Source organism: Zingiber officinale, chromosome 5A, assembly GCF_018446385.1.
Source record: "Zingiber officinale cultivar Zhangliang chromosome 5A, Zo_v1.1, whole genome shotgun sequence".
Lineage (NCBI taxonomy): Eukaryota > Viridiplantae > Streptophyta > Magnoliopsida > Zingiberales > Zingiberaceae > Zingiber > Zingiber officinale.
In genome coordinates, this window is record NC_055994.1 from 145,300,584 (window position 1) to 145,361,531 (window position 60,948).

The following is a 60,948-nucleotide window of genomic DNA, read 5'->3' on the forward strand; positions in this document are numbered from 1 at the left end:
AGTATAGGCCATTTTTTATTCTCTCATAAAACAGAATAGCATTTGTTCCTATATCCTTTATAAGATAATGATTATGATAAAACTCAAAAATGACATTGTTATTAAGATAAAACTGACGTGTAGAAAGTAAATTTTTAGTGATAGATGGAACATGAAAGACATTGCGCATGTGAAAAGTTTGATTAGATAAATGAACATATGTGTTTCCAAGATTAGCAATTTGCAAACCTGAACCATCGCCTACTTGAACCGTATCTGAGTCATAATATGGCATTACGTCTGTAAGGATATTATAATCTGATGTGACATGATGAGTTGCTCCAGTGTCAATATACCAATCAGTAGATGAAAACTCTAGGGTTTTACCATAAGTAGGCACAAACAAGAGGACTTTAGGATATACTTATGAAATAGATGGTTGTCGTGAGGTTATAGGACCACCAATGAAATTTGAGTCAAATGGACTAGGACATTAAATACCAAAATATCCAATTCCGAGACAAATTTGACATTTTACCCGAGATCAATCAAGTCTTTTAGGACATATATTTCCAGTATGACCAACGATGTGACAAATCTGACATCGATCTAAACTTTGCTTTTGGCCTCTTTGATGTCGTCGGGTATATGACATCTAAAGCAAAAATATAACTTGTCCGGTGGCAGTGGAGAAAAACCACGGAGATGGAAAAAACAGAGATTAAGGAAGAGGAAAGAGAAACAAAGGGGTTGACGGCGATAGAAAATAAGTATTTTTCGTTTATTCTGGAAAACAGAGAAGACCAAGAAAATTAAAACATGTAGGAGAGAAGGAAACCAAAACAGGAACACTGAAGATTCCTGCTGGTAGGAGCTGCCGATGGTAGGCGTCAGCAGTCGACGCCGTCGAGGGCTAGAGACTGCGATGAAAGATGGACTGCGAAGAAAATGCGGATCAGTAACGTAAAGGAGCAGTAGGTTCCTTTGTCTGTAGTAGCATGATGACAGCCAAAGGCTGGAAGATCACCTGTCGGTAATGGATCGGTGCCTGAAAGGATGGCGGCAGCTGAAAAATAAAAGGAAACCTTTCTGTTCGAAAATGAAGGAGAAAAAGGATTCTAGGTTTTCGTGCCTTTATTGGTTAAAAGAGGGATTTAGAAAAGATTTATGAGGAGCTGGCCATTGTTGTTGGAAGCTATTTGATACGGTGCATAATAGTGAGGTCCAATAAAATCGGGCAGTTAGAAGTCAAGAGGACGTGGTAGTCAGAAGTCAAAGGGACGTGGCGGTCAGAAGTCAAGGAGACGTGGCAGTCAAAAGTCAAAGGGATGTGGCAATTAGAAGTCAAGAGGACGTGACAGTCAGAGGTCAAGGCGACGTGGCAGTCAACAGTCAAGGAAAGAAGAGTTGGACCGTCTAACGACATTAGTAACATGGTTCCTGGTCGGGTTCTCACAGGCTAGGACCCCAGATCTGAGACACCCTGGTCTGAAACATGGTGGGCCATTGGGGGTGAGGCCTAACCTGCTCCGACTGGTCGGGTTTCCACAGCTCGATTATATCCAGGCCTAGTTCTCTCAAGTAGGCCAACTCCCGGTCGGCCAACCCCTGGTCGGCTCTTGGACGATCTCACCACAGCTCCTTGTCCCTCAAGACTTAGGCTAGGTGTTATACCCAACAGATCATCCCGAGCTGCCTTATTCATACCCGGTCAGGCCAGAAGGTCAGGATGGAAGGTGCTACATGACAACAAGGTCAGGGAATCGTAACCGTCTGTCAGAGAATAACCGTTGAGTGTCAGGGAATATTCCAACGGTCTGCGATCATCTGCGAATGGAACCTTCCTTCAGTCTGCAAGAGGATGCCACGTGTCCTCCATCACCCGACTGGTCCTGACACTCGACATTCTCTGACATCGGTCAGCCTCCAGAGGTATGCACTATCATATGAAAAGGGAGGTCCTCTCCCTTACGCATGTATGCTCTCTCGCGCAATCGCACTTGTCTTCTACTTTCCTTTCTCCTTCGTACATTGTTTTTCTAGGGAAAAAGTACCTAACTTAAGCGTCAAAGGGCCTGCTCCGGGGACTTTTCTATAGTTTCTGGCCTCTAACGTCCCGTGTGCTTGTCCAAGTGTGCGCAGAGATTAGGTACCGCCGGCTCAGTCATCATCGTTCGTCAGCACCACGTGGGGGTCCTTTCTAGTGGACTCATGCTAGAAGGGTGTCTCAGTCGCCTCTCCGTCAACACTAACAACAACTCATCCAGCCTCCTTCTGACTCAGATTTCGGACAGGATCAATTTGGCGTCGTCTGTGGGAAATTTCTTTGCCTATTCTGGAGTGTGAAGATGGAGGACACCGGATGAATCGACGTGATCATGATGGCAGGGGAGTACGAACTGTTCAAGGAGGCCAAGAGGTGAGCGACTTCCGAAAAATAGACCACTACTTCGCGACCATACAAAATGTCTGTTGTTTCTAAGGAGTCAACTCATGTTTCGGATAGAGGGTCTAAGAGGAAACAACCTGAGGAGTTCCCCCCGACCTTCTATCGGGAATCGGTCCTGAACTACTACCATAAGGGCTCAGACTGCTATAATAAGAAAGAACAACCGCAGACCTCTATGGCGGAAAGATCCCCACCTAGGGACTCAAAGAAGGGGAAAGTTATAGTCCTCAGGGAGGAGCCCTGAGGAGAATTTGATGAGCAAGTGCCCTTCTCTTTAAGGGTACTAGATGAGAAGCTACCAAAGGGGTATAAGCCCCCAACCATTGGAGAGTACGATGGTAGTAAGGATCCGGAGGATTATCTCCGCAAGTTCTGGAACACGACACTGTTGCATCAATACAGTGACGCTATTAAGTGTCGAGTATTCTTGAATACTCTGTTCGGCTCAACATAGAAATGGTTTGATGGGTTGTTGAACAGGTCCATCACCTGTTTCCATGACTTCAAGATTGTCTTCCTGCGCCACTTCGCCAGCAGGAAGTACCAGAAGACAGACCACTGTCTCTTTGCCCTCAAGTAAGGGTCGACCGAGCTCTTGAGGAGCTATATCAAATGCTTCAATCAGGTGGCTCAGGACGTTCTGTCCGCTACCTCGGAAATACTGATGAGCGTCTTCTCTCATGGACTAATAGAAGGGGAATTTTTCCGAGATCTCATCCGAGATCCCGTGAAGAACTTTGATGAGATGTTAGGGAGGGCCGCTAGTTACATCAATGTAGAAGAAGCTCAGGCAACTCGACGGAAAGCAGACAAGGTGTCTACTCCCGACAACAAACCAGAGAGGAGGCCACCGCAACCACCAGCTCAGCCTCTTCTACGAGCCCGGGATGCCCGACCACCGTTCCCTCCCGGTCAGGATTGTAGGCCGACCCAACGTGTGGCAGCTATCCAAGCCCCAAGGCATGGTCAGTGGGAGCCCCGCTATTGCACTTACCACCGGTCCCACACTCATTCCACTGGAAATTATGTCCAGTTCGCTCGTGACTCTCGGCGCACAACCGAACTTGACCTACCTCCACCCGAGATCGCGCCTAAGCTTCAAAGGCTACTGGCCAACCAGCCTGCTCGGACAACAGGCCAGGCAGGTAGGCCTCTACTCGAAAATATAGGTAAAGGAGCCAATAGCTAGGTCGGGGTAGAGAGCAAACAGAAGCCGCTAAGGAGGAGAACATGGGAAACGCAACCATTCGCGAGATTAGTATGATCTCTAGAGGGCCCACAAATGGAGACTCTGTTAGGGCTCGAAAGTCTCACGAGCGGCGCCTGGAGATACACGCTGTAGGATGTAGCTGGGAGCAAGTTGCAGGGCCCATCATCAGTTTTGGACCGCAAGACCTGGAGGGGCTGGAACTTCCTCACAATGATGCCCTAATAATCAAAGTCATCATCGCCAATAGCCGCGTGGCCAGAGTTTTCGTGGATACCGGAAGCTCTGTCAACGTGTTGTTCAAAAGCACATTCGAGGGCATGCAAATTGATGCCAGTGAACTCCAGCCCGTGGCTACTTCATTATATGATTTCACCGGTAATGAAGTACGACTCATGGGCCAGATCAAGTTAGTTATATCCTTGGGTAGCGAGCCCTTGGTGAGGACGCGGAGGAGCACCTTCATAGTGGTAAATTCGCCATCCTCATATAACGTCATCTTAGGGAGACTGGCACTGCACGAGTTCCGGGCGGCAGTCTCCACTTTTCATCAGAAGATCAAATTCCCTGTGGAAGACCAGGTCGGGGAAGTTAAAGGTGAGCAACTAGTCTCTCGCAGGTGTTACATCGACATGGTGAAGGTGGAGGCCCGCAAGGCTCAAATAACCCAGGATGGCAGGATCCACGTCATCCAAGGGGAGCCTTTGTCTCTAGTAGAGGAGTCCATCCCTTGGGAGGAGGTCCAGCTCTACCCCGAACACCCGGAGAGCCTCACCCACATATCAAGTGACCTGCCGATCGAGCTCAAAACGGACTTGGTCCAATGCTTGACTCACAATAGGAATGTCTTCGCTTGGTCCCCTGAAGAGCTACCTGGGGTCAAGCCCGAGGTAGCTGAGCATAAATTGCACCTTCTGTCTGATTCTTGACCAGTCAAGCAGAAGAAGCGGAATTTCTTGGCCGAGCAAAATAAGATCATCCGAGTTGAGTTTGATCAGCTCAGGAAAGCAGGTCACATTAGAGAGGTACAATTCCCGTCCTATCTCTCTAATGTGGTCCTAGTAGCTAAACCCAACAATAAGTGGAGAGTCTGCATCAACTTTCGAGATCTCAACCGCACCAGCCCTAAAGACTGCTACCCGCTACCCAGAATTGATCAAATGGTGGACTCGACCTCGAGTTGCGAGAGGATTTGTATGCTCGACGCTTACCAGGGATATCACCAGATCCCTGTGGCGTAGGAAGATCAGGAGAAGGTTAACTTCATCACGACAGATGGTACCTTCTGTTATACCATCATGCCTTTTGGATTGCGAAATGCAGGAGTTACCTACCAAAGGATGATGGATAAGATCTTCCAAGATCAGTTAGGGCAGAATATGGAGGTCTATGTGGATGACATCATCATCAAATCAACTCTGACCATAAATTTAATTGTTGACATAAACCTGCGGTACACTACGGCAGTATGAACTGAAGTTGAATCCATTAAAATGCCTGTTTAGAGCTCAAGGGGGGTGGGGGGGATTCTTGGGACACCTCGTCACTGAGCGAGGAATTGAAGCTAATTCGGAGAAGGTCCGAGCACTTCGAGATATGAAGGCACCTCAAAATCTGAAGGAAGCTCAGAAGTTGGTGGATAGAATAACTCCAGGTTTATATCCCGGTCTACGGATAGAGCCCTACCCTTCTTCAAAGTGCTCAGGAGAGCGACCAGTTTCAGTAGGATGACGAATACAACCAGGCCTTCGAGGAATTAAAAAAAGTACCTGGAGACCTTACCCTCACTGTTCAAACATATTACTGGAGAGCACTCTGGGTTTATTTGTCAGCCACCCCTGAGGCCGTGGGGGTAGTATTGGTAAAAAAGCAGGATGATGTATAGCAACCAGTGTACTTCTTCAGCTATTTATTAAAAGTGTTAGGGTCGAAAGGTGTCAGAGGGGGGTGAATAGCTCGTCGCGCACTCGTTGCTTGTTTCTTTGATGATGATATGCAGTGAAAAATACTCAAAAAATGCTACACTTAGGATTTACTTGGTATCCACCTCAAGAAGAGGTGACTAATCCAATGATCCACACACGACACGCTCTCCACTAATAAAAATACTCCTTCTCGGTCGCAGCCGGAGGCGGAGAAGCCTCGTACAAACTCATACAACAAAATACAACACACGCAAGAAGAAAAACATAAGAATACAAATGAAAACCATTTCTTCTTGCTTACTTGTTTCTTGTTGTTGCCTCTTGAACCTTGGAAGTGCACCAGCACTTGTCCCCAAGAGCCTTCAAGAACTATTGGTGAAAGTGTGGAGAAGCTCACTGAGATTGCACACAAGTCGTTGTGCTCGCTGGAGAGGAATGTGCGAAGAAGACACTCGCCAACGGCTATAACCTGTGCAACGGTCGGATCCCAGTCGATTGAATGGCTCTCAATCAATTGGGGAGGCTTTGAATCAATCGGTTGATCGATTCAGAGTGCCTCTGTGCTCTTTGGAAAATGCCTGAATCAATTGCCCGATCGATTCAGTCTCTATCGCACGATTTCCAGCTTCCCAATTGATCGGCTGATCGATTGAAAGTTTCAATCAATCAACTGATCGATTCAAAAATTCATTGTTCGCTCAGAAACTCTCCCAATCGATTAACCAATCGATTAGGGAAGTTTTGATCGATTACCCAATTGATCAAGAAGGTTTCTGCACAAAATCGCGTCAACCAATCGATTGGCTGATCGATTGACCCCCCCCCCCCCCCCCAATCATTGGCAAGCAAAACAATGTGTAGATCTTAAAACGAGCTTCGTTTCGCATTCGAGATCTTAAAACCATGTATTTGAGTTTCTGCCCTGATCTCCATAAATATGTTGTGATGCTAACTTTATTTGCATCTTTCAACATGAACTTGATCCTTTTTTTCTCCATCTCATAGCTCATTATACAATATGCTTTAGCTGTTGCACGCGAAATACTTTGATAATTTGGAGTAGTCGTTCTCATTAAGGCATTGAACAAATCATACTCAACAAAATTAAATGGTAACTCATGCACCATAATCATATGAGACATAGCTTCTCTAATTCTCCCTTGATCATATTTGAAGTTTGTTAATTCACTCGTACTCATAGAAGTTGCAGTTTGAGCAAGATGAAATTGTTTTTAACCCTTGTTCAATAAAATTTGGCGTCTTGTATAACTTTTTAGATGTCTAAATAATTGTGTTGTGGCACCATCCTTATTCTTTGAAAATAATTGGCAACAGTGGTTGCATTTGGCTTTTCTTATGCCATTATCAAGATTAACTTCACTAAAGTCTTCCCAAACCTTTGAAGTCTTTTTTCGTTTCTTTTTATCAAATGGACTATCCTTACTTTCTTCAACTTCTTGATCAGTATATGCCTCAATAATAGAAACATTTGTCTCCTCCATAGATGACCAAAGAAGATAAAAACCCTAAGTAAACCCAAATAAATGATATTGAAAATTTGTCACTAATTATAATAAAAGTGAACTGATGATATCATATAGAGTTAATAAGACATATCAAACTTAATAAAACAAAACAATGGAGTAACCATTGAAAAATAGAAGAAAAAAAATAAAAATTACCAATCTTTTATGGAGCAAGACAAAGCGCTATTGGAAGGAGCAAGGTAGATCGCTACTGGAAGGTTAGGGCAGAGAGCATCCGGCGCTGAGTGTGGCTAGGAAAACGAGTTTGGAAGTGCACGATTGTCGAAGAAGACTAAAGAGAAGTATGAAAGCGAGTTGTGACTTGTGAGTAGAAAAAATTGAAAGAAGTAGAAACAAGAAGAAAAATAAAGGAAACAGTGGAAACTAGAAAGAAACTTGGAAACCAATTTAGGTTTTTGGCTGGATTAGAAGCCGAAGAGGAAAGAGTCGGGATTTGGGAAGACATTGGAACACTGCAAACCTGTAATGTCAGCACCTCGGTCCCAACAATGTTGGTCACGAGGAATTACAATTTACAACCTCAAAAATTGATTAAAAAAATAGTCGATAATAATTTTAAAAAAATAATCATTTAAAAATAGAAAACTAACAATTTAAAATTCTTATATCCCTCTTAGAATTTATAATATATTTAATATTCGAGAAAAATAACTAATAATCTTATTGAAAATTAATATTATATATTTTAAAATTTAAATTGAGTTTTTTCATATTTGAGTTCAAAATAAATAAATTAATAATTATAAGAATAATAATTAATATAATTTATTTGATTAATCCAAATACATATATAATTTATTTAAATAAATATATATTTAATTAATTATTTTTAATTAATCAAATTAATATGAACCTTAACCTATATATTCTTTTATAAATAAAATCAAATACTCAAAGCCACTTTTATCAACGTGATATATGTAAATATGTTACTACTTAATATTTTTTATTTTTGTTAATAAATAAATAAAAATCAATCGAGATGAAAGTGAATTATTATATATATATATATATATATATATATATATATATATATATATATATATATATATATATATATAATCTAGATATCTAAGTCTTCGGTTCGATTAATTCTAAAGGTGGACGGTCTTCTATTAGCTCACCTATCGAATATATTTGAAAGCACAAACAACCGTCCACGAAATAAATAAATTAATAATTATAAGAATAATAATTAATATAATTTATTTGATTAATCCAACTACATATATGATTTATTTAAATAAATCTATATTTAATTAATTATTTTTAATTAATCAAATTAATATGAAACTTAACCTATATATTCTTTTATAAATAAAATCAAATACTCAAAGCCACTTTTATCAACGTGATATATGTAAATATGTTACTACTTAATATTTTTTATTTTTGCTAAAAAATAAATAAAAATCAATCGAGATGAAGGTGAATTATATATATATATATATATATATATATATATATATATATATATATATATATATATATATATATATATATTGATAATCTAGATGTCTAAGCCTTCGGTTTGATTAATCCTAAAGGTGGACGGTCTTCTATTAGCTTGCCTATCGAATAAATCTGAAAGCACAAGCAACGGTCCACACAGTAACTTGATTGTCATAGTAGTTTGAATGTGGAATCCATTGGGTGCTTTAGAGATTGTAATCCCTAAGATTTGAACCTTGGGTGCTCAAGATGGCCCATCGTGTGCTTTAGGGATTTCAAGAAACCCAATGGAGGATAATGATCCGAATGGATGATGGTATATGGAGGGATTTTTTTCTCGAATACCTGATTATATATGGGGGACTTCGACGAGCGACAGGTATGTGGATGAGGATGTTGATGAGGATGAAAGTTTAATACTCGATGAAGATAAAGATAAATATAATAAATTAAGGTGAAGAATATAGAATCCGACTCATTTATTATTATCATTCTTACTATAGTCACGTACCATCGTGCCCCGGGAATTGTAAAATTTGAAAATTGAGATATAATATTTTATGATACTCTTGTTTTTTTATTGTCTAAGTATCACTAAAATAATGACTATTATATTGATTAAGCTATAGATTGATTAATAAATCAATTTATACATTAAAATTAGAATAAAATCATTGAAATTTGTTGTCAGTACTTTTATACCTTAAGCAGAATTAATCAATTAATTCAAGGCTTTTTTAAATTCTAGAAAAATCATTTGAATGACAAATTAAATTTTAAGATAATATTCTAAATAGAAAATTTATCTTGTGTTAAAAGAGATAATTTTAATTGAAAATTTGGTCAAAAATTAATTAATTTACTAGTATGTAAGTGTCAATTTTTAAAATATAAACTGATTTAAATTTACATATTATCTAATGCATTCAAAATTATAATTATCTTAGTTAATTCTAATTCCTAAAATTATAATTTTAGTAAATTCTTGTATAAAATTTATTTGTTAATTGTCATATAATTTAATTAATTATTCATATTCCAGTGCTCCAATAAAAACATAATATTAATAAACTTATAATTCGTCTATTATTTTTATTACTATTTATTTAAGTTGACATCTATATATATATATATATATATCAAGCAATAGCTTCTTGTGGTGGGAAATCTAAAAAAAGAAAAAGATTCTTTGGTTTCATTTTCTTTTCTCTTTTTTTATTTATTTTTAAATTTCTAATAGATTAGTATATGCCCATATTATTCTTGTTCCATTGATTATTTTGATGGATCTCAGGATCTATCCTATATAAATAAATTCTAAAATAGGTTAAGAATTAGAACAGTTGGCCTTCAATTATTTTGGATCGATCGAAACACACAGGTAAATGTAGCAAAAAAAAAAAAAAAAAAGAATTGGGCTGCTATTTTGATATATATATATAATCATATCTTAAGTCCTAACAAACACAACTAATAACTATAAACAAACTCATAAACGAGCCCGTAAACATGCTCATAAACAAGCTAGAACATAAATAAGCTTATAAATGATTCACGAACATTGTTCATGAATATTAATAAGCCGAACACATTGTTGGTGCAGCGGAGGCCGGCAAGAGGGGGGTGAATTGCCTGCAATAAAAATTATACCCTCCTCGGATTTTCAACTCAAAGAAATGCAATAGCTATAAAGTAATAAAGCAGTAAGACTTAACAAAAATGAAAAGGAACTCAGCAGTTAACCTGGTTACAACCAAAAAGTTTGTTAATCCACGGCAATGAAAGAGCACACTAGAAAGAACTCCTTTGCTGAAGGCGGAGAAGTCTTTTACACTTAGAGAGCACAAAACTATTGCTTTGGAGAATGAGAGTACAGAGTTGATAAAAATCGTTGCATTGTAAAGCTGCTCGAGACCCTCTTTATATAGGAGTTCTAGAGCTTATCGGATACCTGATCTTCGGGATCAGGTTTTGACTCGAGAGGGATCGGTCTACCGATCCCCAGGTTCGGTCGATCGAACCTGCTGTACCTGCCCAGCTTTTCCGTCCAGGTGCAGTCTCTGTGGATCGAGCTCAGGTTCGGTCGACCGATCCTTTTGTTCGGTCGACCGATCGGCCAACGGTCTTCAGCTGAGTTGGCCCGATCAATCTGCTCGACTCAGTCTCTGGATAGACTTCGGTTCGGTCGATCGATCAGAAGGTTCGGTCGACCGATCAGCTCCCCAACAGTTGGCTGCTTGACGTGGCTTTTGACGTATCACCAACAGCTGGCTTCGGATAAAGAAGGGTTCGATCGACCGAACCATTGACAAGTCAACTTCCAGTTGACTTGTTCTGGTTCGGCTCCTTGGGTGATTTCGGCCTACCGGAATAGGGCTCACCCGAACCCAATTCCCGGCCTTCTCCTCGAGCAGGCTTCCGTCCAGCTTCTCGTCCCTCGAACGCCGCGCACGTTCTTCTCGCTCAACCGGAGTACTCTTCCGCAGCTCTCTCGTCCTTCGGACGCACCGAGCCCGTTGGCTCCCTTCCCGTGCCGTCCTTCTCGCTAGCTGCGTCTTCCGCTCGACTTCCTGTGCTCCTAAGTTCCTGCACACTCAGACACAGGGTTCAGACAAAACGCAGGACCTAACTAACTTGGTTGATCACATCAATACTACCACGGGGTCCAACAATCTCCCCCTTTTTGATGTGTATCAACCCAAGTTCAAGTTAGGGTAATACAGACACAAAAGGTAATTTTAAAGAAAAAATTACTAAACTAGCATTATTAAGCATAAGTTTTACAATAAGTAAAATTGCAACATTATAAAAGAAATAAAAATTTAAACTTTTAAATTTTTTCTAACTCCCCCTAAACTTGTACTTCTCTCTCCCCCTTTGATCACAGCAAAAACGGGGAAGCAATTTCTTAAAAAAAATTCTAATATGATTTCTTAGAATTTTCAAAAAGAATTTCTAAGTTAAAAATCTATTTTCTTAGTAAAAAAAAATCCGAAATTTAGAAAAGAAAAAAATGTTTATGCACTTTCAAAGCATTTTAATTTTAATGTTTTTTTTTTCAGAAAGTTAATTAAACATTTTTATTTCGATATTTCGGCTTCCAGGTCGTGGCGATGCACTAGTCCTTCTTGGTTATTGGAGCAACAACCACTTTCTTAGACAAAGCTTCCATAAAGAAACTCAAAGTTTAATTATCTCACTGTAAGCTTTTAATTTTTGAAAAAATTAATCAAGTACAGATTTTTGAACCCAGTAAAGGTTCCTTCCTACAGGATTCTTTAAAAACATAGGGGGTATATAACTTTTAGGAATTTTCCTAAGTTGACCCTGATGTTGTTTAATGTACCAATTCAATTTTCCATAAATTCTAACTTTTGATTTTGGAAATTTCTTTAAACATGCATCACTTTTCAATTTTTCAATTTCATTTTTTAATTTTGTATTTTCTAACTGCAAAATCTCATTTTCCAAATTTAAATTTTCCAACCTTATTTTTAAATTGGCAATTTATTTTTCTGATTTGAATAGATCTTTAGATAAAGCTTTAATAAACTCAAAAGACTATTTAGGGTTTAGGGCACGTACCTTACTTACCTGTTTGTCGGTAGCTCCCCCTTCGTCGCAGCTTTCCTCTTCTGTCTCTCCCCCTTGATCAATGCTCATTTCTGAGTCTGAGTTATCTTCAAAGAGGTGGTTGGCCACCAATGCTAGTCCCGAGAATTCTTCGACTTCTGACTCGGAGGATGAAGAGTCGTCCCATGTCGCCTTCAGATTTTTGTGCTTAGAGGAATTTGGTTTCTTGTAATTGGTCTTTGTCTTCTCCTTTTGCTTGCACTTCAATTTTGGGCAGTCCTCCTTGATGTGCCCTTCTTCGTTGCAATTGTAGCAACGGACTGTCCTTCTCTTTTGACGATGTTTACTTGACTGCGATCTAAATTGGTTAGATTTAAAAAACTTGTTAAATCGTTTTACCATTAACGCAGCTTCGTTTTCGTCAATCGTCGCTTCGGAGTCGGGATCGTCCTTTTCAGCTCGTAGGGCAATGTTGAGGTTCGACTTTTCTACTTGATTTTCTATAATTCGAGATTCGTGAAGTTCGAAAGTTGAAAACAAATTTTCTAAACTACTTACCTCAAGATCCTTAGAGATGTAGTACGCATCTACTAAGGATGCCCATTCTGGAGTCCTCGGGAAGGCGTTAAGCGCGTATCGGATGGAATCCCAGTTCGTTACTTCTTCTCCAAGGTTGGTTAGTTGCGTGATCAGTTCTTTGATCCTTGCTTGGAGCTGCGCTACCTTCTCGCCTTGGTTCATCCGGAGGTTCGTCAACTGGTTCCGGAGGATGTCGCGCCTCGCTAGCTTCGCTTCGGAGGTACCTTCATGGAGCTCCAGGAATTTCTCCCAGAGATCTTTCGCGGAGCTGTAACTTCCGATCCAATTTACCTCCTGAGGTGGCAGTACACTGAGTAGATGGAACTCAACCTTTCCGTTAGCGACGAAGTCGGCTTGCTCCTTCTTGCTCCATGTGTTTTCTTCTTTATCTTTCGGCGCTGCAAAATCATATTTCATAGTAATTAAAATATCAAAGTCTGTTTTAAAGAATACCTCCATTTTTCGCTTCCATGTAGTGAAATCTCCGTCGAACTTCGGGGGATGGATGTTCGCGCCGGCCATTGTTCAGATCTTTGTGCTTCAGATGGCGGTTAGTCCCTCTGAGGTTGTTGGGCTCTGATACCACTTGTTGGTGCAGCGGAGGCCGGCAAGAGGGGGGTGAATTGCCTGCAATAAAAATTATACCCTCCTCGGATTTTCAACTCAAAGAAATGCAATAGCTATAAAGTAATAAAGCAGTAAGACTTAACAAAAATGAAAAGGAACTCAGCAGTTAACCTGGTTACAACCAAGAAGGTTGTTAATCCACGGCAATGAAAGAGCACACTAGAAAGAACTCCTTTGCTGAAGGCGGATAAGTCTTTTACACTTAGAGAGCACAAAACTATTGCTTTGGAGAATGAGAGTACAGAGTTGATAAAAATCGTTGCATTGTAAAGCTGCTTGAGACCCTCTTTATATAGGGGTTCTAGAGCCTATCGGATGACCTGATCTTCGGGATCAGGTTTTGACTCAAGAGGGATCGGTCGACCGATCCCCAGGTTCGGTCGACCGATCCCCAGGTTCGGTTGACCGAACCTGCTGTACCTGCCCAGCTTTTCCGTCCAGGTGCAGTCTCTGTGGATCGAGCTCAGGTTCGGTCGACCGATCCTTTTGTTCGGTCGACCGATCGGCCAACGGTCTTCAGCTGAGTTGGCCTGATCAATCTGCTCGACTCGGTCTCTGGATAGACTTCAGTTCGGTCGACCGATCAGAAGGTTCGGTCGACCGATCAGCTCCCCAACGGTTGGCTGCTTGACGTGGCTTCTGACGTGTCACCAACAGCTGGCTTCGGATAAAGAAGGGTTCGGTCGACCGATCAAGGGGTTCGGTCGACCGAACCATTGACAAGTCAACTTCCAGTTGACTTGTTCTGGTTCGGCTCCTTGGGTGATTTCGGCCTACCGGAATAGGGCTCACCCGAACCCAATTCCCGGCCTTCTCCTCGAGCAGGCTTCCGTCCGGCTTCTCGTCCCTCGAACGCCGCACACGTTCTTCTCGCTCCACCGGAGTACTCTTCCGCAGCTCTCTCGTCCTTCGGACGCATCGAGCCCGTTGGCTCCCTTCCCGTGCCGTCCTTCTCGCTAGCTGCGTCTTCCGCTCGACTTCCTGTGCTCCTAAGTTCCTGCACACTCAGACACAGGGTTCAGACAAAACGCAGGACCTAACTAACTTGGTTGATCATATCAATACTACCACGGGGTCCAACATACATATGTGTTCAAGTTTGTTCATTTAGCTTATCAAGTTGTTCAATCTTGTTTATTTAATTAACTTGATGCATATTGAACAAATATAAACGAGCTCTTATCAAGTCGAACACCAAGCCTGTTCACGAATGTTTGGTTCATGTACAGCCCTAAGTAGAGTACCGATGGGCACCATCTGGTAACAAATGGATCTATGTAGGAAACAATGCAAGAGTTGAAGTCAAAGGAGTTGGCACTTGCAAGCTCAACCTACGTGGTGGGCGTATCTTATTTTTACATAATGTCCTGTATGCTCCTGAGATTCAACGGAATCTGGTTTCCGTCACTTGTCTTCTTGATTAAGGTTATTGTGTAAATTTTTATAGCCGTTGTGTGGAACTTCGAATTAACTTTGTGTTAATTGGGCATGATTATGTATGGTTCTTGATGTAGAATCAAATAATAATGATGATTGTTTTTCAAACATTGCTCTTACTAGTAATGCTGATGTTAATGATGAAATTTGGCATGCTAGACTAGGACATATAGGACAAGAATGAATGAATAGATTAGCTAAGGAGGGTCTTTTAGGCATTTATGCTAAGATAACTTGTCTATATGTGAGTATTCTTGCTGGAAATGCAACTAGCTAGGAAACCATTTGGTAAGGCTATTAATTAGAGCTGAATCATCATTACAATTAATTCATTCGGATATTTGTCGTCCAATGAATGTGAAGGGTAGAAATGAGAGTTCTTATTTCATTACATTTATTGATGACTTCACTCGTTTTGGTCATGCGTATTTAATTTCTCATAAAAATGAAACATTAGATTGCTTCATTCGTTACTTGAACGAAGTTGAGAATCAAACGGAATGTAAAGTTAAGATTTTACGCACTGACCGTGGGGGAAAATATTTGTCTGATATGTTCAAGATAATATGTAATGATAAAGGGATTATTAGACAACTAACAATCCCAGGAACCCCTAGGGCTGTAAATGAACCAAACATTCGTGAACAGGCATGGTGTTCGACTTGATAAGAGCCCGTTTATGTTTGTTCAATATGCATCAAGTCAATTAAATAAACAAACTTGAACAGTTTGATAAGCTAAATGAACAAGCTTAAACACATTTGTGTTTGACTTGTTAATGTTCATGAACAATGTTCGTGAACATGTTCATGAACAATGTTCGTGAACATGTTCGTGAACAATGTTCATGAACCATTTATAAGCTTGTTTATGTTCTAGCTTATTTATGAGCATGTTTGCGGGCTCGTTTGAGTTTGTTTATAGTTATTAGTTGAGTTTGTTAGGACTTAAGGATATGATAATATATATATCTTAACTTAAATAAATAGAAATAAAAATAATGGACGAATTATAAGTTTATTAATATTATGTTTTTATTGGAGTACTAGAATATGAATAATTAATTAAATTATATGACAATTAATAAATAAATTTTATACAAGAATTTACTAAAATTATAATTAACTAAGATAATTATAATTTTGAATGCATTAGATAATAGGTAAATCAGTTTATATTTTAAAAATTGACACTTACACTAATTTATTAATTAATTTTTGACCAATTTTTCAATTAAAATTATCTCTTTTAACACAAGATAAATTTTCTATTTAGAATATTATCTTAAAATTTAATTTGTCATTCAAATGATTTTTCTAGAATTTAAAAAATCCTTTAATTGATTGATTAATTCTGCTTAAGGTATATAAGTACTGACAACAAATTTCAATTATTTTATTCTAATTTTAATATATAAATTGATTTATTAATCAATCTATAGCTTAATCAATATAATAGTTACAGATGTAATGATATTTGAAACAATAAAAAAACAAGAGTATCATAAAATACTATATCTCAATTTTCAAATTTTACAATTCCCCGGGCACGATGGCACGTGAGTACACTAAGAATGATAATGGTAAATGAGTCGGATTCTATATTCTTCACCTTAATTTATTATATTCAAATTTTACAATTCCCCGAGCACGATGGTACGTGAGTACACTAAGAATGATAATGGTAAATGAGTCGGATTCTATATTCTTCACCTTAATTTATTATATTTATCTTTATCTTCATCGAGTATTAAACTTTCATCCTCATCCACATACCTATCACTCGTCGAAGCGCCCACCCCCCCCTATAGCTTAATCAATATAATAGTTACAGATGTAATGATATTTGAAACAATAAAAAAACAAGAGTATCATAAAATACTATATCTCAATTTTCAAATTTTACAATTCCCCGGGCACGATGGCACGTGAGTACACTAAGAATGATAATGGTAAATGAGTCGGATTCTATATTCTTCACCTTAATTTATTATATTCAAATTTTACAATTCCCCGAGCACGATGGTACGTGAGCACACTAAGAATGATAATGGTAAATGAGTCGGATTCTATATTCTTCACCTTAATTTATTATATTTATCTTTATCTTCATCGAGTATTAAACTTTCATCCTCATCCACATACCTATCACTCGTCGAAGCGCCCACCCCATATAATCAAGTATTCGAGAAAAAATTCCCTCCATATACCATCATCCATTCGGATCATTATCCTCCATTGGGTTCCTTGAAATCCCTAAAGCACACGATGGGTCATCTTGAGCACCTAAGGTTCAAATCTTAGGGATTACAATCTCTAAAGCACCCAATGGATTCCACATTCAAACTACTATGACAATCAAGTTACTGTGTGGACCGTTGCTTGTGCTTTCAGATTTATTCGATAGGCGAGCTAATAGAAGACCGCCCACCTTTAGGATTAATCGAATCGAAGGCTTAGATACCTAGATTATCAAAATATATATATATATATATATATATATATATATATATATATATATATATATATATATTTAATAATTCACCTTCATCTTGATTGATTTTTATTTATTTTTTAGCAAAAATAAAAAATATTAAGTAGTAACATATTTACATATATCACGTTGATAAAAGTGGCTTTGAGTATTTGATTTTATTTATAAAAGAATATATAGGTTAAGTTTCATATTAATTTGATTAATTAAAAATAATTAATTAAATATAGATTTATTTAAATAAATCATATATGTAGTTGGATTAATCAAATAAATTATATTAATTATTATTCTTATAATTATTAATTTATTTATTTTGCACTCAAATATGAAAAAACTCAATTTAAATTTTAAAATATATAATATTTATTTTCAATAAGATTATTAGTTATTTTTCTCAAATATTAAATATATTTTAAAGTCTAAGAGGGATATAAGAATTTTAAATTGTTAGTTTTCTATTTTTAAATGATTATTTTTTAAAATTACTATCGACTATTTTTTTAATCAAATTTCGAGGTTGTAAACTGTAATTCCTCTTTACCAACATCGTCGGGACCGAGGCGTCGACATTACAGGTTTGCAGCGTTCCAATGTCTTCCCGAATCCCAACTCTTTCCTCTTCGGCTTCTAATCCAACCAAAAACCTAAATTGGTTTCCAAGTTTCTTTCTAGTTTCCATTGCTTCCTTTATTTTTCTTCTTGTTTCTACTTCTTTCAGTTTTTTCTCCTCACAAGTCACAACTCGCTTTCAAACTTCTCTTTAGCCTTCTTCGACAATCGTGCACTTCCAAACTCGTTTTCCTAGCCACACTCAGCGTTGGATGCTCTCTGCCTTAACCTTCCAGTAGCGATCTACCTTGCTCCTTCCAATAGCACTTTGTCTTGCTCCATAAAAGATTGGTAATTTTTATTTTTTCTTCTATTTTTCAATGGTTACTCCATTGTTTTGTTTAATTAAATTTGATATATCTTATTAACTCTATATGATATCATCAGTTCACTTTTGTTATAATTAGTGACAAATTTTCAATATCGTTTGTTTGGGTTTACTTAGGGTTTTTATCTTCTTTGGTCATCTATGGAGGAGACAAATGTTTCTATTATTGAGGCAAATATTGATCAAGAAGTTGAAGAAAGTAAGGATAGTCCATTTGATAAAAAGAAACGAAAAAAGACTTCAAAGGTTTGGGAAGACTTTAGTGAAGTTAATCTTGCTAATGGCATAAGAAAAGCCAAATGCAACCACTGTTGCCAATTATTTTCAAAGAATAAGGATGGTGCCACAACACAATTATTTAGACATCTAAAAAGTTGTACAAGACGCCAAATTTTATTGAACAAGGGTCAAAAACAACTTCATCTTGCTCAAACTGCAACTTCTATGAGTACGAGTGAATTAACAAACTTCAAATATGATCAGGGAGAATTAGAGAAGCCATGTCTCATATGATTATGGTGCATGAGTTACCATTTAATTTTGTTGAGTATGATTTGTTCAATGCCTTAATTAGAATGACTACTCGAAATTATCAAAGTATTTCGCATGCAACAGCTAAAGCAGATTGTATAATGAGCAATGAGATGGAGAAAAAAAGGATCAAGTCCATGTTGAAACATACAAATAGAGTTAGCATCACAACAGATTTATGGAGATCAGGGCAGAAACTCAAATACATGGTTTTAACATGCCATTTCATAGATTCTGATGGAGATTGCAAAAGAGGATCTTAAATTTTTGTAATGTTCCACCTTCCTCATACTGGAATTGTCTTACATGATGCTTTATATAAATGTTTGCAAGAATGGAGTATAGAAAGTAAAATGTGGACAATCACTATTGATAATGCCTCTAAAAATGATTCTGCAGTAAGAATTTTAAGAGAAAATCTTTTGTTCCAAAAGAAACTTCCTTTAAATGGACAACTATTTCATGTTAGATGTTGTGCTCATATTTTAAATATTTTAGTTCAAGATGGATCATCTGAAATTCAGAGTATAATTGAAAATGTTCGAGAAAGTGTAAAGCACATTTCAACTTCTGAGGCACGCCTTCACATTTTTTCTGACATAACCAAACAATTGAGGTTATCATCAAAAAAGTTGATTTGGATTGTTGCACTCGATGGAATGCTACTTACACCATGCTTGCCTCGGCTTTGGAGTTCAAAGATGTATTTCCTCGTTATCAACAAAGAGATTCTGATTATCAATATTTACCAAGTGAAGAGGATTGGATTCGTGTTCAAGAAGTTTGTTCATTTTTGGAGCTTTTTAATGAACTCACAAAAATCATCTCAGGTATCAATTTCAATTAGTTAAATATTTATTTTAATAGACTCATGTGAATGTTTTTACCTAGTTATTCTTTCGGATTATTTACAGCCCTAACCTCCACTTATTTATTTGATACTAAACCTTTCAATTTCATATGTATTACAGGTAGTGAATATCTTGCTTCAAATCTATTTCTTCCTGAACTTTGGCAAGTGAAAGAGATACTAGATCAACAAATTTTAATTGGGAGTTCATTCATGAAAGCAATGACTATAAAGATGAAGACTAAATATGATAAGTAATGGGGTCAATGCAATTTGGTAATCTCTATAGCTGTTATTTTAGATCCTAGGAAAAAAATGAAGCTTATTGAGTTTGCTTTTCCTATAATTTATGAGCATGTAGTTAGTGCCAATCAAATTGTCTTAGTGAAGAATAGTTTGTATGAGTTATACAATGAATATGTCACTGCACATGAAGAAAAAAAATCTAACAAAAATCTCAATGGTAATTCAAATGGTGATGGTTTTGACCCTAGTTCAAATGCAAATAATGAGAAAGGAAAAGCTATTGTGATGGGACGGTCAAAGTTTGATAATTTTATTAGAAATATTGATATTGTTCAACATGCCAAATCTGAATTAGACATCTATTTAGATGATGGTGTTTATATATGTCAAAATGATGAAACTCACTTTGATGCATTAGAGTGGTGGAAAACAAATAATCTCAAATATCGAATTTTGTCAAAGATGGCTTGTCACTACAACAAAAACATTAAAAGAAAACGGTTAAAAACCGTTGTCGTAAGCCTTTAAAACCGTTGTAATTGGCAGTGTTGTTAAAAGTGGGGGGCTACGACAACGGTTTTAAACAGTTATCTTTGACTGAAAAGACAACAGTTTTGCAACGGTTGTTGTTTAGAGTATTTTTTTAATAACATTGCCCGTTACAATCATTTTTGGGGCTACGACAACGATTTTAAACCGTTGTCTTTGACTGAAATGACAACAGTTTTGCAACGGTTGTTGTTTAGAGTATTTTTTTAATAACATTGCCCGTTACAATCATTTTTGGGGCTACGACAACGATTTTTAACCGTTGTCTTTGAGGGTGATAGACAACAACAACTGTTTTAAACCGTTGTCTTTTAAATTATTATCTTTTAATACCAATATATTATATTTCAATATAAATATATAATAAAGAATCATAATCACAAAAGAAAGAATATTTCTCACATCAATATCATTCAAAATGTTACTTATACAAGAATTACAATCACAAAAGAAGAAACATGTCTCATGTTTAAATAAAATTTATCTCAATACAAAGAAACAAATAAGTTCCATTTATAACTAATGAACAATAGCCAACTAATGAACAAGTCCCATCACAATCTTCAACTTGTAGGATTTCATTGAACTCTTTTTTCTCACTTGCTGATTCTTTTTCAATCAGTATATAAGAATTGGCAGCCACTGTTATAGCCTTGCATATAGCAAAATGAATAAAGCTCAATGGAGTGAATAGCTTCATGTAACTGAAACCAAAAAATTGGGACAAGCATAGCTTAATAAAGATGATGTAAGAATTGGCAACAAGTTAATTCCAATAAACTGACCAGTCCTGCCCCAACATGATCACGAATGAAAGCTGCATCGCTGTATCACTCTTCCTTTATAGCTCTTTGTGGCAACAAGAGTGCTTAGAATATAAATTAAATACAATAAGTGCATAAGACAAGTTTCATACATTCATAATAGTCAATGCTGCTCCAACAATATCCTTTTTTGTAGCACCAATTATGACCAACTTCAGCTTTGCAGCTTCTCCATAATCCTCTCTTAAAATAGCCTCATTCAATTGTGACTGAAATAAGGCCATCACATAGCATGAAACTGTCAGCAAAACTAAAGCCACAGTGGTATGAACAAAATTGTACACTAGAACATAATAAACTTGACTCTAACAAGAGGAAATCAAGTTTGGTATATTCAGTTAAGCTTCAACTTCTAATTTAGTGGTGTTATTTGTGCTACTCTTTTTGGGCATAACAAGCCAGAGTGACCATGGTCCAAAACTTTGAACAAGATTGATTTTACCAGCCAGTTGATGGCCTATACCATGTGAATCATTTTCATATAACCTTTACAAACCTATAATAAGATCTGAACTAACATTGGCATAAACCAAATTGTGCTAACTATACCAATTTTGTGGATCAGTATAACTGTTAGAACCAGCTGATATCATTTCAACTCGTCACAAGGACTCTTTGAGGGTTTTTTTTTACACTGTTTAAGTTATTTTATACTTCTAAACCCAAACATTTCTTATCTGATTCCCTCGCTCTTTACAATATTCCACTCAAATGGCTGATTCTCTTAATTGATTAATCACAAGCGGATGCACAAGACGACTGACAATGAAATAACCATGTAATTGAACATAAAAGTAAAACAGTTTTCTTTATAAATAAATATTGACCGACCCAACTCCACCACCAATCTGAAAACATCAATCGAAGACTAGAATATTTTACCTTTAAGACGGAAACAAGTTTCTTATGTTCTTCAATCTCCGTAAAATGCTGCTTCCACCTCTCCCAATCCCAATCCTCCCCATTTTCCTCGACCGTAGTCACCTTCTTCTCCTCCTCCGTAATGCAACCAACAAATTTGGATGGATGACGCCTCAAAACACTATTGCATTAAAATACAAAAGAAAATCAACTTTTTTCCTGATCCAAAAATCTTAACCTAACGTTTACATAACTACACTTCGTCAAATGAATGTACTAAGTAGAATACTAGTTTGTTTGTGTTGCATATAAAGCAAAAAAAAAAAAAGAAATACAACCTAGTTACTAAAGAATGATCAAACATATGGTTTATTGGTTGCACAATAAGGGCACCATCAACTCCTGCCTCTGACATGCATTGGAAGAAAAGGCAAATATGTCAGGGATTTTTTTTTTCATTTAAGAGCATTAAATAAGTTACAACAAATCACATATGATTGATTGCAGCAAGACAACTTGGAGTCTGACCACCAGATGGTATTGTAAGAAATGGTAGTTCTTCCTTCTATCACTTTATTCTTAGCAAAGATGAAGAGTATATTCAATAAATTGCTCCACAATGTGATATACAATCATTCTCGAACAAAAAAAGTAATGTCTCAGTAAACTAACAATTACTGGTAGGCTGGGGGTCCTAAACAAGTATTACAAATAGTTCTTTTACTGAATATATAGCAAATCTAACTGTGAAAAAATTGGAATGTGAAGATAACAACAATACACTACTATTAGGCAAAGTATCAAACAAGTATCAACAAAATACAGTTCCTTTTAATAATGCATAAAATGCTATTATACCGCCAATTTATCAACCATGACACTAGATCAATAATTCCATTAATGTGCACAAGGATAAATAGATAATATGAGACAGTTAGATTGTTTGAGTTTGGAACAATATAGGAATGACTGATTTCCAGCAATAAAATTCTAAAAGACCAAATCTCAAACGTCCAACATAGTTGGTGAAAGACCATAGATTCATACGTCAAATGTCAGGCACACAACCCGTCGTACTAACCTAAAACAGAACTCCAACTTAGGGCAGCTAAATTCTTCGCCTCTTATTGCTTCAAACCGACTTCCTTAACCCCAGAGATTATTTGAAACGTCTATCCAAAAAAATCCAAGTACCTTGAGCAAGAAATAAGCGTCCCCAGGGACAGAAGGCTCCTGGCCAGGAAAATAAGGGTAATTCTCTGTAGCCTACATGCCAAGGAGGAATCATCAGCATCGGATTCTTTGTTCTTAGAGGTTTGGATTGTAGGTTATTTTCTTTGTAACGACTTGGATGCTGAGATCTCTAGTTATGGTATCATCTCCCAGAAGCCAACATGACTACATGAAAGGCAAGCAAGGTCATGGATTCTAGTGAGTACTTAGATAGACTTGAACCTTCCTATAGTATCATCTCTAGTTATGGTACAATCATTTTTCATAAACTTAAAGGGAAGTTGTTGATGTAGTTGTACTTGAGTTGGACTCATTTTAATGTGTTGGCAAAATCTATGACGTTATGTTTAAGTTGGACAAAACTTCTATATCCTCAAGCTTTAATCCATACAACAAACTTTAATGAGAAAAGTAAATGACCAAATTAAAGATAAAAATATGTTATAACTACATGCTCAAAAGGAAAAAAATAACATATTCTGATGCATAAAGCAGCTGGTCAACAAAACATGCACTTGTCTAAGAGTTTTCATACCTGATACAGAGCATGACTTAACTCTTACCTAGCTGTGTGTAATTGATTCTCAAGTGCAAAATTAGATAGCATCAGGGCATCTTATTCCTGTTTCAGCAGAAGAAAAATAACATTAAATTCCTTAAGGATTAATACATTGACTGTAAAGTATAAAGAAGGATTATTCTAGAAAATTAGGATAAGGACAAGCGTGTTCTGATTACCGCATGCTCCCATCTCCCGTGTTCTGATTACCTCTTCTAACAGAACACCTGTGACAAAAGTCTTCCATGAGTTACAAGAAGACAATTCAGGTCAAACTTCAAATGATTAGGTATTCTATTATTGAGGTGGATATATGCTTGCTCTCTGTTTGCTTTAATGGGGATCCAACCAATGTCCCTCATTATCCTAAAAACCTGCTAAAGCACCATGGTTCTGCATATATTAGTTGATACTTTGCTAGAATTTGAGATTAGATAAAAACTGGGAAATCATCTCACTGAAGCTTGAACATTAGAACACACGCTACCTGGCATGTAGAAAGTGATTGAAACATGATTGATAAATAAGGACCGTTTTGATTGCACAGAATAAGACAATAACAAATTCGATGAACTTGAGCTCACAAAGTTACAACATTTGTAGTTACAAAATGACAAGGTTCTTGCGAATCAAGATTTGTAGAAAAAATATCACTGTTTGATTATCCTTCCAGCCAATACAATTGCTCACACAATTAGATTTTCCCTAAGCCTTTGGATTAGCATAAAGCAGCACATTGAATCGAACCTACCTCATGATGTCCATGATTTAAAGCCCGAGATAAGCTCAAAACTCAATGGAAACACATCGCATAGTAAATCTTCAATTCTTCACCCTAGATATCGAGAATCAAATGTAGCCAACAAGGTAGCCAAAATATGGCAATCAAGGAGACTCATCCAACAGCTCATCCTCAAAAATTTTGTAGGTAGAGTGTAATAAATGCTCAATTTCTTACAACAGAACGATTGGATATTTTCAACAAGTACCCTCACCTACTAAGACTAACACCTGAGCATGTTTTCTTTGCAAAGCAAGAGACATCAAAATTATGATATTTAACCATACGACTGCGGGCAAAATCCTGAAAGGCATGGTACAATAATCAGTATTTGGAATTAGGTAAAAGTGTCCAAACAATTAAAGTGCAGTAAGAATTTAAATAAGAAATAAACTTCTGCGTATATATATATATATATAGGTGAACTTAGATTATTTATCATTTCTAAGTGTCTTCCAAATCCTTATAGTAGCATAATGGCAGGAAAAGAAGTAAGTTCGATAAATATACCAAAAAAAAAAGGTCAAATTGCTTAGATCCCTTGTTAAATCTTGGAAGGATAATGGAAAAAATTTTGCAAAATTCTGTGGAAAATGCGTTCCATTTCAAAAATTAGCTCAGAATATGTAACTTGCTCTTATTTTTGGGTAACTCAACTTCCATTCACTAGGAAGCTGCACACAGCCAAGCAAGCGTGCAAAACCACAATTTTAACATAACCGCAAAAAAAAAAAAACATCTAGAGGGAGTTGCAATTATGCCGCGCGAACGATGATTGTGTAGCAAAATAAATATAGTCCAAAAGGGGGTAGGAGATCCTCAAGCTACAATCCAGAGCGAGAACAACAAGCGGCGACAAAAATCGTATACAAGGAATGAGGAGGTGACCCGGGCGACGTAGGGGAAAGAGATAGATCGAGGGTTGCGGCCGGCAGCGAGGGAGGAGGTCGCGGCTGGAAAGGCATAGGAGATGCTAGGGAAGATTCCTCAAATATGCTCTCGCAGAGAGAAGGGCGACAAGATCGAAGAAAGGAGCAAGCGTTACATGAGGAGAAGGGAAGATTCCTCTGGGTAGAGGGTGGGGTTAGTCGTAAATGGACTTTTGCTTCAAGAGAGAGGGAAAAAAACCTGTACCTTGACCTTGCGATCGATGTGGTTTGTTTGGTCAGATGCAACCATTCGATTCCGACGGGAACAAGAAAGCGAGCCATGGGAGGTGCTCGCTTCGTTGTGGAGGAAGATCCAGCAGGATGGAGTGAAGAGATTGTATGAGGAAAGGGAAAGAAAAATTACTTAGCTAGGTTTGGGAGCGCGAAGGGGAAAACAAGGCGCCGAAAAGATTTGCGGAGAGAGGGAAAGTAAAACTGCAAGGGGAAATGACGAAACAAATAAAGTCAAAGACAACGGTTTATAAAACCGTTGTCGTAGCCCCTAAAAAAGCGCTTAAAGACAACGGTTTTAGATAACCGTTGTAAAATGCGTTGTTGATTTTTAAAAAAATTGCTCAACGACAACGGTTTTCACAAAACTATTGTCTTTTGTATTTTATGGGAGCTCAAAGACAACGGTTTTAGATAAAATCGTTATCTTTTACCAAATTTACAACAGTTTCATCTAAAACCGTTGTCTTTGTGGTGTTGTTGTTTAACATTTTTGTTGTAGTGTGTGACATATTATCTATTCCCATTACTACTGTTGCTTCAGAATCATCTTTTAGTGTTGGTGGTAGGGTGATCGATAATTATTGTGCTTCATTAGGAGTTGAAACAATTCAAGTTATACTTTGTGGTGAGGATTGGTTTCGTCATCTTTATGATATCAAAAGAAAGAAAAAGGTAATTCATTATTCATTTTTATGATTTTTGTTTGTAATTTAGTATTTAACTTATGATATTTTAATTTTGAATAGGATCACAAGGAAGATGTGAAGGAGTACAATTTATCTTAGCCATTTTCATATGCTAAAGCAATGGTTCTTGACGGTATGTTTTTATTAAATTATTGATTCTTTAATATTGTTTGCTCATTTTGATGCTAACCCTTCTTGAAATTCTTTATTTAGTATGTTAATATAAGTAATTGAACTAAATTCTATTAACTCCTTATACTTTGCCTCTCACTATGGTATAAAATGACACTGCAATCTTAATTGTAGATTTTTTGTTTTATTTTTTGGATGAGAAAGGCTGGAAGGGTTAAGGTGAGTGTTTGCCTCTTTGGTCTTTGGAGATGGGAAATTCGCATTCCAGAGACGCAACAATTAAGTAATATTTTTGTAATGAAGTATGACTTCTTATTTTAAAGTTATGAATTAGAAGTTGGATACTCTACTCTATATAATTGTTTTGTGGTTTTGGTACAAAGTTATATTTTCATGTGGTTTATTTATTTGAGTTATGAATTATGGATACTATTTACCTATTTGGTGCAGTATAAAACTCGGCTCGGCTCGTTTACAGCCCTAGGAACTCCACAACAAAATGAGGTTGTTGAAAGAAGAAATAGAACTCTTCTAGATATGGTTAGGTGTATGATGGTGCAAAGTAATTTACTGAGATGCATTATTAGTTGCGGCCTATATACTTAATAAAATACTTTCAAAGTCAGTTCCATCTACCCTATATGAATGTTGGATAGGCAGAAAATCAGATTTAAGTAATCTGAGACCCTAGGGGTCAGCTGCTTATGTTCATGATAGTTCTCACAAGTATAGAAACTGGGACTTAGGGGTAAGAAATATATTTTTATTAGATATCATGAGACCTCCAAAGGTTATATTTTCCTAGGTGAGCAACTAGATGGAACCATCTCCGAAATAGATTCAAGAGATGTAATTTTTCTTGAAACAGAGTTCCCAACTAGAGGTGATGTTGATAAAAGTATTCCTCTTTGAGGGGATGAGATATTATCAACAAGAGAGGTGTCAAAAGATATGCCTAAGTCTAGTCAACCCAGTGGGAGTGATTTGTCAAATCATAAGTTGACTTCTCAACAACCCAATTTACGAAGAAATGGTTTATATTGAGAATAAGGCATTAATAACACTCTTAGTTGACGCAATGAATCTCGAACGGTAGAGGAAGCATTAAGATGCTCCGTTAGAGAAAAAAAAGGATAAGTTGTAATGGATGAGGAAATGGATTCAATGAGAAAGAATTAAGTTTGGGATTTAGTCGATCTTCCTCTGGGCTAAAGAGCTATTGGGAATAAGTTGATTCTCAAAATCAAGAGGAAAGCGAATGAATTGATTAATCAATACAAAGTTCGACTAGTTGCAAAAGGATATACCCAAATGGAATGTATTATTTTTGAAGAGAAGCTAAGGTCATCTTAGGAGTGAAGATTATGTAAGATTGATCAAAAAGTCTTTTGAGTTTGTCTTAAGAGGCTTATATGATCACTAAGATACTACAACACTTAATTGCAACATTGTATCCCAAGACTCCTGAAGAAATAGCCGAAATGAAAAAAAAAAATCATATGTCAGTGTTATTGGTAGTTTGATATGCATTATGTTGTGTACTTATCCTGATATAAGTTATGATATTAGCTTAGTTAGTCGTTCCTAGTTAAACCCAAGGTCGAGACACTAGAAAGTGGTGAAGAGGATATTAAAATACCTCAGAAGGACAACAGATTATGTATCTATTTTCAAGGATCTAAGATGAGCCTAAGTGGCTACACAGATGCAGATTGGACAGGAGACCTTGATGACAGAAAATCTACATCTGGCTATATCTTTTTACTAAATGGTGGCGTCATCTCATGGAATAGCAAGAAGCAAGTTTATGTAGCCATGTTGACAATGGAAGTTATGTGGCTTGGCTTGTGTAGCCTTGTCGACAATAGAAGCTATATGGCTAGGCTTGTGTAGTCTTGTCGACAATGGAAGCTGTGTGGCTTACGCATCATTTGTGTAACAATCTATCTGGTTGAAAAGGTTCCTGAAGCATTTGAAGATTGCTGAGGACAGTGGAAGTCCTGTTACAGTGTACTGTAATGGTCAAGCTGAGGATCTCAAATATCACAGCAAAGACAAGCATATATAATTAAATATAATTTTGTAAGGATTATTGTGGATAAGAAAATGATAATTCTTGAATATATCCCTACACGTACTATGCTTGTAGATCATTTTACTAAGTCATTGACTAAAGAGTCATTTTAAAGAATGGGAAGTCTTTGTGACTTCGTAAAATGTAACACATTGTAAAATGTTATGATATATTCTGTGTATAAATTGTTACATTTTGAATTAAAGTCTCAATGAGCATGCTGGCATATTGAGATTGGTCCACTCACATGGACAATCATCTCTATTTGTTAAGTATAAATAGAGGTAAGATCGTTACTTATGGGATAACTTATGTAGCTGTGAATAGAGACATACCTATAAGTTAAGGTCGTCTTGATAATTATATCAAGATGAGATCATTTATGTAATGACCGGAGTAAATGTACCCACTATTTGCTAAATCTATTTAAAGGTCATATTAGAATTCATATGTTGAATTCAGGATTAGACATTAGATATGCCTAAATCGAAATTTGTACAATGTTAAAATTTGAGAAAAACATACGCTTTTTTTAGTAAAGAGAATAACATCGTAGTATGTGATTCATACCACATGTGCTATGACGACAAGAATGGTAGTAGGAGAATGGATCCTTGCTTCTCTACTATGTGAGACCCTTGAGATTATAAGTTAATATCAATTTTATCCTCAGTAACTATTTAGCTGTCTACTTGAAGTTATAATCAGTGTCTGATACTTTAGCATGTTTCCTATTGACTATGAATGATTTGGTCTATGAAGCATAACTAGAAAAGTGACTGATTAAAATGAATAGATTCTAGCTAAAAAGGAAAATTAAATAGATTTGCATCTTTTGATGTTATTCACTGGTCGACCCATTTCTATTATGTATAGAAATGATTGTGAATATTGAATATGGAACATGCTCTTGACATAATAGTCATTATGGGGGATTAGAGATGTTCATATTGATGTAAATGAAGATTATTTAATCTAGGTAAATAACAAGACATAGATATCTCCTAGATAATGGTTGTGTGCCACTGGGAGATTGAATATTTCCTGGGTAACGGATATGTTCCGCCAAGAGAGAGACTATGTGCCATAATGAGAGTATCTCTAATTCATTTGGAAGAGCGGCTAAGTAAAGTGTAACAACTTTGTTAGCACTGATCGCTCAAAGAGCAGCTATGTAAGGTGTAACAATCTTCTTAGCAATAGTTGCTCAGTGTGCTTACTGTCGCACGAATCATTTTCCCTAATGTATGGAATGGATGTTCGTATTTGGTCTTTGTGACTAACTTGTTCTTATTTAGTCTTTGTGACTAATTAGTGTTTTGCTCTGGCCTTCGTATAGTCTATGTGACTTATTTGATCTTTGTGACCAATTAATGTTTGGCTTTGGCCCTGTGACATGATCATCTTGTAGTGTATGTGACTGACATGGTCTATGTGACTAGATAACCTTTATAGATTGACTTAGACGAGTGGGAGATGTTAGAGTTAGGAAGGTGAGAAAGTGCCCCTTCCCCTTCCTCTTCCAATCCAATCACCTTCCTCCGTAAATGAAGGAAGGGGAAGAGACCTTCTACACCTATATATAAGGTCGTCCAAGTAATCTAAAGGAAAGAGGAGCACAAGAAAGAAAGGAAGAGGGGGCTTGCTATGTGCGAGTTTTGTGCAAAGTCAAAGAGAATGGGTTCGTCCCATATGAAAGGTCTCTGTGCAAGGTTCGTCCATGTGCACAAGATTGAAAGAGGCATGAAGAATATTCAAGATTGGTATGTCTAATCTTGAAAGAGAGATTTTGTTTGTGAACCATGAAGAGTTTTTCGATTTGTTCGTGATCGCTCTTCCGACAGTAAGTCCGAAGATTATATTCTGTCGTCGATTGCATATCTGCAGGAGATCATTGTGAGTTTTTACAGATTTTATATTTCTATATTTTTTATGTTTAGAACTATCAATAGGCTCCTACGATGATCTTGATGACGACAAGGGGCTGTCGCGTAGTTGTCAGATCATTCTAGGATTTGTAAGCTTCGTCTTACTCTTTACCCTCTTCTCTCTTATTATTTGGGGAGCAGCACGGCCTTATAAACCAGACGTCGTTGTCAAGGTATCTACTTCCTTAATAGTATAACATTAATACTGTATTCATCTGAAATTTGTCATTCACAATTCAATCTCTCTTTCTGTTTATTAGACTAATTTATTTTAGATTACATTGTACATTTGTTACTCATTGAAGGTTACCAAGTGAAAAAGCTTTCAGCTTCAGTTGATGAACTTTTCCCTTTACTTGAGTTTAGGAAATCATGGTAGTCTCACCTAAAAGCAACTAAATTGATTAAAACTTAGTTTTGGATTAGTTTGGTTTGAGTTAAAACTTTTGTTGATTTAAGTTGTTATAAGTTGATCTAAGTTGTTATATTTATGAAAAAAATTACCATCTAAAACTAAATTAATAAATTAATTTATTTGATAGGATAAGCAAATTGATAAATTGGTTAAAATTATATTTAAAATAAATTTATTAATTAAATTAATTATATTAATATTAATATGTTGATCATATTTAAAATAACTAAATAAAATTATTTATAAATTTTCGAAATATTTAAAAGAAAATATTAAATTAATGAGATAATTCTAAAACCCTAAGGGTATGTTTGGTTCAGGGTTATTCTCTATAATCTTGGTTATCCGACTAAGGTTATATTGTTTAACCCTGTTTGGTTCAGGGTCATGAGTGATTCCAAAGTTATATTTGATTCTCGCCACATCAGCAAAATTAGATTATATCCCGGAATTAGAAAACCTCCAAATCATAAGGTTTTGGACGATTCCGGGTTAAGTAAAATTTTTTTCTCAAATATAACCTTCCTTCCTTTCCTCTTCACGCAACATTTCTTTCCTTTTTTTTCGCAAACCCTAGCAGCGGCGACAGATTCTCTTCGAGCCAGCGGCGGCGGCGGCAGACTTCGGCTTGTCTTCTCCCACTTTGTCTTCTTCGAACCAACGGCGACAGACTTATCCCTCTTCGTCTTCTTCGAACCAGCAGCGACGACAGACATCTCCCGCTTCGCCTTCTTCATCGACGGCGACAAACTTCTTCTGCTTCGTCTTCTTCAAATCGGCGGCGACAACAAGCTTCTCCACCTCGGGCCCTTGGAATCATTGGCAGCAAGCTTCTCCATCTCGGTTGGAGTCCAACTTCAAGAGGATCTCACTTTGGGGTAAAACAAAATCATTTTTAAAGAGATAAAAAAAACTGATGCTTCGCAGATCGGCATCCAACAGCTGATGCTTTTTTTTATTGTCAATTTTTTGTTCGACATTGGTTTTCTTTCGGTCCAGATGGTGTTTTCTGGTTAGTATGCTTCCAGATTTGTGTATTTATCTGTCTTCAGTGTGGTTATCCTTAATAAATTTAGAATCTATTGCTATTGTTGATTATGATACATTAGTGATGTGTTTCAAGCTCTGCAGTTGGCTTTGAATAAAAGAAATTGTATTTTGCCCGTCTTAGTTTATAAAATTTTCACTTCACTTCTCATACTATTGTGTGTGATTGCACGTTTTCTTTGGAAGTGCAATAGCTGTTGATCTGTTTTTGGCAAGAACTAGAATTATAGTATAGCAACTGGAGACAATTCGAATCAATTATGCTTTGGGATTCTTTGACAATTGAAGTTCATGGGTCTCAGCTAAAGGTATACAAAATGTGATAACTAAATAAATCAAATAATAAATTACTGTCTTAATTTATCTTATTTTATTTTATTAATAAAAAATTAATCAAATAAATAATAACTTAATTTATTATTAATAAATAATAAATAAGCTGTAAAATAATCAAATATTATTTTAGATTTTAGACTACTAGTGTAGTCTAAAATAATAAATAATAATAACTAAATATTAATATTAATAATTTATTTTATTTTATTTTATTTTTAAAAAAATAATCAAATATTAACTTAATTTAACGGTAAAAATATTTAATCAGGGGTAATAAAGTAAATGTGAAATTAGGTTATACACTAAAACCTCCAACCAAACAGGTTTTTATTACATTATTTAGGATTGAACCAAACAACATTAGGTTATGTTGTATTCCCCATAACCTTGGTTATGTGATTATCTGGTAATCACATAACCAAGGTTATAAATGATGACTTGAACCAAACACACCCTAAGTTTAATGTCCTACAATCCTACCCTCACATGTTCCCTGCGCGTGCTCGTGGCGCCGTCTCCGGTTTTCTATACCGCAGCAGCCTCCCCTCTACTTGCAAGAAGCTTCGAGCTGCCGCAATTGCCGCCGCCGCCTTCCCGTCTTGTCCAAGCCGCGACCATCATCGCTTGGCCCCACCGTCTCTGCCTTCCGCCATGACCACCACCACGTCGCGTTCACTGCTCTCCCCGCCGAGAGTTTCGTCGCCGCTGCTCTCCCTGCCGTAAGCTTCGTCGATTCCGCTCCAGTTAGTGCGCTAGCGCTGCCACTGCGGATTCCTGTGCTCCGCCAGCGTTGCTCGGCTGTTCTCGGTTCCCCGTCGATAACAGCCAAAGCCGCCGCTTCCATTTCCCCACCACAAACTGCCGTCCGACACCCACTGCCGTCGTCGGATACACAGAGTGAAGGTACGTTGATTAATTAATCAATTAATATGTTATTAATATTATTTGATTGATTGGTAATTAAGATAAATTAGGATTAATAATTGATAGGTTGATTAATTAATTAATATATTGATTAATGAATAGGTTAATTTATTCATTAATAGATTGATTAGTTGATTAGGTAATAATTAGCTGTTGATTGATTTAATCAATTAAATTAGGATTTGTTCGTTAATGATGATTAATCAGTTTAATTGATTAAATAATTATATATAGGATTTAAATGATTAATAAGCCATTAATTAATCCTCGGATAATCTTTCTGAACAGTCTCTATAAAAATTTTCCTGCAGATGGAATTGACTGCTGAAGTAGCTGTTACTGCTGACACTAATGTTCAGGTTTTTTTTTTTTTTTGTTCATTGCGATATATGTGTGTTTCTTGGTTTTTGTATGAACTGTAATCCTAATTCTACTACCTTTTTCGCCTTCTGCATCTCTCATTTACAGGTTTTAAATAGGAAACTGGAGCTAGATCGAGTTTATTCTAAATTAGGTGAAAAGATTACCGGAATCTTTAGAGACTACATGACAAAGTAAGCTCAAAATGCATTTTTCTCATTTGCTTGGATATATCATATTACCTTGATAACCATCTAGGAGAAAATGTGATTTTCTCCCAGCTATTATTAGCTTTTCAACCCACCATGTGACTCATGCCCTCTGCTCATATTGTTGTGTGTCAACATTTTTTGCTGTTGTAAAAAAAAAAATGGTCTTGTTCTTGTGGATAATATAGGAAATTTTAGCTGTTGGTTATAAATCAGAGAAGTCTCAAGATAGTCTGCAGCTAACAAATGGGGGTTACATATAACCAGAATAAACTCATAGAGCATACTTTGTTTATTTGAAAGTACCATTTTTTTTCTTCATCTTATAGTTCAAAATTATCAATTTTACATGTGTGGGCTTCTCATACTATTACTCATTTGCTCTGTTCTATAACATAATTGAATGTTACAGTCCTGTTTTTACATGAAATTCACATTTGCAGGGTTACCGAGTTTGAGGAGCTAGCTGATGTGGGGAAGAGGTTTCTTACTGGATTTCACAGGGTAACAGGTATAGTTCACCAATGTTTTTTTTTAACTTTATAGATAGATAGCTGGGATTTTAGATTCCCACAGGAACACCAATCTGTTCTGACTTTGGCACAGGCCGGTCAATCAGTGTTAGTAGCCTATCAATCCCTCCATAACATGAGTTCAGTTGGTAAATATATCAACTGTTCAGTAATAATAGTATAATGTATAGACAACCACATGCACTGGTCGAGAGTCAATGCTAGCCATCAATGTCCAGCATAATAACATATGGCAGAATATAATGAAAACATGGATATCCATTAAGAATGTTCAGAAATCAAATGTTCAACAACCAAGTAGTATTGGAATAAGAAATTCCAATACAACAAAAGTTGGTACAGTGGAAGGATAATTACAGAAACCAGAAACACATGACATCTAAATCTGATTGCTGCATATCGCAGTTTCAACATTTTAGGAACAAGCTTCAACATAAATAAGGATTGTACCAGTTCAGGTCAAATCTACTTTAAGACTTCAGAATAAGAACTGATTGCACATGAAGATGTTTTATATATATAGGACTTGAGGCAGTATTTTATGATCTTTTAAATTTTAAATTGTTCTTAAAAGGATCTTAAAAATTCAAACGCATGTTCATGGTTTCATAATTTTGCACTTGTTGAGAAGATATGAACTTGACTGTCAATTGACTATCTGTTTGTATCTTCTCTTCATATTAAATGTTTTTTTTATCAAGTTTGTCATCTCCTATTGCTTATTCACAGATATAATCCTTGCAAAATATGGCATCATTGCATCTTTGCCCTTTTTGATCTTCTGTATTACTGAATCGACATTTTATTTATTAAGCCTTTGAGAATCCTGTTAACTCTGTGATGGAGAATACAGATTATGATTAGGAACTTGCCCTATTTTTCAGTTGCATGACTTTCTCATTTTTGACTTAACTACTCATGTCGTCCTTTTTCTCTTGTGCACAGCAATGTTTAGGACGGTTGAACTTCAGAAGACTTCAAACAACATCAGTAGGATAATTGATGCTAACTGGAATGAACATATGAAAACTTATGTTGAAGCAGGGTGCAAACAACAGTCACAAAGTGTTCAAAATATGTATAATTGTAAGTTGTTACCATTCATGCAAACGAAACTGGCTTGCAAGTCACTTTTTGTTCTCAGCTAAATTATTCCTTCTTGAAAAATGTATTTATAATGCACATAGGAAACTGAATATTCACAAAAATTAATTCATTGGAATGAAGGTTTAGAAAAAATATATAGCAAGAGGACAACATACACTCAAAAGCTTAGTTTTATCTTAGTGATCTGTTTTTGTCATTGTTCAGGTTTGAGCACATATGCAATAGGATGAGTACATGCCTTCTGTTAGTGTCAATCTAACACTTCCTTTTTCATTAAGCAGAAGCCTAACAAGTATACATTTTAAAAGTTTAAAAGATAAAATAAGGAAAACATGCATTAAACTAACTTTCCATATTATTCACTTTTCAGCTTTTTGCTGTCCATCTTTATCCCTGGTCAAATATCTTGATGAGAGCTAACCTGATGATTTTTTTGATTCAGTCTCTTGATGTCTGAATTATATTTCTCACTATTAACATTTTTTTGTGCCAGCTCACTCTTGTGTTTTGGGATTGCGAGACAATTTGAAGAATGGTATTACTATTAACTCCCATGTGATTATCTTACTTTATCTGCATGTTTACACCAACAAGTTCCTTTTGTAACCTGCAGTTTTCAAATGTAGTGTCTTCTCATGGTAGGGGTTTTTCTATTAGAAAATCAAAATTCATGAAATTTCTCATTCTAGCCTCTCAATTATGTGTACTTTCTAGTTAGATTAATATTTTAATTAATGGTCTTTTTACTCAAATAAATATTATTAAGTGTTCATGATTTCAGCTGAAGCTTTGCTCAATGAACTTGATTGCCTAAAGGAAGATGCAATTGCTGTCACAGAAGCAGCAACCAAGAGTGCTACGGCTTTGGATGACTCTTTTTGTGAAGAAATGTTAAAAGATATTTCCTTTGAGGTAAACATAAATAGGAGGCATCTTAAGTTTCTTTTCGCGTTTTACATTTATTAGCATAGTAGTTTGCTCTATTTAATGATCAGCATTCAGAATTATTGTCAGATTTAAATTACAAAAAAAAATTACTTTTTGGGGTAAAGGATGATAATCTTTAACAAGTTAATAGACGAGAGATCCAATCTCTCATATGTAATTTGTTTAACAGAGAGCCAGTTTCAGAACATTTAGTCAACCAAGCAGACCAGTTTGATTTCTCATAAATTTGTTTGACAGCAAAAAGAAATTGTTGATTTTGATTATTTTTTCTTGGATGCCACATGAGTGTATTTAATAACTTTTGCTAGGAAGAAAAGGAACCATTGCCCAAGCATCCTCAAGATACATCAATATCAGAAGTCATGCTAATGAAGATCATCAGTGATATGTTGAAGCTCGACTATGCCATGCAGGTAGATGGATTCATAGAGGTAGTTTTTCATAATTCTCCTTCAATTGTTAATACAAATTTTTATAATGCAGAAAAATATTGTTTTGAACTTGAACATTGGGACAAGTGTATCTGAACTAGAAGGCTGTTGTCTCCTGTGGAATCTGCATCCATACATAGATGATGACATTATACATCGGGCATGGCAATATGTTCCCTCTCATGATCAGAGTTCGCGATAGTAGGCACCTCCCTCTTGCGTGAGTGAGGTCAAAATGAGGGTAAATCATGGCCTTTGGTTTCTTAATGGAACTCCATTATCACTGATTCCTTGGAGGTCTTGCTTTTGTCTGCTGTTGAGTTTCTTGTGTGGATTCAAATAGTAAGTTTGCCTTTGATCTTGTTCATAGAGTGTTATATTCTCTATTTTCATACATTTAATATTTAATTGATATATATTATGATTTATTAAGGCTTGGAGATTAATACATTGTGTGTTAGTAGGGTTAAGATCATGTGTAAGCTATTTTTTTTGAGAAACTGTGAAAACAATATGTTGATATTTACATAGAGATGATGATTGATAACTTGAGTTGTGATGCAGTTATTGATCCATTTTATGATTTTATTAAATTAAGTTGCTAATCTATAGACTCATTGTCAACTTGTGATGCTCGCACGGGTTGGCGTAGTTAATACCCGTATAGATGCTTACTCCAATAGATTTTAAGGTCAATTCTCAATTCGTGTAAAATGTCTTATTAGGTGTTTAACTTAGTCCATGCAAAGGATTACTGTGCTAGAACAAAATGCTCTGTGTGATTTATCTATCTATATCTTGTTGTGGGGCTGGTCATACTGACCACTTTGGATGAATGATATCACATTTTTACTCAAATTGTCAACTTGTGATCAATTGTTGATTAAGAATTGCTAAATTTTTATTTGATCTATGATGAAGGGCAGTCTTATTCATTTGATCATAAATAAGGCCTATAGGATTTAAATTCTATGGGTTGTCAAAAAACCATGGAAATGGAGTGATCCTTAATGGGCTAATGTGCCTTTCGATGTCCAATAGTAACTAAAAATCCCTTTGGTTAAACAAGGCTCACTTGTGAAGAAAAGGACCTAAATTTACTGTGATTTCCTTTTATAACTAGAACCATAGGCCGTTTCCCGTAGAGGGAACAATAGGCGTCGGGTCGACCTAGGGTTTCCGGTTGGAAATCCGAAATCAGACCCGAACAGTCCGGAGACTGTCATTATATTCTGTTTACTGTTATTTTGTGCTAACTTTGTTTTGCAGGGTATGTGTTTGGGACTAACACTTTTGCAGGACCAAAGGAGCACAAGTTAACCTCGGATGAACAGTGTCCGAGGCGCCTCCATGGAGCTTGGAGGCGCCTCGAGTGCGAGCCAGGAAAAGCCAGCACAGCAGACTGGAGGCGCCTTGAATGAAGCTCAAGGCGCCTTGGACCGAAGGCTGAAGGCACCTTGAACCAGATAGAGTTCGACCAAGTCTGTGCTGATCCACGCGTGCGACTCGGCAGCTTGGAGGCGCCTTGAATAGCTTTCAAGGCGCCTTGAACACCCTTTATAAGAGGGTTTCGACCAGCAGCTCAACACAACTCATTCCAAGTGATCCTATTGCTGCGTGCTGCTAAATCGACAACCCGGAAGTGCTGCGACTTGACACCAACGACCCGGAGCTTCGCTTTTTCATCCATTGTTGTCGGTATAAGATTTCTGGTTTAAATTAAGCTGTAAATTGTAATATTTGTAAACCTTATCGAGCTTATAGTTGTTTCCCACGGAAAGCGATCAAGGATCGCGGGCCTTCGAGTAGGAGTCGATCTAGGCTCCGAACGAAGTAAATCCTTTTGTTCTTTTTGTGTGTTTTTCTTTATTCCGCTGCGTGTTTTAACTCCGATAGTTTTACGAATCGAACGAAATAGCTACGAGCGCTATTCACCCCCCCTCTAGCGCTTTTCGATCCAACAATTGGTATCAGAGCGGGGTCGTTTTGAATCGGTGCAACCACCATTCAAAACAATTTTTCGTGGTATTTTCAGATTTTTCGGAGTCAATTAGAATTTAGCCTTATAGCTATATTCTAATTCTTTTCTCGAATCGGTTTTTGCTCGAAGTTGGTGCAACACCACTCGAGTCCGTTTTCTTTTAGATACTTCCCGCACTACTAATCCAGGACCAAGTCTTGAAATTTTCTTGTTGTTTATTTTTTCCTTAGTTGATCTAAAATGACCCAACAAGAGGGTTATAGCACTGTCCGTCCCCCGCTCTTCACCGGAGAGGACCTTGGTTACTGGAAGGGCAGAATGGAGAACTTCCTGAAGATCCAGTTCGAGACATGGATGATCGTCAAGACTGGTTTGGATCTGCCAACGGATAAAGACGAAAATCCTACACCCTGCGAGGATTGGGAACCTGCATTAATCAAGAAGGTGGAGGCAAATGTCAGAGCAACGTGTACCCTCCAGTGCGGACTAACAAAGGAGGAACTAAACCGCGTAGGTCCATTCTCAAGCGCCAAGGAGCTATGGGAGAAGCTGATCAAGCTTCACGAAGGGACCTCCGATACCAAGGTAAGTAAAAGAGATCTTTTACTTAATAAATTATATAATCTGAAAATGCAGGAAGGTGAGACGGCAAGTTCACTGCACGCAAGAATTCAAGACATCCTCAATTCTCTCCACGGAATCGGGCAAAAGATAGAGAATCGGGACGTCATAAGGTACGCACTAAACTCGTTTCCGAGGAGCATATTGTGGGCATCAATGGTAGATGCCTACAAAGTCTCCAAGGATTTATCTTCAATAAAGTTAGATGAATTATTCTGTGAGTTTTAATTACATGAGTAGACTAATGCACAGCCAACCGAGAATGGGGTTGCTTTGGTTGTAGGTACCAGTCGAACGCGCGAACCGAGATCACGACGAAGAACTGAACCAGAGTCAGAAGAAGAACTCGACTCAGATGATGAAGATGAAGAACTAACAACCGAGCTCATGAACCTTGTGAAGAGACTCTACAAGAAGAAGAAATACTTCAACAAGAAGGACCTAAAGAAGGCAGTCCAATCCAAGGAGGCTCAACCAAGTTCTAAGGTAAAGTTTGAAGTGATCTGTTACGGGTGCAACCAGAAGGGGCACATCAAGGCCAACTGCCCTAATCAAAAGGATGCAAAGAAGCAAAGAAGGAAGAAGGTCTTAAAGGCGATATGGGACGAATCTTCCTCAGAAGACGACGACGACGAACTCGATCAAACGAGTTTACTTGCGCTGATGGCCCGGGACCAGATCGACGAATCCGAGAGCGAGATCGAGTCGGAGGCCGAGTCCGAGCGAAGCCACGGATCCATATCCGTTTTCGAAGGGCCCGATCCCTCTGTAAGTATCCCTCGACTAAATAACTTAGTCAATTATTTATTGCGTAAATTAGCTAAGTCGAACCTTAGAATTAAGTCACTTCTAAAGGAAGTAGCTGTTCTTAAAGAAGTGACTGACTCCAAATCTTTGACTGAACCAGTTCAGACTGGAAACTCAACTCAAGTTCAAAAACTTGAAGAAGAAAACTCCAGTCTAAAAACTCAAGTCAAGGATCTGGAGAAAACACTAGAACGATTTTCTTTAGGTTCCAAGAATCTTGACCTAATTCTTGGGACACAAAGAGTCGTTTACAATAGAACTGGTCTAGGATTTAAAAAAAAAAATACAAATCTTATTTATCTCTTGTACAAAAATCAAATAGAAAAACAGTCCAAGCATGGGTCCCCAATTCCAAATTGATTAATCAAGTTGGACTTTGTCAATATTGGATCCCGAAGGATCAAATACACTACCTTGATAGACCATATCGAGGCTATGATCCATGGGGAGCAAAAAGAAAAACGATATTAATAAAAATTCAAAATTAAATTAAAATTAAAAATTTGAAATTAAATTAAAAATTTGAAATTAAATTAAAAATTCGAAATTAAATTAAAATTCAAAATTCAATTAAAAATTCAGAATTAAATTCAAAATTCAAAATTCAAAATTAAATTAAAATTAAAATTAAAATTCAAAATTAAATTCGAAATTAAATTAAAATTCAAAATTCAATTTAAATCAAATAAAAAAAATATAGAAGGAGGATCCAGAATAGCTGACACCCCTAACTAAACTACCCGACTGGGTAACTGAACTTAATCTACTCGAAATGGGTAAACAAGAGTAGACTACCCGGCAGGGTAATTAAGGTTAGATAAAATGGGCTAGGTTTAACTTGACCCACGGTACTGGTGAAGTTTTTGGATGATAGTACGTTAGGAAAGTTTGGGCATCGCATGTCTAGGAAGATATGACTTCAACCTAGTGCATTTGGCCAAGTGGAACTGACCGAAGTTACCCTTAAATGGATCCTAATTAGTTATACCAAGGTTTTGTACTAAGTTCAATGGGTAGGACTATTTGGAAAACCTCGAAGGCATGGTTACTTTAATGATGTCCTTGAGACTCACCATAGCCCAGAAGTTTATCCAAAGAATGCCTACTTGTTGAACCCAAAACTAAACCTGAATCTAACACAAAGTTAAACCAAACCCTAAAATTGAACCATAATTCATCTCAAAAAAATTATAGGATTTTCTGATTAAAAATTTAGATCGGGTGAGATGACTAAGGAATATTAATTCAAATTAAATTCGTAATTAATATTATTTTTTTCAAATAAAACTTAATTTCAAAATCATTTCAAAAACTTTTAAAAATCATTTTAAAAATCTTTTAAAAAACTTAATTTCAAAATGAATTGAAAAAACTTTTAAAAATCATTTAAAATTTTTTTTTAAAAAAATTTAATTTCAAAATCATTTGAAAAATCTTTTAAAACTTAATTTCAAAATTATTTGAAAAAACTTTTAAAAATCATTTTAAAAATCTTTTAAAAAACTTAATGTCAAAATCATTTGAAATTTTTTTAAAAAATCATTTTAAAAATCTTTTAAAATTTAATTTCAAAATCATTTGAAAATTTTTTTAAAAATCATTTTAAAAATATTTTAAAACTTAATTTCAAAATCATTTGAAATTTTTTTTAAAAATCTTTTAAAAACTTAATTTTAAAACTATTTGAAAAAATTTTTAAAAATCATTTTAAAAATCTTTTAAAATCTTTTAAAAAACTTAATTTCAAAATCATTTTAAAAACTTAATTTCAAAATCATTTAAAAAAACTTTTAAAAATCTTTTAAAAACTTAATTTCAAAATCATTTGAAAAAAATTTTAAAAATCATTTGAAAAAATTTTTAAAAATCATTTTAAAAATCTTTTAACTTAATTTCAAAATCATTTGAAAAAAAAATTTAAAAATCTTTTAAACTTAATTTTAAATTATTTTTCAAATTAAAAATAGTTTTCAAATTAAATCAAAAATTAATTAACTTAAAATAAATATTCAAAATTTAATTAACCTAAAGTTAAATTAACTTACCTAATTCAATTCTAAATTAAAAAAAAAAAAAGGCACACGTGGCGCCTGAACGAAGGCTCCTCCCACACAAGGGAGGCGCCCTCAATAGCGGCGGGAAATTTCCCGCCGACCTGTTTAATCATGATAGAATACTATCAGCTTTGTGCTTATAATCCTAGCAATGCCTCCTAGGTAAACTCTAAACACTTCCCAGTCAATTTTTACATAATCTTTGTGTTTATTTTGCCAATTTTTGTGTAAAAACGTTGAAAATAGGAAACGACGTCAAGTCAATCCCAATCCGGCTAGACTCCCATCAGCCAACCTCAGATTCCCAACTGACCAACTTAGGGCTACATTTGCTAGCTTTAAATTTAACCCTATCAAACCTAGATACGTAAATAGACCCTTTTTTAGTCAGTTCTGTCACCCATCGGTCCAGATGATAGAATACTATCAGCTGGACAAATTGGTTTATTGTAGTAATGCAATAAATCATGATTTGTGTGCACAGTTCTATCACAACCTTGAAAGGGTTGATGATAGAACATATTCCTCTAGAGTTGGTAGCATTGACATTCAGCTTACCCCCACTTTGTTACGTACCGCTTTAGGGCTTAGAGCGTCAGAGTGTACCTTCCTTTGCTACCCCGGTAGAGATCTGTCATTTGGCAATCCCTACTTTCATATTACGTTAGACACTATATATACGTATTTTTTTTGGGGGGGGGGGGACTACTCGGCTTGACTGAGTTCAGGTCAGTTTCTCTTAGAATCCAGGACTATGTCATGTATAGGGTCCTGACAGCCTGCATATTGCCGATCTCATCTCGGGATGTCCCGAAAATGCGATCTTCACATTCATTCTTTCTATATGCCTTGAGTCATCGGTTAGACATTGATATAGCCTTACACATGTTCCAGAACATCATCTCAGCATCTAGTACAGTCACTTCCTGTATAGTGCATATGCCCTACTGCCATATTTTGACTTCCATCTTTTCGACCATCGAGGATATAGATGTGACCAGAGGAACAGTTATCCCTTTAACCATATACGACAAACTAGGGTCACGCAGTTGTAGACTAGCCCATGCTGAGGTCAACGCTGATGGAGTTCTAGCCTGGACAGGTCGACCACAGCCAGCCGCTGCCCCTATCGATCCAAAGGCCGAGGATATACCAGGTGAGGGAGAGGAGTGGGACGACTTCTTAGCCGAGGACTTTTTCTCAGATCCTTCCACCTCTGCTGGACCCTCTACATCTGTTGGTCCTTCGACGTCGGCACCACTTTCTGTCGAGGACAGACTCACTCGGCTCGAGATCTAGTCCTCTCAGACGCGACGAGCTGTACTAGATAGCCATCGCTTCCTTCGATCTATGCGATCCGAGATGGTTGCAGGGTTCGCGTCCCTCCGAGGCGAGATACGGCGTCAGGGACAGCCTCAGCCGGCACCCGAGCAACCTCTAGCCGATCCTCCAGCTGACGATCCACCTGCTTGACTCTATCTTTTTAGATTGTCTGGATATGTCATTCACTCTTTGGATCTGGAGATTTCACTCACCTTTTGGTTGTATCTTGGAGTTGATTATCTTATGTTTAGCTGACTTATGTTTTAATTTAGTACTTATTTGTCACTTTTTTGTGAGTATAATTTCAAAACCACTTTTAAATTGTTCTTAAATATTCTAGGAAAAATAATAATTTTAAAAATCCCATTTTTCTTAGAATTTTCGAAAATTGGTTTTAGCCTAGGCTCTACCCTAGAAATCCTGTTCCCCTAGATTTAAGCCAGAGCATCTCACAAACACCTAGGTATACCTTGCTTGTGTTAGAAAAATATAGAATGGTGTGAGATGCATAGGGTATAGCCTGGACTCAAGAATGTTTATTTCTGTGCATCAATATGAGTCTGGGCGTTAAATACTTTATTAACAGTAATCAAGTCAAGTCTTCCAGCCTTAGTCAAATCTAACTGGACTAAATGACTTAACTTGACTAACCAGGTGAAAGCTGCTGCCCTCTAGGCAATCAGCAAGTAGCTAAAGGTTAGACAGTTGGTGAAGGAAATGGAAATATTAAGCTTAAGCATGCTTGTACTTTAGGGCTCTGATACCTGATCAAAACAAATTAATAAGTTAACAACTATTTAACTTGACTCATGCTTGGACTTAAGGACCAACTGAATAAATAACCTAAATTTTTAGCTACTCCCCCTGCGTCCTAAAAATTAACAAGTTCTTACTCCTAATTTTTTCAAAAATAAATATTATTTTATTCAAATTAAGCTAAGTATCTTTTCACTTAAGTTATATTTTCAAAATTCAATGTTTGCAAAAGGTTTAGCTAACTGACTCATATAGCAACCCTCAAACTTAGCTATCTTTATGAATTTTTGCTAAGTTACCTATAAGATTAATTCTATACTTAGCTAAAAGTATTAAAAGCATATTTCTTTACTTGCAAAAGTTAACTCATGGCTTTCAAAATTTTTTTTTGCTAAGTAAAAAGAAACTTCAAAATGATTTGCAACCTTTTTTTAAATTAAGAGAAAAATATTCCTTTTTAAAAGTCCTCTTTTAACTGACATTTTTTTTAGTAAAACTTAATTATAAGCTAAGTAATACACAAGTTTTTTTTCAAAGACTAAATATGTTTTCTTCTAGAAACTTAAAACTTGCTGTCAACTGGCTTATTTTTTGATAAATGACAAAAGGGGAGAGTAGGAAATTCAAAAAGTAAAAATCTATCTAATTCAAAAGTAAAAGGAAGTCCTGTATTAAGGGGGAGCATCACAAAGTTTAAGTGTTAGCTTAAGTTATGCTTTTATTTGAATTTATGTACTTAAGCTTGCTCACTTAAACCTTTTGATATATTTATGCATTTGTTTTAACTTAACTTTGAATTTGGGTTGCCATAATAAAAAAAGGGGGAGATTGTTGGTGCGGGAAGCATCCGACGATCGAACCTGAGTTTTGATAATGGTAAAGGATTCAAAGTTAAGGTGTGTTGTGATCTAACGTGCTTGACTAAGTGCTTCAGGAAAGTCCTAACTGTGGTTAGACAGGTGAAAACCCTAGGGGGTGGTAACCCTAGATCATAGGGGGTGGTAACCCTATGCGGAAAGTCTTGGTGGGTCGAGTGCTTCAGGCAAAAGTCCTAGAGGGGTAACTTTAAGTGGAAAGTCCTGGTGTCGCGAACCAGGTGAAAGACTGGACCAGCCGGGAAGCGGAAGTCCAGCAAAAAAGTCCGAAAGCATCGAGCACCGAGCAAAAGTCCAGTCGATCTGGAGGATCGCACTGGCATCAGGTAAATCTCCTGAGTGGAGTAGGTGAGGACGCGTTCCCCATAGAGGGAACAGTAGGCGTCGGGTCGACCTAGGGTTTCCGGTTGGAAATCCGAAGTCAGACCCGGACAGTCCGGAGACTGTCATTATATTCTGTTTACTGTTGTTTTGTGCCAACTTTGTTTTGCAGGGTATGTGTTTGAGACTAACACTTTTGCAGGACCAAAGGAGCACAAGTTAACCTCGGATGAACAGTGTCCGAGGCGCCTCCATGGAGCTTGGAGGCACCCCGGGTGCGAGTCAGGAAAAGCCAGCGCAGCAAACTAGAGGCGCCTTGAATGAAGCTCAAGGCGCCTTGGACCGAAGGCTGAAGGCACCTTGAACCAGATAGAGTTCGACCAGGTCTATGCTGATTCACGCGTGCGACTCAGCAGCTTGGAGGCGCCTTGAATGGCTTTCAAGGCGCCTTGAACACCCTTTATAAGAGGGTTTCGACCAACAGTTCAACACAACTCATTCCAAGTGATCCTATTGGTACGTGTTGCTAAATCGACAACCCGGAAGTGCTGCGACTTGACACCGACGACCCGGAGCTTCGCTTTTTCATCCATTGTTGTCGGTATAAGATTTCTGGTTTAAATTAAGCTGTAAATTGTAATATTTGTAAACCTTATCGAGCTTATAGTTGTTGCCCACGGAAAGCGATCAAGGATCGCGGGCTTTCGAGTAGGAGTCGATCTAGGTTCCGAACGAAGTAAATCCTTTTGTTCTTTCTGTGTGTTTTTCTTGATTCCGCTGCGTGTTTTAACTCCGATAGTTTTACGAATCAAACGAAAGCCACAAGTGCTATTCACCCCCTTAGCACTTTTCGATCCAACACAATCTAATCTAGTATGTTTAGTTAAGACAACTATATGGTCCACAAGACAACAAAAAAAAAACGAGAGAATAAAATGATTCCAGATAGGGAATACAACAAATCTATAATTTTATTGTACTAAATATTTCCCAATATTTGAATAACAAAATAAAAACATAAAATGACCCTAGAGAATTCAAAGAATACAAATCAGATTTTATTTGTGAAATTTGATCAATCTAAGACCATCTAATAATTTTGACCAAATAGCCTTCTAAGACTTAAAGAACAAAAATGACAACATAGATGGACTCCAGAGGCAACGATTTTAGATCCATCTAACAATTTGTAATCAAAATTGTTAGATGGCGTTTTAGCACTAAAAAAACAAAACGAAAGCAAATATAAACTCTATAAAATTCAAGGAATACAATAAAGTGCTTATTTTAAAATTTTAATTAGTTTAAATCCATCTAACAATTTTGATCAAAATTGTTAGATGTATATTAATTTTGATCATAAGATGGACAACAAAAGCTTCAACAAATACTACAAAGTTTATTTTTAAAATTTGACTAGTTTAGATCATCTAACACTTTTGGTTAAAATTCTTAAATAGTCTTCCAAACCTCTGACAACAAAAACAAAAGTATAGAATAACTCTACAAGGAATTCAATAAAATGGGATTATTTGGGTAATTTGACAAAGCTTAAATCAAATAGTTTTATTTTCCCTTCCAAGTTATGTTCAAGGAAACATGCTAATTTTCTTTTACATCCTCCAGAGTACATGCAGCACTCTTAATTCATGCTAATTTACGAAGTCCTCAAAGCTTCAACTATATCTGACAGAAGCTTTTCAATTCCGCAATAGGCTTGGAACCAACATAATCGAATTCTGCCAAAGGCATTGGCACAAAGGAAAATGTTCAGCGCTCAAGAATTAAAAGTCGAATTGATGAAAAGTATCCGAACTTAGTGACTTTCTAGCAAAGTTGTACTTTACAATGTAGCTGCCGATATAGAGGAAATGTGTGAAACCAAGTTAAAAACTATCTCCAGAAACACACATAAAGTTAGAGATGCGAATTCTCATTCCATTTCAACCTTCAATTGGAAGTTAACTTACGCTACCTACTCCTCTGTATCCACAGTGCCTCCCTTAAGATGCAAGTGTTTCTCCCTCTTCTGGAACTCTGTCAGTCCCTTTCCGCTGCCGATAACACCAACCTTACCGTTGGGATCATCTGGAGACTTGAAGATACTTTCTCGCTTGCGCCCAGAGAAGAACCCAATCTACAACAGCAAGATAGGTATAAGTCGAGGCCTAATAATGATACATTTTTGGATCCAACAATCTGCATTGCCTAGAGATAGATGAATATTATCAGAGGCACGAATGAAATATTTTGCTGATGCTTACCTTTTTCGTCTTTCCTTTGGCGGATTGGAATTGCTGCCATGCATTCTGCCGCTTATTTTGTGCAACTTCAAGTTGCTCACTTCGAACCTTTGACTTGAAAGAGTGTATTTTCTTCCGCTTAGCAGCTTTCTGGCAATACACCCCCAAATGCATCAGTTTGCAAAGGGTTTTTCATAAGAACAAGCATATATGAGAACAATCCTTTATGCTCAACTAAATTCAAAGCATAAACCATGGAAATCCTTTATGCTCAAAGAAATTTACTAAACTACCAAGCACAAGTAAACTGGCAATTGTTGATAGTACTACAAACCATTCTCAAAATAAATCAATGATGCAAGCACATTGCAATACGAACATAGTATACATGTCTAGGATCATCCAATTTGGTTCTAAAATATAAAAAGAGCATATAACCAACCACATCATCTGGATCATTGGGATCGATGCGAAGTTTAGCAGGTAAAGTTCGTGCTTGGAAGTCAGTTATAGCAGCTTGTGCAATTTTCCTTTTGATAGCCTGTCTGGTAGCTTCAGCTTCCCTTTCAGCTTCTAGTAATGCATTCACCTCTTCAACTGGCCTAACATTAGCAAAATCCACCTAAATGAAGCATAATTCAGTTATCATCACAAATGAGAAACTCTGTTGTAGTTGCATATAACAAAAGAAAGCACGAGAGAGGGGAGTTATAGTGTTTACACTACATTGCCACTGATTACCCATACCCCTTCTATCCTCCTTATCATTATATAATCTCCTATTGTTGCTAGATTAATATTCTCATATTATAAGATGAATTATAAAATCAATTGTATTTATCCGCTCCGTCAAGAGATTATCTGATCTTTTGATCAGCTAAATTTGTGGACAGAGCTCATTTTTCTATCCTGACTACAATGCCTATCACAAAATTTGGATACCGTATACATTGAAACAAGCTAAAGTATATTCACATTGGTATAATTTTGTTAACAAAAACCACAGCAGGACCTGCACACTGATACCCCATTCTTTCTCTGGTCAGACGTGTTTGTTGCTTATAGGTCTTGTTATGCATTCTGCAGCAGAACAGCAGCAAGAAAGCGGGAAAACAGAGAAAAGGTAGAGGAGCACAAACCATAAGGTGCTAATCACCACAAGTTAACCCCCAGTTATTTGGAAAGTAAGGAAGATAGCAAAAATAGAGAAGATTTTAGGAAGATAAATTTACAAGATGTTGGTTTACTTTGGTGAGGAAATGAGATAGCATAGGAAGTTGGGAAGATCCAAACACTCAACATTTCGCAGAACTAGAAAAGTTATATTTACCTGGTTTCACTTTCTCCTCCCCAAATCTCTTGATTCGACCTTTGCCCACAAACAGCCTGTGCAGCGCTGCTCATACCAACAAGCTCCACTTGCAAGCATTGCCAGCATGCAAGCATTCTCAAGAAGCAGTTCGAACTCTTTCAACAAGAACTCTCAAGCATAGGAGAGTACTGACAATGAGCAAAATTGTATTGCCGATGAGCACTGGCTATTAGCAAGTGAGTGCTCACAAACACCAGGCCACAAACAACCACCCAAGGCAAGCTTTCATTTATTTTCATGCAATGATAAGAGGGAGCAAATGAAGAAGACAAGGTTAAAATGGTCTTTTAAGATTTTTTTTTCCAATCTTTCAAAGTAAACTTCTTTTTAAGATCTTCTTTCCTCTTTGCTTTCCATCTTCTATTGATATATATATCTTCCTAACTGCCCACGCTAGAGAAAAGAGACCAACAGCATATAGCTAGAACTTGGTGATGGTGGTTAGGATATTGGTTGAGGTGCACTACCCATAGCGCAGAGAGAGAGAGAGAGAGAGTATCCACCAAGGATACTAAAACTCACCTATAGATAGCCTCTAAGGCTAATTAATTACTTTAAAAATATATTTTAATGAATAATTAATAGAAAATATAGCCTGTTGTTTCTAACTTTCAAGTTGAAGCCAGATATTGTGCTCCAGTTTGAATATGAAGAGACACTAGGCATGTCAATGACAAAGAAGCAATATTAATATAGAAGTTGAGAAGTCTGAAGATGCAATAGAATGGTCTTATTATCAAAGAAATGATGACTGAATTGACAGCTTGAAAATAAGATACTGGTAGGAACACAAAAAGTAGTCTATCTTTTTGAAGTTGCACAGATGCAGAGACATATAAGTGTTGCAAACACAAGTGAGATTTGAGTTCCAACATCTTTGAACTATCAAAATCTCCAAAGAATAAAGTGTCGGTAGGATACCTGTACATTTCTGTAAAAATCAGAAATTGTAAGCATTGTATCTGGTATAACATAGACCAATTGACTTCCATGTGTTAAGTCAATTTCCATTGTAGCAAAGATGGTTTGGTCGCCTTGCCATCTGTTGTCTCTAAAAACAACCAGCGCCAACGTTCCTTCTTCTTGCCTGTGCAAAATTTGGATTCTTACTTGTATTACCCCCATATGAAGGAAACGCATACCACTTCTTTGGAGTTGAGTAAAGCTTTCTGGTTGTATAAATGCTCTGTCAACTTGATTGCTGGTGACAAGTATTGCTTCTTCTGACCTATGAACATACACCCTATGGTGTACATCATCTCTTCTTGAATGGTATAAGACTTCAGCTGGTACTATGGAGGCTCTTTCTTGCATCGAAAGCCGAAGCTGAGTCTGGGGGTCAAGCTGTTGCTCTAGGGCATTATTGTAGCTTCTCCCGGTTATTCTTCTTGTCACTCGCTGCATAGCTCTTTGTGCATTGTATCTGCGCCTTTGACCTTGTCTGTACTCTCGTACTTGGTCCTCAAAGAGCGGCGCCCCTTCTGTTCTTGTGATTGTTGTTACAGGAGGGTTTCTGTTTTGCGTAGCCATCATTTCTTTGCGGTTTTTGCTTGCTCTTCTTTCAGTATTTGAAAGGGGTCTGTAAAAACTCTTAGCCTTCCTTTAGACTCCTTTGGTTTTTCGTGAATAGAGATGGCTTGGATTCTTTCAGAAAGATTTTTGACAATTTCCTCTGGAAGAGCTTGTTGGGCTGGAGCTTCCTTTGCTTCAAGTTTCTTTATTCTTTCTTCTAGAGATTCAAGTTTCTCTAGAATGGTGACTAAAAGCTGGATCTACGTATTAGCTTGTTTAATAAGAATATTATTACTCTAATACCTCCTTTGTAGTCTGCCGGTTTACAAAAGCCCACAGCTGGTGCTTCTATGCCTTCAGTAGCTTGAAGTGCTTCTTTGTATGAGTTTGTGGCTTTAGTATTGATATAGCTCATGAAAATACCCAACTTTCAACCTTTTGTAACAAGGTTTCTACCTTGTCTACCCTTTGTTTCAACTCTTCTGATAACCGTAGCACTTGTTGTTCTTTCTGTTTTGGCTGTTCAGTTATCTTTATGATAAGATCCTCAAGTTGTCTTTTGGTTAATGGTTTATTTTCCAAAACCTCCTTAGTAAGGTTTTTCACGGCCTCACTAAGCTTTTGGTTTTCCTTTTTCAACTCCTCTAGTTGTTCCTGTATTTGTTTAAAGTTTTTGAGGTGGACTCTACAGGAAAGACAGACTCTGTCGTATATCACTGAGATGTTATGAGCTAATTCTCTTTTGGTAGGCTGTTCTCTGTTTTTGCTAGATCAAGGTATTCTAGGTTCGAGGTATGGGATTTAGTATACCATTCCTGTATATGTTCTTCCCAACGTCTAGACATAGACACAATTATAACTGTACCTATGGTCTATCATTCTTAAGTATTGTGGCTTACAGCTTAGGAGGTTCTAAAAACTTTCTTGCTCACACAGGTGTGCCCTTGGATTTATATCGGCATCCCTTGCCTTGTTACCAAGTTAGGACCTGTTCTTTTGCAATCCACTCGTCGTTCCCCGGTCGCCTTATTACCACAAGACCTTTAGTTTGATAAACTTTAGGACTCTGTTATTCAGACACTATATCAGTTCATGTTTTCGCTATAACTGATCAACAGTTGCAATTCGCTAGACATGCCTTCGGAATTCGTTATAACTGATCAACAGTTGCAATTCGCTAGATCCGAGTTTTAAAGAAAGATGTCTTTTATTGTTTGAAGAAAAACACATGAAGGAAATTACTACTTTTACCCATCCTCTCCCCTGTGAATACCCTGAGTAGGGTTTACTCAGCCATAAAATTAGCTCTGATACCAAAAAGGTGCGGAAACGTCTTCTTTTCAAATAACTTAGATAATGTACCAAAGAGAAAAGTACAGGACTAAATTACAAGAAAAGGAACTTAAAAGCTTAATAGCTAAAGACTTACAAACTTAGACTTCTCAGAGTAGAACTTGTACCGTGAAGCGGTGTGTGTTCTGCAATGAGCTAACTAGAGGGTTATATAGAAGAGAGAAGGAGAAGGATAGAGATGAGCTGAGTGCACTTGTGGGCCTCGTCATCACTCATGGGTATCCTTATCTGTTCCTCTTTCTTATCCCTTTACAAGCTTTACAACACAGCCTATAGTCTTTACAGCTAAGGCTAGATTCTTTTTCATTTGGACGGCTCCCCGAGGCTCAGTCCATGTGGAGCGAAGTTTTGCTATTTCACGTCGGCAATTAAGAAGTTCTAGGGAATACAGACGACAGTTACAAGCAGAACTTGATGCCATGCCATCCTCTTCACAAGATTCATCAAATTCAGGACAGTTTCTGTGTATGTTTTCAGAAATACCCACTGATACTGATGATAATGACTATCTTGATTACCTGCAATATCTAGCTTTGCAGGATTCACCTCATTATCCAAGCTCTGAAGATGAATTTATCAATCCATTCGCGGAAGATGGTGGGGAAGACCGAAACTACGACACAACTCGAGATTTTGATCCTTGGTGCCGAGTGGTATCAAGTTTCGATGATTTACCAAAATGATATGTTACCGTTTCGCCATACATGCTACTAGATTTCAAATCATGGACTAAATAGTCTTCAGCATGTTACATTACCAAAAAGTACAAAGAAAGAACAAAATCAACATTTCTACGACATGATACATTTAATTAGAACGACCCTTTTGAGTAGTCATTTATGTTTAGGACTAGAACACTATTCTATGATATAGGATTCAAAGCCCTTTATTGCATCCAAATTCAAACATGGGAAAGAAGATTCAAATCTCTTTTTCAAAACAGGGTCCTAAGATTCACTTAGGATTTTGGGCCCTATTATGCGAATTTTGCCTGATAATATTAAATAATAAGACTTGGATGTATTTTCCAATCTCATAAGATTGAAAGTGGTTCCTTCAAGGCTTCAATCATTATATAGATTCAAAAGCATTTGCTATTTTGCTTCTATAACTTTGAGCTTAAACCTGCAATTTTCCATTTTATTATTAATTTAGTACACTATATCCTTTGCTTTGACTTCTATTGCCTATTTTACATCTAGGTTTAGTATGTACATTATCTTGATGACATATTAACGTTTTCTGTCAATTTAGTTTCCTGCAATCTCTATGATTCATTTGCAAACTAGTTTATCGAACTACCTCTCTTATAACATCAGCAAATCTGTTTGGCACAGGACAAAGAATACTCATATTTATAAAGTGCGATCCATAAAAAAGTTTAACTTTGTGGCAATTACATGATGGAAGGGCATAATACCAAGGAAAAGATTATTTTTAGTATACATGGTTTAGACAAACAGGAATGGAACCTAAGAACAAGAGGAAAAAAAATCATGTTAAAGAAAAAATACAAATGATTCAAGTTCATTGAATATACAAGAAAACTCATCAAAAGATTAACAATAAAAATACCAGAAATTAGAAAACCGAGCCTTGGCCAATGTAATATGATTTAAGCAACTTAAGATGAAAATAATGTTGACATTGATCAACTCACCATAAATAGTCTAGAACCATAGGTTCCTCACAACTCTAATTGGGAGAGCTAAATTCCTCCCTTAACTATACACTAATAATGTCTTTACCAAAAAAAACATCCATAAAAAAGTGGAAAAAATTGATCATCTGGAAACTGTGGGAATGAGAAACTCAGAATGGCATACCTCCTCCGTGTTTCCCCAGACTTCATAGGAGATAAAATATCCATTAGGAGTAATAGATTCAATGGTTGCATCATACCTGAACATTCAACTACTCAGCACATAAAAGTGAAAAGGTAAAACAACATAAACAAGCTAATAAAAAAATGCACATATCATGGCATAGATACCATTCCTCGTCTTCGCTCCAAACTGCTTGGACTTTAGTACCAACAGGAAAACTTCCATATGGCTGAGAATATTCAGATGATGCCTAAATGTAAGATGCCAGTCTAGAATAGATTAATAAAGTAGCAATGTAAATAACAAATTCACAAATGAGAGACAATTTACTCTACTGAGCCATTTATAAAGAGGCAAAACTTGGGTTCTCTTGTGCGTAAAGGAAATTCAAGCCAGAATTAATATTCATCATAGATGAAAAGGATAAAATAGATGATAGATAATGTTTTGATAAATTAAATTTGTTTACAATTTAGATTTATTCAAATTAAATTAATCCTTCATCCATCAGAAGGCTTCCTTGTTCAGCAAATGGTTGCAATTCGGTGACAAGTTCACTTAAATCAACAGATGAATTGGCAGACAGCAAGTGGCCTCTTCCAAATGGGAATTTCTCCTGCCAATATTACTTGACCAATTTCCAACACCCATCAATCTTACCTGGTTTATGAATGATCTTACCGTGGCCAAACTAATTTACAGTTGTAAAAGAGCAGGTAGGAGCACGTAATTTAGCCCTTCCACCTTAAACTACGTTGATATAAAAGCCAGTTGTCCGATATAACACTATAATTAGTAGAAATAGAATCTATAGAAAGATTAACTAATATTGCAACAGAATACCTGGTATGCATTTAACTACCCAAAAGCTTCAAACTAGTAAGCTGACAAATTACTAATCAGTGATAAATTTTGGAAATCTTCTAAAAAAAAGTTAATTCAACAATTTTAGAAGATAACCAGTTTCTTAAATCTTTCAAGCTCTAAGATTGAGTTGAAAGGGAACGATATGGAGTTACAACCTTGGAGTGAGATGTCCCATCAAAATGAGTGTTGGGAGATGCAACAGAATCAAGCCGATGAAAATCTGTTGGCTTTGCAGTTGTCAGAAGCTCCTCTGTCAATGCAATAACCTAGATTCGCAGAAGTGACATTATATTCAGCCAACAAGATGAATCAGTCCTTTGGTGCAACTCAAATTAAGAACTAAAACTCCAAACTTAGAATAGCAGCATGAACATCTGAAATCAGGAGATTTTAAGCAGGAACTAGGCAGGCCATCAGTCATCATGAAAGAGAAAACCTGCAAAGAACCAGATAAAGGTAATGGCCTATTATGACAATTTTTCACATATAGCTCTTGCTTCACAGGTCATGGTTTGCCGTATGACTCAGGCTACAAACAAGAGCTATTTTTAATTTAAATCACCCTTCTCACCTTTCAAGATGTTAGAGAATGTAAAATCCTCATTAAAACCCTCTAATATAATGCAGCCAGATCATGCTATCTTCCTTGAAATATCTTATGGCCCCTTGAAAAAGAACACATGGAAAAAGCAATAGCAAAATTGGAATCTTATATATTATATAAACCAAGCATCATACTGTTGTTTTAACAATATTTTACTTTAGGTTTAAGAATTGCAATGGCTAATATATCATGGCAATCAATAGGGCGGCATCCATCATGCTGCACACCAGATGGCTATTATTTTGCAATTTTGTTATTTAAGCATCAACACAGCTTACCTCTTCAAGTTCCTTCTCCATATCTATATATTCAGAGTTTCCAGGGTCATCAGCCAAAATCTTTTTAATCTGAAACACCGAGATCAAGAGTTATTAATCCAAGGTATCCCTATATATATGCCAAGTAAAAGGAGCAAGAAAACATAAACATCTAAGATTTCACAAAATTATGTCAAAAGTCCTTTCGCATAGAAATAAAAGAAAAGTTATTCACTAGCCTATGACAGATCAAGGCAATGGTAATGCATTCAAGGAGAAGAAAACGAGAAAAATCAGATAAACTCATTAGCAATGACAAATCCCTAATGCAATAAATAAAGTTGATGAACACCGACACAAATAAAGAAAAGAAGCTTGCACAATTATTTATATAATTCATGAAAAGTTGATAGACCCATCTAAATATTACAAATGGGACGAATAATGTCACCATTTGTAATTGTTGTAGGATTTTGATGGGTTTCCATGATTTCAAAATTATATCACACCAAATACATAAAGAAAGACAGAAAGAGTGTTCCTCTTGGAACTACATGCTTCACAAAATAGAACAATAGAGATATCAAAACAGACCAGACAAATGCAGTTCAGATTTAAATCAGTGGTGTCAAGCAGACCAGGTTAGGATGCCTCGCCTTAAATGGATAAGCCATGCTGGGCACAAAGCTAGACTAAGCCTGTGTTGGCGCCTGCCGGCACACTGACCCATGAGAAAGTCTTGACGTAGCATGTGCCTAGATAAAGCTCAATGGCATGATGCGGACAACTGAACCCTGGACCTCGGCCTTTTCCTCTATGATCCCAATATACCCCTTATTTTAAAGAATAAACAATAAGACAATAGGAATATTTTGGCTATTTTGTTTTTCAAATGGCTAAATTGATCATAAAATTTTAAAAAATATATTAATATTCCTTAAAATTCTCTATAAACACCCTCTCTCTCCTCCATCCTTCAACCATCAAATGTCTCACCTCTTCTCTTATTCTATCATTCTCCAATCGCTAGACTCACCTCATCTCTCATTTACATTTTTCAGTCTCCAATCGACTAGTTATATTTTTCGTCTTTATCCAATGATCACTTATGTGCATCTAGTTGAATAGAGTTTCCTCTAGTCAACTGGAGGCAACCAAAAGTGATCCTTTGGAGCATGTTATATATAAACTCAAAGAGAGCTTTTAGGTACTTAGAACTTATTGTAACAATCCAAATCTTGTATTATTTGTGCTCATACAAATAAACTGCTCAAAAAGATCCAATAGCTTCAATCATCAAGCTCTTGATATTTTGTTCTTTCCCATACTTTTATTCCATTAATTTTATTGTATAAGATGTCCTTGCGGTAGCTTATGAAATTTAAAAGATTGAATTAAGGAGAAATCTTAAACCATTACCTCTTACAAAAGGTTGGTAATAGTGGAAATTACCAGAGTAATGCATAAACACATCATAGGCCATGGAGGAGAACCGAAGTCTTTGAAACACGTAAAATCTTCTTGTTAATGTTATTTTTTAGCTTATTGTTTTTATTTCCACTGTGTACATATGCTTGACACCAATCACACACAATCACACTAGTAGTCTAGTACTACTAATTATTGTATTTGTTTGTATTATTGTGCAAGGAATTGACAATTTGGGTATGTCATCTATTGTCAGGCAATAATAGATTAAACAATAAATCAATGCACAAATGAATCCCTCCTTTTTCATCAAAAAAAAAAAAAATCAATTTCAAAAGATATCCACAAAAATATCTAAATCAAGCATCGTCCACGGCATGCACATGGTGGAAATAAAAATAATAATCTACAAAACAACATTAACAAAAAGAATTTACAAGGTTAGGAGAGCTCGCTTGTACTCTATGGATTATGTTGTGCAAGGAATCAACGATTTGGGTGTCATCTATTCCCCCTCTAGTCAAGCCATAGTCCAACAACAAAATAATGCAAAAATGAATCCCCTCCTTTTTTGAAGAAGAAGAAGAAGAAGAATACCATTTTGAACTTTAAAGTCTTCAAATTAGCCTCAAAAGTTCTTTTATAAAATATCTTTGCGAACCATCGTCCACATAAAAAATAACAAAAAACCACAATGATTGAGAGTGTTACCACTCTATAAACATCAACATAAATTCTGTAACCAATAAATTAAAAATATGCATGCAATTAAGACTTTTAACTCTCACTCCTCAAGTTTTTATATTACAACAATTACTTATAATATTCAATCTGTTTCATTCTTTTACACGTCTAGGAAGCATGCATCACAACATCTACATTCATCTTAACTCCATAGTGTCTAAAACTTAAATATTTTCAACCAAAATTTCTACAGCCAAATGAATGTGTAACTTCTTACTTAGCAGGTTTTATCGTGGCATGTCCACAACTCGTGTATATCACAGTAGATAACCATTTTTTATGAACAACACTAAGCATTCCAAATATGTATTCTACCTCTACTGACTAGATACAAAAAATATAACTAATAACTAGATATATCACAAAAGAAGCAGATATGATTGTACTCCTAGTTGATGCAATGATCAAGATCATTGTCAATAAGATCGTTGTCCAGGGAAGCTCGCTACAGCAGAATCTAGATAGTAATGAATTTTGAATAGTAGAAATTTCTACTCTATGCTTACACTTGACCTTCCAAAAATCCCCCCACTCACAGGAACCTCATATGTGGGCAACCTTATTGATGTGGTTGTATATTAAGAACAAATTAAAGTTAATAACTCCTGAGTTCCTAGTTATTCCCCTTTATTAAATGTGTGAGGTTGAGTGCATTGAAGAGGTGGCGAAACATCATAATGCAAGGTTCATCCAATGTGTATATCTTCAATCTCAATTATCAGTTGTATATCATTTTTTCCATGTGTCCTGCAATTTATTTATTTATTACTTGATAAGGTGGAGATCTCTTATTCAGCAAATTACAGTTTATATGAGACACTTTCAGCCTAATTACCCATGAACTATTAATATATTACACCACAGAACCTAACTAGTTGAATAGGACAGAATTTCATGGTTCAGTTTAGCTCAGACCAAGCAAGACACCTACTATTTAAATTCCTAACTAAACTTGTCCAGAAACTGAAATCAAATTATGAAATTCACAGTCCTTCCGACAATCAGTTTCAAACTGTAAAAGAATATCAACAATTACCTAGCACTCTAATGCACAATAAGTGAGCGGAAAGAGAGAAGGATTCAGCTTACTACTGTGTCAAGATGTTAACGAAATATAATTTATGCAAGCAACAAATCAGATTATCTACCTTCCAAACAATAATTCAGCAAATATAACTTTTAACGATAAGTAGATCAATAAGTGACAAAAAGATCAGTCCTTAAGCCAAAACCACTTATGCTCTTTTCCTGAGCCATTTTACAGACAGAACAAACCTTAAATCAGTGACCTTAATACTTGAAAAGTCGGGACAAATATATGATAGAAACCCTAGAAAGTGAAGCGCAAAGTCCGTGCAAGAAAATGAAGCCCAACACCAAAAGAAGCCGTAAAACCAAGTGTCGAGATGACAATTTTGGCCAAAATTCGATAAATCGAACCTCGCGGAGCTGATCTTTGTAAGTAGAGAGATTGGAAGCGAGCTCCTCGATGCTTAAATCCTCTCCCCCTTGCATCTCGTGCCCTCTGTATCGCCCTTGCAGCTTGTGCTCTAAATTCGTTCCGTGCCCGGTGAGGCTGCTTTCACGGCGACGCAAACCCTTTTCGAAGGATCGGTGCGTAGCGACGATATTTCGAAAATAAATAAATAAATGGGGATGAATAGCGAAGATACACGCCGCAATATATATGGAACTAATCAACTAGCTGCACATGACGCTGTAAATAGAAAAAAAAAAAAGGAAATAATATTTTATAAATGTTTTTACGTATTTATGATTATATTTAAAATAGTAATAAAAAATCAAGATCATAACAATGATTAGACCACTTGACGAATAGTTATACGAATAAAGTGTTCTTTCTTCCACAATTTAGCTCTAGACTTTGTAATAAAGGATTTGCTTTCTAAAGTCCCTTGATTATTATACGTATATAAAAATTTAGTTTAAAATTTTATTTTGATTCAGATGGTTTAATAATTGTTGGAGATTAAAAATTAAAATTCTAGACTACCACGATTATATTATAATATTAACTAATAAATATATAAAAAAGTAGCTTAAATTTTTAAAAATTTGTTGTGTAATTTCCTTCTTTTATTTTTTCTCTTTACTAGTAATTGTGCATACGTGTCGCGTATGTTTAAAGTACCTGATTTTTAAAAATCTGAATTATTTGAGTCTTTGAAAATTTGAATTATTTGGATTTTCGAATGTCACCCTTACGATTTCCCTATGAAAAAAATTAATTTAATTTAATATTATACTTATCTTAGTAAAAAAAATAAGAAAAGTATATTTTTTAATATTGATGGTCTAAAATATTTATAGAAATTTTTTTTATCATGGTGTTGTTAATTCTAAATGTGGGACTAAAGAGAACTATATTTTTTTTATATAAAAAAATATATTGACTAATTGTTTCGCTTGTGGAATTACTAATAAATCTTGAAATTATTTTTAGTGTAAATAGAAACAAAGGATATTAACGTAAATTCATTTTAGGCTTCACCAAAGTTAGTTAGTAAAAGGGGGAGATTTTTAATAAAATAGTAAGATTTTCTCAAATTTGCATTCGTCGACGTTAATTAGTGACAAGAACCAATCAATATTAAGAATTTAAACTTAATTTAATATTTATGTTGATTCATGATCATGTGATCATGGCATCAAAGAATTATATATATAATATGTGAATCTGTATACTTAAGGGTGATAAAACCTCAAATAAATCAAAATAATCAATCCGACAAAGTTTAGATGGTCAAGTGAATTTTTTTAAAAAAAAATCGATAATTTTTAAATTCGAATTTCAGTTAAACTGAATAGGTTGGAAGCAGATGATTCTAAAAATCATTGGCTCCGACTCCATTCAATAGCAATTGACTGAGATGCAACATTAGTCAGATGCTAATTATTTGATATATATTTTTTAAACTGATTATTTCTAATAATTTTCTATTTTAAAATTCAAATTTTGGTTAAACTAATTAAATCAAGTACATTGGAAGCCATTCATTTTGATGTATTATATATTTGAATAGAATTAGTTAAAAAAAAATCTAAAAT

At 36.1% G+C, this 60,948-nt stretch overlaps 2 protein-coding genes across 2 annotated transcripts; one reads left to right on the forward strand and one right to left on the reverse strand.

The window, feature by feature from the left end:
* The first annotated feature begins 31,557 nt into the window (after nt 1–31,557).
* On the forward strand, nt 31,558–36,522 carry LOC121980133. The gene is made up of 7 exons (XM_042532098.1): nt 31,558–31,918; nt 33,659–33,706; nt 33,816–33,901; nt 34,360–34,427; nt 35,395–35,535; nt 36,050–36,091; nt 36,338–36,522. Exons 2-7 carry the CDS (start codon nt 33,659–33,661, stop codon nt 36,520–36,522), a joined length of 570 nt encoding a protein of 189 aa, XP_042388032.1. The 5' UTR covers nt 31,558–31,918.
* Nucleotides 36,523–47,469: 10,947 nt separating this feature from the next.
* Nucleotides 47,470–59,543, reverse strand: LOC121982238 (survival of motor neuron-related-splicing factor 30-like). Its single transcript, XM_042535210.1, has 8 exons — nt 59,320–59,543; nt 55,729–55,797; nt 55,002–55,112; nt 54,147–54,229; nt 53,980–54,055; nt 48,359–48,538; nt 47,938–48,066; nt 47,470–47,810 (listed from the first exon to the last, which is right to left on the reverse strand). The coding sequence occupies exons 1-8, from the start codon at nt 59,392–59,394 to the stop codon at nt 47,649–47,651; spliced, it is 885 nt and encodes a 294-aa protein (XP_042391144.1). The 5' UTR covers nt 59,395–59,543; the 3' UTR covers nt 47,470–47,648.
* Between the last annotated feature and the right edge of the window lie 1,405 nt (nt 59,544–60,948).

Excerpts from the sequence above, each read along its gene's own strand:
- LOC121980133 (XM_042532098.1), top strand. The coding sequence starts at position 33,659 with ATGGAATTGACTGCTGAAGTAGCTGTTACTGCTGACACTAATGTTCAG. Across the intron at positions 34,428-35,394 it reads TGGATTTCACAGGGTAACAG|CAATGTTTAGGACGGTTGAA; the intron begins GTATAGTTCACC and ends TCTTGTGCACAG. Across the intron at positions 35,536-36,049 it reads TGTTCAAAATATGTATAATT|CTCACTCTTGTGTTTTGGGA; the intron begins GTAAGTTGTTAC and ends TTTTTGTGCCAG.
- LOC121982238 (XM_042535210.1), bottom strand. The coding sequence starts at position 59,394 with ATGCAAGGGGGAGAGGATTTAAGCATCGAGGAGCTCGCTTCCAATCTC. Across the intron at positions 55,113-55,728 it reads TGGAGAAGGAACTTGAAGAG|GTTATTGCATTGACAGAGGA; the intron begins GTAAGCTGTGTT and ends CTGCGAATCTAG. Across the intron at positions 47,811-47,937 it reads CCAAAGGAAAGACGAAAAAG|ATTGGGTTCTTCTCTGGGCG; the intron begins GTAAGCATCAGC and ends TTGCTGTTGTAG.